Source organism: Peromyscus californicus, unplaced genomic scaffold (assembly GCF_007827085.1).
Source record: "Peromyscus californicus insignis strain IS unplaced genomic scaffold, ASM782708v3 Scaffold_5__1_contigs__length_169319896, whole genome shotgun sequence".
NCBI classification, from domain to species: domain Eukaryota; kingdom Metazoa; phylum Chordata; class Mammalia; order Rodentia; family Cricetidae; genus Peromyscus; species Peromyscus californicus.
The window spans coordinates 103,803,121-103,870,620 of NW_026294573.1; the positions used below are offsets into that span (position 1 = coordinate 103,803,121).

At 46.6% G+C, this 67,500-nt stretch overlaps 6 protein-coding genes and 1 pseudogene across 6 annotated transcripts; 6 read left to right on the forward strand and 1 right to left on the reverse strand.

Annotated features, from left to right (window-relative positions):
- Window positions 1-6,210: 6,210 nt before the first annotated feature.
- Window positions 6,211-7,170, reverse strand: LOC128097139 (olfactory receptor 13C7-like). Its single transcript, XM_052717401.1, has one exon. It carries the CDS (start codon window positions 7,168-7,170, stop codon window positions 6,211-6,213), a length of 960 nt encoding a protein of 319 aa, XP_052573361.1.
- Window positions 7,171-23,228: 16,058 nt separating this feature from the next.
- On the forward strand, window positions 23,229-24,185 carry LOC128097140 (olfactory receptor 13C7-like). Its single transcript, XM_052717402.1, has one exon. It carries the CDS (start codon window positions 23,229-23,231, stop codon window positions 24,183-24,185), a length of 957 nt encoding a protein of 318 aa, XP_052573362.1.
- Window positions 24,186-24,587: 402 nt separating this feature from the next.
- LOC128096026 (small vasohibin-binding protein-like) lies at window positions 24,588-24,788 on the forward strand. Its single transcript, XM_052715090.1, has one exon. It carries the CDS (start codon window positions 24,588-24,590, stop codon window positions 24,786-24,788), a length of 201 nt encoding a protein of 66 aa, XP_052571050.1.
- Window positions 24,789-32,012: 7,224 nt separating this feature from the next.
- Window positions 32,013-32,969, forward strand: LOC128097027 (olfactory receptor 13C7-like). Its single transcript, XM_052717224.1, has one exon. It carries the CDS (start codon window positions 32,013-32,015, stop codon window positions 32,967-32,969), a length of 957 nt encoding a protein of 318 aa, XP_052573184.1.
- Window positions 32,970-45,032: 12,063 nt separating this feature from the next.
- Window positions 45,033-46,895, forward strand: LOC128097028 (olfactory receptor 13C7). The gene is made up of 3 exons (XM_052717225.1): window positions 45,033-45,965; window positions 46,505-46,549; window positions 46,785-46,895. Exons 1-3 carry the CDS (start codon window positions 45,033-45,035, stop codon window positions 46,893-46,895), a joined length of 1,089 nt encoding a protein of 362 aa, XP_052573185.1.
- A 7,410-nt stretch (window positions 46,896-54,305) lies between these two features.
- On the forward strand, window positions 54,306-55,265 carry LOC128097114 (olfactory receptor 13C7-like). Its single transcript, XM_052717322.1, has one exon. It carries the CDS (start codon window positions 54,306-54,308, stop codon window positions 55,263-55,265), a length of 960 nt encoding a protein of 319 aa, XP_052573282.1.
- A 2,212-nt stretch (window positions 55,266-57,477) lies between these two features.
- Window positions 57,478-62,215, forward strand: LOC128097029 (olfactory receptor 13C7-like; annotated as a pseudogene).
- Window positions 62,216-67,500: the final 5,285 nt, after the last annotated feature.

The following is a 67,500-nucleotide window of genomic DNA, read 5'->3' on the forward strand; positions in this document are numbered from 1 at the left end:
AAACCAATGAGATGGGGATGTGCACAGAAAACCCTAATCAAAGAATGTCAGGTCACCCTCATCAACTCTCCCCGTGTGGAGAGTTTCCATATTTTCCCCCTGCATTGTGTAGTGCGAGGAATAGCCACACACCCTCCATTTTACACAGAAATTGAGGCCCCCAGACAGGAGACTCCGCTACGTGCTCAGAGTGGAAATACCGTTGGACAGACCTGGAGAGCGGGTGTCTGGCTGCAGGCCTGCACTGACAGTTCTTACAGGGGCAGGCAGTCTGCCTACCTCTCCCAGCTCCCAGTTACTCTTTGAACAGCTCTCTCGTTTCCTTGGCGGGCTGGAAGCAGTGACAGTCACTCAATTTGGACCACTAATGGGCAGCTCAGGACTCAGGGCCCTGGACTTAGCCTCTAAGGGAACCAAACATCAGACTTAATGGGGAGCACACAGGACCAGCTCTGGTTCCCAAGGAGTACTCCGGGCATCCTGATGGCCTCTGAGTCAACGTCTAGCCCCGGCTGAGGCTTCCTGACTGTTCAATAACTTCCCCCTCAACCTGTTTTGTTTTCCTCTTTTAACTCTAAAAACAGTCACTTGAATAAGAACAAGTTCTCTCTCTCTCTCTCTCTCTCTCTCTCTCTCTCTCTCTCTCTCTCTCTCTCTCCCCTCCCTCCCTCCCTCCCTCCCTCCCTCCCTCCCTCTATCTTCTTTCTTGATTTAGAGTACATTTGGATTGTATAGGTTTCGTTGGAGCTGAGGCTGTGGAATCTAAACAATATATGGTCAGACTATAAGAAACTAAAACTGCTTTGGGGAGGGGTGGTGGTTTGAAAGACAATGGCCTGAATAGGGAGTGGCACTATTAGGAGGTGTGGCCTTGTTGGAGGACGTGTGTCACTGTGTGGGTGGGCTTTGAGGTTTCCTATGCTCAAGCTACACCCAGTGACACAGTTCACTTTCTGTTGCTTGGGAAAGATGTAGGACTCTCAGCTCCTTCTCCAGAACCATGTCTCCCTGCATGCCACCATGTCCGGCCATGATAATGGATTAAACCTCTGGAACTGTAAGTCACCCCAGTTAAACGTTTTCCTTTGTAAGAGTTGCCGTGGTCGTGGTGTCTCTTCACAGCAATAGAAACCCTCACTAAGACAGAAGTGGAGCGGAACGTTACATTTCTCATTTCTATCCCCTTGTTAGCTGTTAGGAGGAATGCTAAATTAGAATTGTCATTGTGCAAAGCTGTGACAGTTCCCCAGATGAAGAAGAGAGCAGCGAAACATGCAGCGATGCTTCTCAGTGGGTCTCCAAGGAAACAAAGTCAGAACTTCCTCCTCACTGCAACTCTATTCACAATAGCCACGACGAACAGTTAAAGAAAAGGAGGAATATACACCCAGTGGAACACTACTCACACACGAAAAAGGAGGAAACCCTGCCATTTGGGACAATGTGGATGAACTTAAAGGGCAGGCGAGCTGTGCTGGAGAAGACAAACCTGTGGAAGTTAGCCATGTGCTCAGGTCGCCAGGGTAGAGAGGGGAGTCACCTAGCTGGTCCCTGAACACAACTTCTGTGAGCAAATCTCCAGATCTATGTCACAGACACCCGAAAGGGTATGTCTGTGCTGTCCAGCAGCCGCTTCCCAGGAGCCTTCTGTGCCCAAATCTAGATGGTAGCAGAAGTTCTGTTCATGTAGAATGTTGACAGTTCTTCGGATTAAAAAGAGAGCCACCATACAGCACAGCAATGTTTCTGAATAGATCTCCAAGGGAAACAAAAAGGAAGTAAGGACCCAAAGCATCAGAGGGTTTAGTGAAGCATATCAGAAGAAAAGAGAAGAGGAATACTCTTTCTTGAGTCAGGACTCAGAGCAGGCAGACTCAGCCAATGGTGTTCCTAGGGACTGCTCTAGGAGGCATGAATTTGGGAGAAGGAAAGTATAATATGGGGGGGGTGGGAATCTGCCTTCCTAGGACTCACTCCCTTAGCCCAGCTGGATTTACTAGGGAGGAGGCAAGGGTCTGTCTCTACCTAGAGGTGGATTCCATTCTTTTTTTTTTCTTCTTTTTTGGTTTTTTGAGACGGGGTTTCTCTGTGTAGTTTTGGTGCCTGTCCTGTAACTTGCTCTGTAGACCAGGCTGGCCTCGAACTCACAGAGATCTGCCTGGCTCTGCCTCCATAGTGCTGGAATTAAAGGCGTGTGCCACCACTGCCCTGCAGATTCCATTCTTTACTGTAACACATTTGACAGACAGTTTTTACTCGTCAATTAAGCTAGGAGAAAGGAGCTATTTTCAAGACTTTGCCTTAACACAGCAAATCAGTAGAAGCTGAGTCTGCAAAAACAGGTAAGAACGAGACAGAGCAAAGAACTTCAGATGTGCAAAGACACCAGCAAAGAGCCCAGGCCCTCCTACCTCCCTTAGCTCATCTTCTGAATTATGATCACTTTCCTCGTCTTTGGAGAGGCCCCGGCCCACCTCTCAGTGGTGAGGCAATTAGGACTATGCTGGTTCAACAAACTCGAAAAGCAAGGTCCTCATATTCAAGATTACCCTGTGCATGTTGGGCATGGTGGTACATGCCTTGGGAGGCAGAGGCAGATGGATCTCTGTGAGTTCAAGGCCAGCCTGATCTACATAGAGAGTTCCAAGACAGCTAGGGCTATGTAGGGAAACTCTGAGTCAAATAAGTAAACAAACAAACAAACAAACAAACAAACAAAAGTCTCCTCGAGCTTCAGTGGTGGTTCACTCCTGTAATCCTAGCACTCGGGAAACAGACAGGAGGATGGTGCCTGCTTGGACCACATAGTGAGGTCTGGCACAGGAAGGAAGCTCTGGTGGATCTCATGTTCAAAGACAGGTGACAATTTCAGTACAGCGTGCCTTTCTCCTTCCTGTCTCCCCCTGGAAAGTCCACATGGTGTCTTCATCTTCCACGGTTTAGCGTATTACAAGCCGCTCCACATGAGCAGATGCCCTGCTACCATCCGGTTGAGCACAGCACACTCCTGGGAAGCAACTGCTGGCATGCATTTCAGGTGCCCGTGACGTAGGTCCAGAGATTTGCTCACGGAAGTGTGCTCTCGGGAACCAGCAAGTGTGGGTAAAGGTGCTTGCCATGAAATCCTAAACCTGGAGACCTGAGTTGGACCCCCAGAACCCACATAAAGATGGAAGGAGAGAACCAATTTTTACAAAGAAGTCCTTTGACCTCCACAGATGTCATGGCATGTGTACACACAAACAAGAATAATAACAATAAATTGAAAAAAATAAAAAATAAGTTTGTACTTAAATATAATTGCTGTCTCTTGTATATGACATAGAGTACATGTGATAAATCTAGGGGATGAGGAATTGTGCAGGCAACTTAGGTCAGGAATGCTTTAGGGACTATTATACTGGAAGACTACTTTCACATGGACCCATTTCCCCAGCCCTGGACCCACACCAGGGGTCTCAGTCAATTTTCCATTGCTATAATGAAATACACAGTGCTGAGTGCTTTATAAAGGGGGTCACTGAGCTCATGAGTTGGGATCCCTTCTCTTCCCTTTTCCTTTCTTTCTTCTGTTTATTTTGGGAGATAGGCTCTCACACTGTAGCCCAGGATAGCCTATCACTGACTATAGAGACCAGGCTGGCCTCACATTTATGGTAACCGTCTAACATCAATCCTTTTGGTGCTTGGATTACAGACACAGGCCATCCTGTCGGCCTTCACTTGTCTCTTTGTGGGTTTTGTGCAGTTTGGTTTTTGTTTTTCTGAGACAAGATCTCTAACTTGCTGTGGAGCTGACAGTGACCTCATTTGTATTCCTGATCCTCCTGCCTCTACCCGCTGAGTACTGGGATTATAGGTGTGTGCCACCATACCCTACTTTTCAAGTTATTATTTTTTTTTAGGTTAGCTTGGGTTTCATCATGGTATCTTCTTCAATCCTGTATGCGCATCATTATACTTTGTCTCATTTGTCCCCTCCGACACTCCTCCCTCAGGCTCCTCCCTCAGGCTCCTCCCTTCTCCCTCTGGTTCCTTCTCCCCTCAGCTCCCTTCTTGCTTTCCTGTCCGGCATGCTCCTTTTCTTTCTCTCTACCCATCTGTTTCCTTGGCTCTTATTTGTGGCTCTGTTTGTTTATTTCAATTGATGCCACAATTCATCCAGCACAGGATTAAGATAACCCCCAAATACATTTGAGACCCCCAAAGTAAAGACAGATTGAGGAGGAAATGTGGGAAGGGGAAACAGAAAAGAAAGCATAACAATTACAGGACCAGGTGGGGTGGTGCACAACTTTGATTTCAGACTCAGAGGCAGGTAGATCTCTGTAGGTTCAAAGCAGCCTGGTCTATATAATGAGTTCCAGGACATCCAGTCTGCCTCAAGGAAAAAAAACCTCAATTGAATGAAAAGAATCCATTCATTTCTTTTCTTTAATGGAATACCTGTGAACAGGCTCTATCAGAGCAGGCTGGTGGGAATCTTCAATCTTGGTCAAGAACTATCTGTCTTCCCAGGGATTTCTATAGATCAGGAAGATTTACCCAGACCTTCCCAAACTTTATGTTGAATCCTCCACTGTCCTCTCAGAGTTCCGTGACCTCTTCACTGTGGTCCCCAACTCCAAGTTTCCCATTTAGGACAGTATCCAGAGGGCTCAGGTGACACTGGCCCCATCTTCAGCATCAGAGGCGAGCCCTGCCGGGGAGTCAGGCTTTCGTCTGCCACTACGTTTGGTTCGGGACTCAAATGAGTCCCACCAGATCAGTCCCTGAAACCCAGATATTTGTTCTCTGGCTGTGGGAACCAAAGGCTTTTATCTCATGAGTGAGTCTGGAAATGGTAACCCTACAGATGACAAGAGCCACAAGGAGCCAACCTGAGAAAGAGACTGATGTGAGAGAGTGTGAAATTACCTCAGAACTGAGGAGCTGCAGCTGCTGAGCAAGCCAGAGTCTGGCCTGGCTTTTGAATAAAGCTGCATTTTTTTTTAATGAGTTTGAGCAGAGTTCTCTCTTTTTCCTACCAAAGACCTCCTGGTTGTCATGGGATCCGATCTTTAACGTTGTTGAGGCTGCTGCTGACCATGCAAGTGTCCAAACCTGCAAACCATGACCCACCACACCTGTGCTGGACCCAGTGGGGAGAGTGCTAGACTGATCTGAGGATTATTACAGCCATTTGCTTTCTCTACTTTATAAGTATATGCTATATATAAGTATTCTATATATAATATATACATATCACACACACACACACACACATTATAAAAACATTCCTTATCACCTGGGCTGACCTGGGAGTTGCTGGGAGATGCTAAGGCCGTGTGTGTTGTGGGTTGTATGGGAAAGAACGCTAGCCCGAGATATGCAGACCTGTGCCACTGAGTGGCTGGAGCTGGGCCAGAGAGAGAGAGAGGACACACAGTTTGCCGTGTTCCCTCACAGGCAAGTCCCACCATTGAGGGGCAGCCTTCTTTTCCTGGTGCTGAGCCTCAAGAAGCATTTTGAGAATGGTGCCATGGGTCACTGTGGTGGCATGTGTGGTATTTTGCAAGCTTCTCTTTTATAAAATTATTTACTGTGTGTGTGTGTGTGTGTGTGTGTGTGTGTGTGTGTGTGTGTGTGTGCACAGGCACACACATGTCACAACATGCCTGAGGAGGTCAGAGAACAAATCGTAGGAGATGGTTTTCTGTTATCTGGTGGGGTCCAGGGCCCAAGCTCCTGTCATCAGGCTTACACGCAAGCCCCTCTACCCCCTGAGCCATCTCACTGGTCCCTTTCATGCCAAACATAAGCATGAAGAAAACCAAAGCACATGGGTAATACCCAGGCACGCGTCATAGTCAGCTGGACAGTAAGAACCGGGTTCTGCATCTGTCTGCGCATTGTGCATGTCAATGTCTTTACAGAGATGTGCAGCAGCTTCCGGTCTTAAAAGAGTTGTGCTATGATGACACTGAGATTTTGCACAAACCCACCAGCCAGCTAGCCAGCATCTCCAGAGATGCTTTCCTTCCAGCCTGTCAACAGAAGCTTCCACTGCTTACGGAACACTGACAGAAAAGTAGGTTCGTTTTAGTGTCGGTCCTGAGGTCATGACTAGATCTTGGGGAAGTCACGCCTCTTCAGTGTCTCACTCTTTCCCCATACACGCAGTGAGGGCTTTGGAAGTCCTGCATTATGGCAACCTGGATTCAGTGACAGTCACTCACTTATGTGTTTCTGACTCACCAGGTTCCTCACAGCAGCCCTCACATCCTTGTTCCTCAGGCTGTAGATGATGGGGTTCAGCATGGGGGTCACCACCCCATAGAAGAGGGAGATGAGCTTGTCTGCAAGGTCCTGCTTGTCTGCCCCCAGTGGGTCCTTGGACTTGGGCTTCCCGTACATGAAGAGGATGGTCCCATAGAAGACGATCACCACAGTGAGGTGGGCAGAGCAGGTGGAGAAGGCCTTCCTCCTCCCCTCAGCAGAGGGGATCCCCAGGATGGTCACGAGGATGAAGATGTAGGAGACAAAGATGAAGAGGACTGGGATTGCCAAGAAGATCATGTTGGCCACAACCATGCTGATGACATTGATGGAGATGTCAGCACAGGCCAGTTTCAGGACAGCCAGGATCTCACAGGTGAAGTGATTGATGACATTGTCCCCACAGAAGGGCAGCCGCATTGCCAAAGATGTCTGCACTATAGAGTTGGTGACACCACCTGCCCAGGAGCCGGCAGCCATGGGCACATAGGCAGCCTTGCTCATGACCACTGGGTACCTAAGGGGGTTGCAGATGGCCACATAACGATCAAACGCCATCATACTCAGGAGCACACACTCCGTGGCTCCCATGGCAAAGGAGAGAAACATCTGCACCGCACAGGCTGAGAAGGAGATAGTCTTCCTGGGGGTCAGGAAGCTGTCGAGAATGAGGGGGACCGAGGAGGTGGTATAGCAGATGTCCAGGAAGGAGAGGTTCCCCAGGAAGAAGTACATGGGTGTGTGCAGGTGGGCGTCAAGGATGGTCACCAGGATGAGGACCCCATTGCCCAGCAGGATCACTAGGTACATCAGCAGGATGAGCAGGAAGAAGGTTTTCTCCAGCTTTGGGTGGGCGGAGAGACCCAGGAGAATGAAGCCGGTCACAGGGGAGGTCTCATTGGATCTGTCCATGGTACATCTGTACTGAAACCTGCGGGAACTCAGAAATCAGCATCAACATCCTTTTACTCCAAAAGCTCCCGGGCAGCCAAGCAAAAGCCTTGTCCTGCCAAGCAGCAGGAGATGTCCTGACAGCCCTGTCATCTCCGTGGCCTTGTTCACTTCTAGGAAACAAAATGGGGATAGATATTTAACTTCCTAACTTAGTGACAAGTTAAGTTGGACTACCCTTTCTGCAGAGGACAATTCAGAAAACGACAAAATGTATTAAACATCTCTGTGAAGCATTGGAGAGAAAATAAGAGAAGTTACACGGGTAAGACTAGGGGGAGAATGAGGGTCCAAAGGAGTCAGCCCGGCTCTTGAGGCTTCTGCAGCCTCTGGAGGTCACCAAGAGGCCTTGGCACTCACTGGCAGCCTAGTGGAGAGGAAGAACAGGTTTTGAGGCTCAAGGGCCCGTGTGCAGGGCGCCGGTCCAAAGCAAACTCCCTCCCCTTTGTGACAGGATCCCAGGGCAGCACCACAGGACAAGGAAAATCAGGAGGGTGCAGGCATTTACGAGGGCTGGTTTTCACCTTCAGGTCCTCTAAGCCTCAGGACTGGACTGAGGAGGTCACAGGCTTTTAGTGTTCTCGAGTCCACAACAGGAGCAGATCCAGACTTCTCCGAAAGAAGGTAGCGTCACTCTGGTCTGATATCATTCCTGTGAATAGCTGCCATGCATTTAAAAAGAAAAAAAAGCTGTGGGTTGGGGGATGGTCCTGTGGGTGAGGTTATTGCTGAGCAACCATGAGTATCAGAGTTCAGGTCCCCAGAACCTTAATAGAAAACCAGATCATCACACTGGCCCGCATGAAACCCCAGTGCTCAGGAGGCAGAGACCAGGGATCCCCATGGTAACCTGACTAGATAGGCTAGCCAAATCGGCATGCCGCAGGTTCATCGGGAGAACCTGCCTCAGTCAATGAGTGAGGAAGACATCTGATGTCAACCTCTGGCCTCCACACACACGTACACATGCACACATGTGCCCCCCCACACGTGTGGACCCATGTTTAACACAGCACATGAAAGAGAGACATGTACACAAGTGCATTTCCACATACATGAACACACATGCATAACACACACCACAAGAGAGGGAGAGAAGTCTATAAGTAGACAACACAAATGAAAGCCAGCAGAAACCCATCACGGGGCAGTGCCAGTCAAGAAGACAGCCCTATGACACTGACACCATTTTGAGGGTCAGCCCTGACCACAGTGACACCACAGTGCCAAGGTTCAGCAGCCTGTTGACACTTCAGGACTGTGAGGGCTGTGAGGGCTGTGAGGGCTGTGAGGGAGGGCTGTGAGGACTGTGAGGGCGGTGAGTGCAGCCCTTGGCCCAAGAGCTCTGACCAAATTCCCTCTCATCATCTGTGTCACTTTGCTCACACCAGTGTCTCTGCTTCCCTCCTGACAATCCGCTGAGCCCCGGCCTGTGCTGGTCATTCTAGAGACACTTGATGGGCACCTCGGAATTTTAAGTTCCTCTCAACACTGGGATTTGTTCTGAGACAGCAGAGAAAACCAAACCAAACCAAAAGAACCCTTGAAACAATAATAAAAACTTTTTTTGCAACTTTGAGCATCTCATTACCGTTGTCTCTAAAACGATCACGAACTTCCCAAGCGGGCATCCCTCCAAGGGCAGAGAGCGAGCGACTCGGTCCCTTCTCGGTCCTTACTGTGAAGCCGAGTCACTGCTCTGTAGTTAGACTTAATGACCGTCCCCACGGTAGGGCCACCGTGACTCAGTCTGGGTTAACTTACTGGACACCTCCTCTGGGCTACTAGGTTTGAGGGACATCGCAGTAAAAAAGGCACAGTCCTTGACCCTAAGGGAAGATTCTAGTAGGGAGATAGCTGTGAAATTAAATAATTACATTGGCCTCCATAACATTGTTATCAACATCAGACTTATTACCCCGGTGATCACAACAGGTCTTAGATGTACTTAGCAACCTGCTCCCCCGCTGGCAGTGATTTTTTCCTCCCTACATTCCTGATAACCCTGGAGCCCTGGCTTGACTGTCAGGGTGACAGCGCTTCTCATTTCCTCCATCCAGCCCTGTCATCTGGAACCTCATCCCCAAGGCAGTTAATCCCTCTCTACACATCCATGAATATCCATGAATCCAAATATCCATGAATGGTTGGGTGTCAGCTTGAAGATAAGCAAGAATATACCTTTTCTCCTAGGGCTTTAGAAATACAAAATACCTTTTAGAGGCAATAAAACACCCAGGAATCAACTACGAAGCTGATAGTGAGAATAGTCTCTAAGCCTGAAGACAGCCCAGGAGCACGGAGCATGCTGTCTGTGTAGCATGTGGGCTGGGCAGGGCAGTGCCCAGCTGGTTTTCCTCTCTCCTTTGGCCAGCCCTCATGTCTCCCCCAGGAATCCAGGTTTTGTAAAGGAGACATTTCCTTTAATGTCACCCACACCAAGTTGAGAAATCCAGCTCGTTGGTACTATCAGACTATGGACTCTACAAAATGAGAAAATGCCCAATGGTTGTAGGTGAGGGAGGGAGGATGGCTTGTGGAGAAGGGGATGGCTGGCCAGCCCTTTCCTCGGTTCTGATCTTAGGGACTCCCGCAGCTTCCTTCATGGGTCTTTGTGATTCTGTGAGAACAGCAGCACACCGCCTCAGGCCCCTCTGTTGTGGACAAGCTGATCTGAAATGTTGTTCTGCTAATGAACGTTTGGTGTGGCTTTGATCAAAGCTTTGCACTTACCTTTCTTGGGAACATGTTGACCAAGAATAGCTGCTTTCTCAGAGTGGAAAAGAACTAGGGTGAGAGCTCAGAATGTGTGACACCCAAGGGGTCAGGCTGGACCTCTCCCCTCTACCGACCTCTTGTGCTCAGGGCACAACCTCCAAAGGTTGGGACTTTACCCTTAGAAGTCAATTTAAGTTCCAGTTAGTTCTCTGGGACCGTTTTAGTCCCCAAAGTCATTTAAAGCTCAGAAAAGTATGTTGTCCTCAGCTTAGAAACTTCCTATCCTTCTGGGATATCATCCCTAAGATCCAATTATACGGAAGAACTAGAAGTTTTCTGACTGCTTCTTTTCATGCTTTCCTTCCCTCTCTTGTCTCTCTCTGAACAACATAATTGGACCAATGGTGTCCGTAGCTGTTTAGTGATTACTGGATTCTTCAAGACCCTCCCCGCAGCTAGTCTTCAGGGCTGTGGCCAAGTCCCATTAGTCCTACCTAGTCTGTGCTTGTGCAGTGGTCTGGGGGAGATGTCTGAGTGAAAAACTTATATTCTTTATATTTTTATCCTCTTGAGTCAAGCACTGAAACAAACAGCTATAATCTCCCTCAGTCCTCACTGGGCATCTAATAAAATGATTGTCCATCTGGCTCATATCCCTTAACCTTATAGGAGCCACTGACTGAGTGTGACCCAGGACAGGGTCTAGAGAATGGGCTCATTGCTGTGGAGTAATATTTGTACTCTGTAAATGTGTGTTCCTTTCATTGGTTAATAAAGAGCTGGCTGGTTGTCTCAACAAAAAACTCTGCCTACATATGGCACTGACATCCACATAAAACCTGAGAAAGCTTTAAAAAAATTTCTAAGCACACAAAAGTGAGCCAAACACAGCTTCCTAGTCTTGTGTCTCTCATGCTGGCCGTGGTACAGAGACACATCTCCCAGTCGCTGCTTGCAGGTGTGAGCTGCCAGTGCGAGCCCTGCCAGCATGGCATGAACTAAGCCACCTGGCAGGTTCCCACAGTATCTCATGTGGGCCTTGGTACAGAGAGGCATCTCCTAGCCGCTGCCTGTGGGATGGAGCCAGCCACCAACTGCCATGTGCTAGCACCATGCGCTAGCACCATGCACTAAGCTGAGCAGTGCTGGCAACTCACATAACAATTTAAGATTCATCTCATCAAAAAACAATACAGATGCTCAGGAAAGACAGATCCAGATGGAAAAAAAACCTCTAAACAGGTTGCAGTGCGTTTAAAAATATACATAGGTGGACTGGAGAGATAGCTCAGCGGTTAAGAGCACTGACTGCTCTTCCAGAGGTCCTGAGTTCAATTTCCAGCAACCACATGGTGGCTCACAGCCATCTGTAATGAGATCTGGTGCCATATTCTGGCCTGCAGGGACACATGCAGGCAGAACACTGTATACATAATAAATAAATAAATCTTTTTAAAAATATACATAGGCTTGGGAGAGAAAAGAGAAAGGATATATAATCATAGATTAAAATATAGTTTAAAAGTAATAGCAAGGTCCTTAAAAAAGGAGTAAAGGAAAATTAAAACAGAAGCCACATAAAGATGGGAAATACAACAGAGAGTCTGGGTCCTGTGTGTTATTGTGTTGTTTTTAATTTTTTGACTGCTGATGAATGAGCGATAGCTGCTAAGAGACACTGGATTATGATAACTGCTAGATTAAACCAACCTATATATTTTTAAAATATCTTGACTTCAAAATGGAAGTCAAAAGGTGTGTTGCTTTGGGGAAGAGGTTATGCTTTTATTTCCACAGGAAATGAGAGGCTATGGATTCATTCCAGGTTGATATGAATCAGATTTGATCAGGGAAGATTCCCTTAAAATCCTGGATACAGACACAAAGAAATAAACCTAGAAAAATTACAAAACATGTAATATATATTTTACATGCTCAAACATAAAACAAAAATCATCTTTGGCTGACTTGTGTACATCACACTGTCTATACTTGTATTAATACAGATATGTATGTTACCTTTAAAGGTTTATGCATTTTCAGAGCATGGGAACCAGGCACCAATAGATGACCCAGGTGATCTAGCATCTCATAATGCCTCTGTGGCAGTTTCCTCAGAGTTCTGCATCCAGAACAGCTTCAAGGCTGCTGGCTGAGATGGTCCAGCCTCACAAACTACTCCAGTCAAGACTTAACCATTATCCTAAATTTTCTCAGGGTCCCCCAAAGATGCCAGTGCCCCCAAACAACAGAAAGAAGTCTAGAGAGAACAACACCCACATTCCCAAAAGATTAGTTATGGATGTTTGTCATCATTTAAATGAGATTGGTTACAAATTATTATTATTGGTCATAGTCAGGAAAAAAGTTAAACAAAGGAGTTAAATTTGAAGATCTCTTTCTAAAGGAAAAAAAGGGGATATGATATAGAAATGATGAAATAAAAGAATAGATTATTGAATCTACTTTAATAAAAAAAACTATTAATCCTGAAATATTTTACATTGGTATGGAATTTGGTTTATTGATACAAATTTAAAGTTACTTTTACTATACTAAATCTGTATTTTTATTCTTGCTTGTGGTATTATGCTTATACCACTCATTTAAAAATGTAATATATAGTTAAGAAATACAGGTTAGTAGCTAGTCATCTATAATAATCAAACTTGTAATCATATTAGGTATGTCTTCAAGGTTAAACAAATATATTTAGATAGACAGATAGTCTTCAAACACTTCAAAGACTTAGAGAACATGGCATTTAAAATGTTTTAATAACATAAGGATTTTCTTGACAATGAGACACGTCTGCTCCTGGCAGCACCAATTTACTTCAGAGAAGATGGTGGACATGGAAGAAACTCCTTATGGAATTTGCTTTCTTTGTGGCAAAAGCTAGCCACTGAGCAAAGAAACTGCCCTTGCCTCAGTTGCTGACAGTTTACCGTCCAAAATGGACTAGCAGGATTAAAAAAAAAAAAGTGACTTCCAAACTTTGCCCAGACAAGGTAGGACAGTCCTTCAAAATTCCTGTTTTTTTTCAGAAAAGTCTGTCAGATATACTAGACCTATAGGCCAAAGTTGGATGCCCCAATGTTACAGAAGAACTTTGGGTGACTGTCCAGGTAGCCAGATGTCCCTGTCATTAGATAATATTACACCCTTCTGGGGTCTTTGATGCAGTTAAAGACTAATAATTAGACTTAAAGTTTTTCTTAGTTTTGATAAAAGGTAAATTAGGTATAAAACTTTAGACTCACAGAGATAAGATAGATAATAATATTTTCTAATTTTGCCAAATACAAATGTATCAGATGTTGTAACTGTAATTCTTACTTGATAACTGTTTTTGTTGTATATAATTTTACTATATTATAGTTAAAATCTTCCTTTTTTTTTTTTGGTTTTTTGAGGCAGGGTTTCTCTGTGTAGCTTTGTGCCCTTCCTGGATCTCGCTCTGTAGACCAGGCTGGCCTCGAACTCACAAAGATCTGGCTGCCTCTGTCTCCCGAGTGCTGAGATTAAAAGCATGTGCCACCACTGCCCGGCTAAAACCTTCCTTTTTAATTAGACAAAAGGGGGAAATGCTGTGAAACAATCTTTGTACATTGTAAATATGTATTACTCTCATTACTCAATAAAGAGCTGGCCAGCAATCCTGATGAAAAACTCTGCCTATAGCTCATTCCTTTACTCTGCAAGCTTTTTATTTATTTATTTATTTATCCATCAGTTAATTAAGTTTTGAGACAAAGTCTCATGTAGCTCAGGCTCCTGGCTGGCTTTAAATTCCTGATCTTCCTGCCTCCACCTCACAAGTGCGGGGGATTCTAGGCCTGGGTTACTGTACCCAGCTTCAGCAAATTTATGAGGCTGTACTCCAATGAAATGGAAACCTGTACTGGAAAGCAGGGTTTGGCCTACCCGGAGTGCGCCCTCTAGTGGCACGGAGGCAGGACTACAGGGTGGTTCCCGGATAGGGCGGTTGCCTCGCTTGGAATCAATCAGTCCTCAGCGTTGGGCAGGAGAAAGGAGGGCCACATCTCCCACCTCTAGTCCCTGCTGGAGGGAAACCCTGCAGCCAGGGCAGCCAGGAGGCACTTGGGTTTCCATTTGTCAAGACCAAGTTTTAAAGTGTTAGACATCTCATTCCACATGCAGGCTTGTGTGTGTGTAAATGTGATTTGCCGAGGATAAGTGGTCTGAGCCCCAGGTCCTAACGCTTCCAGGCTTGATAGTTGCATTTGTTTGTTTTCCTGATGACAAACGTGGACATGATACCCCCTTGGAGGTCACGTACCTTCCCAATTTCCTGGAAATGTTTCAGTGCAGTTCGAAGGCTTTAGAGATCTGCCAGGACTCACGAGAAGCGGGACACCTCACAGAAATGGAAGAGGCTAGCAAGGACTGGAACCAGGGCTGTAAGGTCAGGGCACTAGAACTCTGAAGAGGAAGGCTGCCGCAGGAGGAGGTGAGGGGCCAAAGCTCCACCCCCTGGTGGCGGGGAGACCACGCATGCGGGCCATGCTGAGAGGAGGAAAGAGGATCCCAGGTGAGTCTGGATGTCTGAAGGCTTGGCTGTCAAACCGTCCTTGCCCGCTCACAGGTCCGTCCTAGGTAGCTTAGCTTACCTGATCTTCCGCATCGGCTTCCGAGAAGCAACTCATTTTGTTTCCATGTTGTGCGCCAGGAAGAACTTCAGCCCCCGGGAACCCCACGCCCACCCCGACCCAGGGGCAGCAAGCCCACAAACTGTCCAGTGGCAAAGAACCCCTGCATCTGTCTCTCGGGGATCCTGAGTGGCAAACACGTTGGTATAAGGAAGGGAAGAGAGAGAAAAGCAGAATAACGCAGAAGGCAGAGGCAGGAAGCCCGCCCCAGTTATGCCAACTGAGACGGACATAAGGAGGGGAGCAGAGTGTAACGAGTCCAAGTCAGAAGCTGAGTAGCCAGGCATGGGGGTGGCAGGTGGGGAAGGTCTGTAAGAGAGCAAGCTCCTAGAACCTCAAGGCATAATGCTCTGCTGTGGAGGGGCCAACAGATCCTGACAAACACGGCAGTCTACCTGTGAGGCCCCACTGTGCTTTTACTCCTCCGTGAACCCCATAATTTTCTCCCAATCCTTCATGAAAGTAAGTATGATGAAGTGGAGGCCGCGGGCATCCAGAGGGCAGAGGACAAAGATGCTAGATATTACAAAGGCTGCGTGCAGGAGAGTCCCTCCCTGCTCACAATCCCGCTTCCCATCCACTACTATTCCAGTTTGCTCCCGGTACTCCTGACAGCGTGTGTGCGTGCGTGCGTGCGTGCGTGCGTGCGTGCGTGCGTGCGTGCGTGCGTGCGTGCGTGCGTGTGTGTGTGTGTCTGTGTGTCTGTGTGTCTGTCTGTGCTTGCTTGCTTGCGTCCTCAACAAGTAGCTCTCTAACCTTCCAAACATCAAATGGGGATATTGCAATTGTTAGCTGGATCTCCCCACTCTCACATGCTAGTCAAAAGTCTGGTCCCCCAGCTTCTGATTAGCCTGCTGTGAAGGTATAGTGTTCCCACACCCCCATCATGGCCTCAATAGTATACTAGAGTGGCTCACAAAATGCAAGGAAGATTTATATTTATGAGTTTAAATATTATCTATCTATCTATCATCTATCTATCTATCTATCTATCTATCTATCTATCTATCTATCTATCTATCTATCTATCTATTTATGTGTGCTTACCATGTCACCATAAGCCCCAAGCCCACTTCGTAGGCTTGTTGGGAACAACAGATACCTCAAGATTCGGAGAACCATTATAATGGTCCCTCTCACTGACACCAATGTTTCACTAATATCACAAGCATCACAAATCCAATTATGTAAACTCCTCAAACACAGAACTATTTATTAGTCGTTTATTTATTCACAGATACCATTGTGACTGGGTACAACAAAAGTACAGAAATCATGTACTAAAGAGTCAGAATCAACTGTGTAGCTGCCGCAGCCCTGCTGGTCCAGACAGATGCTCCTCCTCACCCGCTCTGAGGCTATCTTTTAAGACAGGGTCTGGTTTGTGGAGGACAGAAGACAGCCTCTTCTATTCACCAGCTAGAGCTACTAGAGCATAAGGCAGATTGATGAAAGAAAAGCACACTAATTTATAAATATAACTTCCCAACACACAAGCTTTTTTTTTTTAAGCCTTTATGGACTGGAGAAATGGTTCAGTGGTTTAAGAGCACTGGAACCCTCTTCTGGGCTCCATGGGTACCAGGCTTGCATGCCATGCAGACATAGATGTAGGCAAAATACCCATGCACATGAAAGAAATAAATTTTAAACAGCTTTTATTCTTATTTTTAATTACATGTCTCATGCATGTGAGTTCAGGTGCCCGCAGAGGCCGGAGAAGGGTGTCCAATCCCCTGGAGCTGGACTTAGAGGCGGCTGTGAACCACCTGACGTAGATGATGGGAACTGAACTTGAGTCCTCTGGAAGAGCAGCATGTGCTCTTAACCACTGAGCCACCTCACCTCTCCAGCCCTCCTGGAGTTTCTGTTGGTGTTGTTGTTTGTTTGCTTGCTTTTTTTTTTGAGATAGGGTTTCTCTGTGTAGCCTTGGCTGTCCTGGCTGTCCTGGAACTCACTCTGTAGACCAGGCTAGCCTTGAACTCACAAAGATCCACCTGGCTCTGCCTCCCAAGTGCTGGGACTAAAGGCGTGTGCCACCCCTGCCCTGCTTCCCTTAGGAGCTTTTTCTAAGAGGAAGAAAGACTTAATCTGAATGTTCATTTTAGTGAGTTTGATAGAAAATGGGAAGTAGTTGCGAGTTACCCTGGGGTAGAAAGAGTAACTAATATAGTAATTAGGAAAACAACCAGATCTGTTTATTTAGATTCCTCTTGGCAACCTGTGCTGACTGGTCTCATGTCAACTTGACACACAAATTAGAATTATTTGAAAGGAGGGAACCTCAATTGAGAAAATGCCTCCGTAAGACCTGGCTGTAAGGCATTTTCTTAATTAGCAATTAATCAGGGAGGGCTTAGCCATTCTGGGTGTGTCCATCCCTGTGGTCCTGGGTTCTATAAGAAAGCAGGCTGAGCAAGCCAGTAAGCAACACTCCTCCATGGCCTTTGCATCAGCTCCTGCCTCCAGGTTCCTGTCCTGTGTGAATTCCTGTCCTGACTTCCTTTGATGATGAACAGTGATGCAGAAGTGTAAGCCAAAGAAACTCTTTCCTCTTCAGTTTGTTTAATGGTCATGGCATTTTGTCTAAGCAATAGAAACCCTAACTAAGACACACCCCTCTGGCTTTAGAAGCATTTATTAAATTTGTTTATTTATTTATTTGTGTGTGTGTGTGTGTGTGTGTGTGTGTGTGTGTGTGTGTGTGTGTGTGCATGTGCCCACTTGCACACACAGGGCTCACATAAAAGTACGAGGACAATTTGTTGAAGAAGGGTCTCTCCTACCATGGAGGTCCCTGGTATTGAACTCAGGTCGCCTTTACTCACTGAGCCATGTTTTTGGTCTCCACCCCTATCTTTTTAACTTTTTTCTTTCTGAGACAAGGTCTTGTGATATAGCCCACACTAGCCTTGAAATGTGATCCTCCTGTCTCATCTTCTGGAGTTCAGGGATCAAAGGCCTGTGCCTCAACAAGAGGAAGAGTAAGGGAAGGTGAAAGACGCCTTCCTGCGCATTCTTGTTGATCAGCTTTTATTAACTGACCAACATGCCCGAGAAGATTCACTTATAAAGAGAAAACTGCCTAGAGACGGAGTCTCATGTAGCCAGTTCTGATCTTGAACTTGCTATGTGGCCAAGCATGACTTTGAACTTCTGATCCTCCTGCCTCCAGCTTCTGAGTGCTGAGATTGCAGACACGAGCCGTCAGGACCCTTTAGGTGATGCTGGAGAATGAAGCCAGGGATTCCTGCATGTTAGGCACGCCCCGATCTGAGCCACATCCCTGGCCCCTGAGAAAACATTGATGTTAGCTCACAGGTTTCAGTCCATGGCTATTTGGCTTCTGGGCCTGTGGTAAGCCAGCATGCCATGGTGGGGAGGATGTGGTGGAGGACAGCCATTCACCCCATGGTCAGGATGCAGGGTCTCCTCCAGGCACACGCCTGTGACCAGCACACCTCCCACTTGGCTCTGCCTCCACAGGTTTCTACCATCTCAATAGCACCAAGCTGAGACAAAGCTAACAGCAATGTCTTCTGGGGGACATTTCAGATCCAAACTGTAAGTGCCATCCCCAGTTTAAAATACTCAGTCAGTCAAGAGGCCGTATTTGGGAAACATGTCCTAAACCTAGCAGGTGTTTTAGCCTTCACTGGCTCAAATCTCCCCTGTACCTGCTTCCAAGATGGCTCTCTAAATCTCACCTTTTCTCACTTCTAAGTGTTTCCCGAGGCTACTATGGCTTCCCTGCCTATCAGTTTTCATCCTGGACCAGGTCTACACACCCTGCAGTGTCCTGCCTCCTGCGCAGCTTTATGGCCTGCTCAGTCATATCTGGTCTACCCATAGTTCCACTCTGCTGGTCCTTCTCTGAAGACAGTGACCCACTTCCGGTCACTGTGTCTCCCATCCACCCTGATGTGTTTGTAGCATAGAGATGGTCTGTGGTGATGGGAAGGTTGGTGGGAACGTGGGAAGTTGTTGATGGTGGAGACAGTCAATGGGTCAGTGGATGGAGTGAGGCAATGTCTGGGTGCCTGAGAAATCTGGATTAAGATCCCTGAGGCTCAGTTTTCCTTACATGTAGTTTCTCTGAGGTGACAGAGCCACCTTGAATCAATCCTTGGGATAAATCCCAGGAGAATTCTGGGAACCCAGCCCCAGAGAACTTTTTGAGCTAAACTTTGTGTTGAGAGGAAGCTCTGGGTAGGTTTCCGCTTGTTTAATTGGGCCTATAGGGTGGAGTCTGAACTTGGAGCCTCTCACTAAACTTTAAATTGCTTCTGGGATGGGACCTAGCCCCACAGCAACCCCATTCTAAGCTCCTCGGAGAATCTGGAGCCCTGGAGAGCAGGATGGAGCGCAGAGGAGAGCCGCTGGGTGTGGTGGCTCTGGGTGGCTTACCGGCTGGCCCAGGCACAGCCGCTTCTGGGCTGGGGATCCCAGGGAGCCTCAGGCTTGACAATCAGTCCCCCTCTCCCTGTTGCTGAGCCCTAAGCTCGGGCATGAGCTCCTAAGGCTAAGATTGCATCTTGGAGTCCCTGACCTTCAGAGTCGTGTAGAGAATCAGGAGGGGAGACAGTAGTTAAGCAGTGTACGCCGTGATAAAACCACACAGCTAGCTGTTGCTGGGACACCTCTGAGAAATGTGCCTTGCCTGGCCTGCTGGGTTATGACTAGACAGCTCCCAGAGGGGCAGGTGACCCAGAGTTAGTCACTTGTGCTCACCTTGGTACAGTGGCCACATTGCCATTCCACTAGTCTGCTCCTGGAAGCAATGGACACAGCGTGGATTGGACCCCACCCTGGGTAAGTTCTAGGTTACCTCGACGTCCACTTTCTTCTAGCTGAAGGGAGGACGTGAGCAAAGGTGTATGGAGTGGGTTGGGATGGGATTAGGTGGAGAAGGCAGCGGTTTGCTGAGCTCTGAAGGCTCCACAGAGGGAACAGGTAGGTAGCTTGTAAGAGCCCGGGAAGCTGACTTAGGGCCAGTGAAAGGAAGAAGTTAGAGCAGGGCGTAGTTCGTGTCCCCAAAGAACTCTGACTACCTGACCACATGGCTGCAACCCACCCCTCAGACATTTGAGCAAGATTGCAAAACCACTCAGCAAGGAGAAGGCCCCTCTGAAGGAGGCTTCAGTGCTGAGGTTGATACAGTCTCAGGAAATTTTACTTTCTGATACTAAAGGGAATTCTTCTTTGGATACCGTCCCTTGTCCCCAAACCGCCGATATTCTGAGATTCTGAACACTATCATGACCAACTAGGAAAAAAACCACCATCCTCAGGACCACATGCTAACCTCAAACCTCTCCTGACCTCTGAACTGAGAGGAGCTGAAACAGATTGGAGACATTCTTAGGGCTGGTATCTGTCAGTGTGTGGGGTTGTTTGTTTGTTTGTGTTAGACAAGATGTCTCTGTGTAGCCCTGTCTGTCCTGGAACTCGCTCTGTGGACCAGGCTGGTCTCAAACTCAGAGATCTTCCTAACTCTGCCTCCCAAGTGCTAGGACTAAAGGTGCACACCACGCATGCCCGGCTGTGTATGCTTTTTTTTAGACACGTTCTCACCATGTATGTAGCCCAGGCTGTCTTCAAACTTGTGACCCAGCCTTGGCCTCCTGAATGGTGAGATTACAGGTATGTACCACCATGCTTAGCTAGGAACTTTTATTTAAAAAAACAAAACAAGCAAACAAAATAGAAACAGACTGCCATAGATGACCTGTAATGGAAGTACAGAAACTAACAGCTTAGATACAAGATTGTAAAACATCGTAGCGAACTTCTGCCCTCCAGGGTTCTCCCATTGTGCTGTAAGCCTGTATTTAGAACCTCCTCCCTCCTTCAATAAATGGCATTCGGCATTAAAAAAAAAATAGCTGAGGAGCCCCCATGGAACTGGACCAGGCCCTCTGGATAAGCGAGACAGTTGATTAGCTTGAACTGTTTAGGAGGACCCCCAAGCAGTGAGACCAGGACCTGTCCTTGGTGTATGAGCTGGCTTTTTGGAACCTAGGGCCTATGCTGAGACACTTTGCTCAGCCTTGGTGTAGGGAGGAGGGGACTGGACCTGCCTCAGGTGAATCTACCAGGCTGGGCTGACTCCCCAGGGGAGACCTTGCCTTGGAGAAAGTGGGAATGGGGGGCAGATTGGGGTGGAAGACTGGGGGGTGGGAGGAGGAAGGACAGGGGAATCTGTGGATGATATGTAAAATTAATTATAAAATAAAAACATTTTTAAAAAGAGTTTTGTTGTTTTTATTGGGTGAGCTTGCCTGCTTTGTTTTCTCTTGTGTTTTTTGTTTGTTTGTTTGTTTTGTTTTTCTTTTTTAATTGGTGGTGGTGGTTTTTTCGAAACAGGGTCTCTCTACATAGCCCTGGCTCTTTTGGAACTCACTATGTAGACTAGGCTGGCCTCAAACTAACAGAAATCCCAAGTGTGGGGATGACAAGCATATGCCACCAAGCTGAGCTGGTTTTGGTTTGTTGAGAGCAGGCCTCATTCTGCAACCTGGCCTGGCCTTGAACTCATGATCCTTCTGCCTGCTCGATCCCCTAGAATTATAGACTTGTGCCACCACACCCTCCTGCAAACATGTGGGTTTTTTCTGTTTTGTTTTTAAGTTTTTCAGTTTTATTCTAATTTCTTGTTTTTTAAATTAGCAATAAAGTAATAGATTTCCATGTGGATCTTTGAATACACATCCCATTTTGGTTGCCCCCCCCCCCCCCCCCCCCGCCATTTCCCACTCATCTCCCTGCCTCCTTTCCCACGCTGTACCCTTACACTCTCCCCACTTCCACTTTGTTCTATCATTATCCCCAGGCCTCTTCCCTTAAAGCACCCTCCCCCAAGTTGCAGGGGCCCCTTTCTGGCTCCCTGGCCCTTCCCCTTGCTTGCTCTCAGCTGGACATGAATATTTAACAATCAGAGGCCTGTATTCAAATATGAGAGGGAACTTATGGCATTTACCTCTAAGCCTAGGCTACCATGCTTAAAATAATGTACGTCCACTAATCAATTTTCCTGAAAATTTCATTTTCCTTTATGACTGAATGAAATTCTACTGTCTGTATGTACCACATTAACATCAGTTTTTAGAAATGTATTTATTTATTTAGTTAGTTGGTTAGCCTTTTTGAGACAGGGTCTTACTAGCCTTGCCCCTGGAACCCTCTGTGTAGAGCAGGCTGGCTTTGAACTTGTAGCTGTCTTCTCGCCTCCATCTCTCAAGTGCCGTTTACAGGCATGTACCATGCTTGAAATCAGTGTGTATAACCAGTACCAGGCAGCCCGAGGCAGCCAGCTTACAGGTCCCTTTGTCTATCCTGTGCAGGGTCTTATGACATTTGGTGCTCCGAACCTCTTTGGAAGCAGGGTTGTGACAGTCTGTGGCCCAGGCGCTGGCCCCCAGAGGCAGAACAGCTTTGCACACGGATGTGCCTGCAAACCTCCAAATGCTCTGGGAAGGCCTGCCAGAGCTTTTTCTCCCCAGTTTTGATGTGAGTGTGACTCAAGGCCCCACCTTTCTAAAGCCGGAAATGTGAATTTTGAGAAGGCCCCAACCATCAGGTAAGATTCTTTATCTCCAGCCACATTTCAGAGCAGACAAGGTTCAGGTAGGCATGGTCATGGGGGACACACGAGACTCCTTCTCTCCAGACTGCATTTCTGGAGACGAGGGTGGGGACTCTGTGTTGGAAGTTTCAGAAAGTCACAAATGCAGAACAGATAATCGTGGTCAGATAAAGTGACTAAATTTACAAGAGAATGAAGTAGAAGCCAAACCCTGACTAAGAGGTTAATGAGCTGGAGAGCAGACTGGATGGTTAGGAGCGCATATTGCTTTCCCGGGAACCTGGGTTTGGTTCCCAGCACCCATATCAGGAAGCTCCCAACTGCCTGTAACTCCAGTTCCAACAGAGCCAATGCTCTCTTCTGGCCTCTGTGGCACGTGGTATATGTACACGGGCAACCACATGCACACACACACACACACACACACACACACACACACACACACCAAGAAATAAAACCATTAAGGTAGGAAACTTTATGTTCTTAAACAAGTACATTCTCAATGTAGGAATTAAAATTACATAAGTGGGTGATAAAGACCCAGGCTCAGAAGACTAGTCGATAAGCTGTGTAATGGCCAGGGTCGCTGAGCTGTGATAGTCCAAGGCTACACCAAGACCTCCAACTATGTGGCACATAGAATTACTCACAGGGTCCTGCTTTCCTATAAAGTGCCGGAAACACTGTACATCAACATATGACACTACTTTAGCTTGTAGTGAAATTTGTCATTTACATCATTAAATTGAATTCTTTTTTTCAGGTCTGCCACACAGATTGGCTTTTAGATAACGTGGTTTTACAGTTGAATCTCAGAGGGTAAGTTTTTGTTTTGGTTTGGGACGAGCCCTGACTCTGTTGTCCGGGCTGGCTTCAAACTTGCCGTCCTACCTCAGCCTCCTGAGTGCTGGGATTAAAGGTCTACACCACCATACCTACTTCAGAGGCTAGTCTCTGGACGCTATTAAAAGCATTGTGTATTAAATCCAGCAAGTCAAATCATTAGCCTTCAGTATTCCTCAGGATGAAAGAGAGAGTTTGAAATGGAAGTATCCAACCAGTCTACTGTGACAGAATTTGTCCTGCTGGGCCTCTCCGCCCATCCCAAACTGGAGAAGACATTCTTTGTGCTTATCCTGTCCATGTATCTGGTGATACTGCTGGGCAACGGGGTCCTCATCCTAGTGACCATCCTTGACTCCCACCTGCACACACCCATGTACTTCTTCCTGGGGAACCTCTCCTTCCTGGACATCTGCTACACCACCTCCTCAGTCCCCCTGGTCCTGGATGGTTTCCTCACTCCCAGAAAAACAATCTCTTTCTCAGGCTGTGCAGTGCAGATGTTTCTCTCCTTTGCCATGGGAGCCACGGAGTGTGTGCTCCTGGGCATGATGGCATTTGATCGTTATGTGGCCATCTGCAACCCCCTTAGGTACCCAGTGGTCATGAGCAAGGCTGCCTATGTGCCCATGGCCATCAGCTCCTGGGTGGCTGGTGGTGCCAACTCCTTGGTGCAGATATCCTTGGCAGTACAGTTGCCTTTCTGTGGGGACAATGTCATTAATCACTTCATCTGTGAGATCCTGGCTGTCCTGAAACTGGCCTGTGCTGACATCTCTATCAATGTGATTAGCATGGGTGTGGCCAATGTGATCTTCCTGGGGGTCCCAGTTCTGTTCATCTTTGTCTCCTATATCTTCATACTCACCACTATCCTGAGGATCCCCTCTGCTGAGGGGAGGAGGAAGGCCTTCTCCACCTGCTCTGCCCACCTCACTGTGGTGATCATTTTCTATGGGACCATCCTCTTCATGTATGGGAAGCCCAAGTCCAAGGACCCACTGGGGGCAGACAAGCAGGACCTTGCAGACAAGCTCATCTCCCTCTTCTATGGACTTCTGACCCCCATGCTGAACCCCATCATCTACAGCCTGAGGAACAAGGATGTTAAGACTGCTGTAAGGGATCTGGCAAGTCACAGATGCCTCACCCAGTGAAGGAGGGACATAGTCTATGACCCACATGTTCCGATGGCTCTCACTTGAGGGACAAGTTGACTTAGAGCCAATCAGAGTGTGGTCCACAGACTGACATCCCCAGGGAGCTTATTGGCATACAGAGTGCCTGGGTCCACAGCAGGTTCACTGACTGTTCGGAACCCTCATTTTAACAAGACTCTCCTGGGGACTTATATGCCTGCTAAACCTGGAGACGCATTTTTTAAGTGTGTGGAATGGGGCGCGGCCTGCCCAGTTCAAAGGCAGCGGGGCTGGGTGCTCTGGTCCTGAGGAAGGGGAAGGCGAGGGTGAACCCCTCGTGGGGGCTGGTCTGTGACTTGACAGAGGCCAGGAGCCAGAGGCCGGGTCAGAGCCAACCAAGAAGCATTCAGAATCCAAGTCATGGATCCACCTGACCGGAAAGAAAAATCCAAAGTTAAAGAACCTGTCTTCAGAGTGGAGAAGGCTAAGCAGAAATCTGCCCAGCAGGAGCTGAAGCAAAGACGAAGAGCAGAGATCTATGCTCTCAGCAGAGTCCTGCTGGAGCTGGAGCAGCCGCAGTTTGATGAGTTCTGTAAGCAAATGCAGCCACCTGGGGAGTGAGCCAGCCTGCATCCTAGTCAGAGGACCTGGAGCCTCACAGAACTGAGCTAGACTTGTGCCGACCTCTGCACTGAACTTCCTGTAGGTAACTTCCACCACACTGGTTCCTCCTCTCAGAACTGGCCCAGTGCTCGCTGGGTAGACTTTTCATCTGGGACAGCAGATTTTTTTAAAGGCCTTTTTTCTACTATGTGAGAAAAATCATTGTTTCTGGTAAAACTGTGTGTCTTCCTAAAAATAATAAAATATAAAATATTTAAAAAAAAAAAAAAAGAGTGTTGTCTGGATCCCTACTCCTGCCCAGAGATGAATTGCTCATCACCTCAGCCACCGGGCCTGTCGGTGGCTGACGACATCGGTGGGTTTCTCTGCAGCACTGCCCCTCACTAAGGAGAGCTACCACAGCCAATGGCACAGGCTCTTCTCAGGTCAGCCCATCAGTGGTGATATAAAGCCTTAGCCCTCCTGGTTATCTCTAAAAGCCATGCCACAAGCACTTCTCTGTGGCAGATTCATGTTCTCCCTCTGCGCAGGTCCTCAGCCGCCTTCTACAGCTCCCACAGAAAACATCCTGCATGAAAATCTCTCCATCACAATCAGCCCCAGGGGAAGCCAGCCTTTGACACGAACAACCATGTCGGCACAGGTTTGTGAATAGTGTGCGTGTCACCTGTGTGTGCCCTCTGCAGCCATTGCCTCTGCTGGCTCCTAGAGAGAAAAACACACGACTTCCTTTTGCTTAAAGGAAAACTTCACCCCCTAAAAAGCATTTACTGCATTAAATCCTTTCAATATTTTTTAAAGACAGTCTTGTGATACAGCCCTGGCTGGCCCATCATACACAGAGGTCCACTTGCCTCTGCTCCCTCAGTTCTGAGTTGAAAAGTGTGCCCACCTAGGCACTCTTAGGACAGACACCCAGATGCCTTTGCCCAACGCTGCCTTTTAACTTTCTTGTGTTCCCCTTGCTTGAAGACATGTGTTGCGTGTGGGGACATCCTTACTATATTGGACTTAAGTGAGGGCTCAGATGGGTGAAAGATTTGCCTCCAAGAAAGTAAAGCTGTCTCTGCCTTGAGCCTGCGTGGTCTGTGGGCTGAGGGTCCCCAGTTACAGGGCTTCAGAGCTTCATCTCCTCAGCCTTTAGAGAAATGGTCAAGCCCTAGTCAAGCTGAATCCACACAGTGTTGTGAGAGCTCTGCGCACCTCTCCTGTGGCATCATGGGCAATGGTGCATATGTTCTCAAGGTGACAAAGATGCTTGAAAAACTCTGATGCCAGCTTCCTTCCTCCTCCTCACCGAGGATTCCTGTAAGCAGGTACCTTTACCCACTGAGCCATCGTGCCAGTCCCTATTCGTTATTTTATTTTGTGTTATTTTCTTTGATTAGAGACAGAGTCTTGTTATATAGCCCAGACTGTCCTGACCTCTCCATCTTCCTGCCTCTACATCCTGGGTGCTAGGCTAATGGGCATGCATCGTGACGCCCAACTATAATTGTAATCTCGTTAATTTGTGTGACAAACAGTGGGAAGTTAGAGATGCTGGCCTACAATAGACAGGGCCATAAAATGAGAGCTGCACAGGGATCCTCTGCCGCCGCCGCCGCCTCCTCATTATAGGAGAAATGATTTATCTAAATTCTCTACAAGAGACCTAACAAGGAGTAATCCTATTTAAAATTTAATTGACAAATTCCTGTATACTCATGTTGCTCAACATGATATCTCTCTGCATTGCAGAATGGCTACATTGAACTGTTTAAGCACCTTTCAGGTATATGATACATTGTCATTAACTGTGGTCACCGTAATGTGCTGTAGAGAAACAAACGCATTTGTCTCATCGAGTGGAAAGCTTGTATCTTTTGATCAACACTTCCTCCTTTCTCGGCCACCTCCGGTCATTATACTACTCTGTTGGGGTTTGAATGTATGTGTCCCACAGGCCCGTGTGTCTGAACAGTTGCATTCTGGGAGATTGTGGAGTCTTTGGGACTGTCACCTAGCTATCAAGAGTGGGTCCTGGGAATGGGGCTTGAGGTGATTGCTGCTTCTGGCTCTGGTCTAAATTCTGCTTCCTGGTCTGCTAAGATGTGAGAACTGCCTCAGGCTCTGCTGCCACCTAGCTGCTCTAAACCTTTGTCTCCTGCCACGATGGACCCAGTGAACTGTGAACCAAAGCACAATTCTCCTCCCTTGGGATGCTTCTGTCAGGTGTTTGCTATAGCAACAAGAGAAGGAACGGATGTGCTGTTCCTATGGACTTGAGGTCTATACACATGGAAGAGCAGTGTTTGCCTTTCCTACCTGGTTATTTTACTTCATGGCATCCAGGTTCATCCTTGCTGCAAATCTAATACTTCATTTTAGGCTTTCTATCCCAATTCCTTATTTCAAATTGTCTTCTTCTATAAGGCTGGCAAAAGGGACTGAATATTACTTCAGCCTTATTTATAACTATAACTCATAGATAGAGGGTTCCAAATTAGCAAATCCCAGAGGAGGTGTGTGATTGGCTCCCCACCCCACCCCAGTATGGTTTCCCATTCATCACAAATGAAGCCCAGATGGGGACTTTGAAGCAATGGTACCCATTTAGGAAGGTTTTGCCCCTTTGTACCACATAGTTAAAGGGGAAGTAGGCTTTGCTAAAAGTAGTACTTATTTCAAAATGCTCACATGTCCTAGAGAGAAAACATGCCTTTATTCTACACATATGTGTGGTCGCTTGTAGCAATGGTTCAAATCTCTCCTCTGCACACAGTTCTCTAGTGTAACTCCGCATCGCCCTCACATTTGACATGGGCTCAGTTGAGAGAGTTGGTTCAGTCCAGTGGGATCTCAGTGAATGTGACAAAATCAGAATGCAAATCAATAGTTCTCAGGGACCAGGGATGAGGAGGAAGGAGAACTGATTGGGGATGTGACATTTGTTTGGGGCAGATGAAAATGTCTCGAGCTGGACACAGGTGGGATTTGCGCCACATTGTGAATGTGCTGTATGTCCCCAAACTGTCCACTTTTACATAGTTTTGTGTAATTCGAATATAAATATTTCAATATTTCAATAAAAACTAACTCAATGTTTTTATGGATCTGATGGTGGTTTATGCAGTACTCACGTCTGGTTAAAGTTCAGAGAGTAAAGAACTATGGAGAACTTGCCTTGAGCTGTCCGTGGTACCACAACAAAGCCCTCCCCCACCCACCAGCAACATCAAGGCTCAGAGAACATCAGGGAAGAGTGGGGTGGAAAGGTTGTAAGAGCCAGAGGTCTGGAAAGATTGATACAAATCGTGTATTCTGGACATGACAGAGCTGTTGAGCTCTCCAGCTCACAGCACCAAAAACAAATCAGTCTATATTCTGGCATGAGGACCTAATGGCTGTCGGTGACCGCTGAAGTGAGAATCATTTCCTTCAGGCATGTGGCTCGTGGTGCGTTTCCTAAGGTCCCTCCACCCACGGCATATACACAGCACTAATTAGATTCCGGTGGTTATAGAAGAAGAATAAGAAGGAAGAGGAGGAGGAGGAGGTTAAATTGGGAAGATATGTGGTACAGGGAATCCCGGAGCAACTGATCTGGGGAGCCCAAGGCTTAGATATCATTTTAATACATTGTGTTCATGTATAAAATTATGAACAGATAAAAATCTTAAAGAATAAAAAAAGAAATTCAGTCTTAGGGTCTCTAAGGTTCCATTAAAAATGAACAAATGATTTGATTGAATATTTCTCCAAAAAAGGTGTACCAGTAACCTGGGGCATGGTGGTGCACACCTGTGAGGCCAGCCCTGAGGAGGTGGGGGCATGGTGGTTCACACCTGTGAGGCCAGCCCTGAGGAGGTGGGCATGGTGGTGCACACCTGTGAGGCCAGCCCTGAGGAGGTGGTCATGGTGGTTCACACCTGTGAGCCTAGCCCTGAGGAGGCAGGGGCATGGTGGTGCACACCTCTGCAGGCCTTGTTGCTTGCAAGACAAGAACATCATAGACTAAACCATCTCCCCAGCTCCAGTGTGCATAGTTTAAGTTCAATTGAGATAACGTCAGGATGGTCCTTTGGCTTGAGGAGGCCTCTTTGTGCTGCTCGAAGCTCGGAGGGACATATACACCGCCCAGCCAGCAACCTGACGTGGATGCTGAGCCCCCATGTGGTGGAGGAGATGGGTAAAGTTAGCTAAATGGGGGGCTAGTAAAACACTTCCACAGTTCTCCAGAGAAGACACCAACTGCTGATGGGAGTGTCCATCAGTGAATTCAAGCCCTTCCTGTGCCCTTACTTACATATTCCTTGACTGTGGGAAGGGCTTCTTTTCTACCCCCAAATCCTTGGTAGCTACCCCAGGGCCTGCCCCAAGCAGGAGGCTAGGTGGGGACACTGGGACAAAACAACCCTCAGTTTCTAATGCTACTATAAACAGCTGCTTGGGAGCGTTGGATGACCAGGGAGCCTGTCTCAGCTATGGGGACCATCATCCTCTTGTGGCCAAAGCACAGCTGGGCCTTTGTTATTCCCCATTCCCAGGATGGCCAGCAAGCACCGGGCACAGGGCAGGGTCTTCCTTATCTAAGGAACATTCCTTTACAGTGAGGGTTCCGATTCACACAGGCCTGTCTGCTGCTGTCTAATTGGATTTGTGGAACACAGGCCTGAAACTCCTGGGAACCCTCCCAGCAAACTTTAAATTGCCTCTGGGATTAGGACTGGCTCCCAAACAATGAGGACTCTAAAGTTTCCCAGGATCCTTGATAAGCCCTCTAGAGAGCCAGGTGAAGGGCAGAGGGCAGAAAGCACACAACACACAGGCCGGGCACAACTCCAGTGGCAGCCGGCAAGTGGCATCTCCAGGTGTCTCTTGTCTTATGTTTTCCCTGGGAATGGGGAAGGGCAGCTAGAGTAGTGAGCAGTAGGAGCCGCCCCAGCTACAGCCAACCTTGTCTTTCCTCCCTTCTGCTGTGTGTCCCAGGCCGACAGACCAGGCTGGGGCAGGCGAGCACAATATAGGTAGCTGAGACCATCCTTTTCCTAGCCCAGACAGCTCCAGCCTCGCCCTCACCGGGAGACCTTCGCTGGGGGAGCTCCCCTCCCCAGCATGGACGTGTCTGCCCGGTGGACACAGGCAGGGTTCTCTCTGTGGCCAGACCTTCTTCAGGTAGGTGAGAGGAGGGGCCAAGTGGGCACTCCAAGGACAGATGGCATCCAAGGTCAGACTTGGTCCTGGCTTCCACACCTCTCGGGTTCTTTATAGAGGAAAGGAGGCAGGGAGTTCAGGGAGTCCTGGCTGGTGCAGGGATAGGGCGGAATGGGGGCGCATATGTGGAGAAGGGAGTGTCTGCCTAATGTAAGGCAAATTTCTAATCATCAAGGCTGCCTGACGGAAGGGTGAGAGACGTGAGCTACATATCAGGTGTCAGAACAACTGGGAAATGGTTTTAGTTCTGGTTTTTTTTTTTCCTGGAAGACTCGCACAGTTGAGGAAGAGAAGTTACTTCACAGCATCCCGGCCAAGGCTCCATCTCCTTTGCATAGAGCTGTCCCTGACACGGCTCCCGTCTCCTTCGCACAGGTTCAACATCTCTAAAACCAGATCTCTTTTGCTTCGATTACTCCCCGTGCCTACAGCTCAGCTTCTCTGATAATTGCAGGAGGATAGCTTCAGCCCGGGTTTGGTTTCTCTCACCCAGTTCCCTAGCAACAGGGTGACAGTCAAGACACAGTGGGTGCAGCCAGGGCCCCACTCATCCCGCTCAAGCCCGGCTACAGGGCAGATTTCTTAGAGCGGTGGTTCTCGACCTTCCTGGTCCTGCAACCCTTTAATACAGTTCCTCATGTTGTAGTGACCATAAAACTATTTTTGTTGCTACTTCATAACTGTAATCTTGCTACTGTTAAGAATTGTGCCGGGCGGTGGTGGCGCACGCCTTTAATCCCAGCACTCGGGAGGCAGAGGCAGGCGGATCTCTGTGAGTTCGAGGCCAGCCTGGTCTCCAAAGCGAGTTCCAGGAAAGGCGCAAAGCTACACAGAGAAACCTTGTCTCGAAAAACCAAAAAAACAAAAAAAGAATTGTAATGTAAATATTTGATATGAAGGATATCTGATATGCGACCCCTGTGAGACAGTCGTTAAACCCCCCAAAGGGGTCTCGACCCACAGGTTGAGAACCTCTATCTTAGAGGACGAATGTCCTAGGGAGGGTGAGAATGACCAAAACTTCGTAACTGGGCCCTTTTGTCCTCAGTAGACACGTTCAATACAAATGGTAGGTGAGAACATATATGATGAGATGGAGTCTAGGGGAGACTGGAGAAGCGCCTGGCTCTGTCCCAGTCTTGTGGTTCTCAGAGCGTCAGTTTCCTCATTGTTTTAAAACATTTATTTATTTGTATGTGACATGCACACACATATGTCACAGTGCTCATGTAGAGGTCAGAGACCAACTTGAAGGAGTTAATTCTCCCTTTCCATCTTCTGGGTCCTAAGAACGAACTGAGGTTATAACAAGAAATCCACAGAGTCTGTTTAATGGGTAAAGGAATTTATTGGGGAAAAACTCACTGTACATAACAGAATAGTCACAGGTTCTGGAATGTTGTTCCAGCTGCCTGACCCAGTCGGGTCTCCAAAAACCACGAGCAAGAAAAGAGAGGTGCCTGCGAGAATCTCAGGTCTGCCTGGCCCCCACCCACCACATTGTGTCTCTGTGGAGCTAAATTATTATCATAACATTATCCTAAGGGTACAGAATTAAGCTAGAGGAGAGAGATGATGCCATTAGTTAACGTTACCAAGAGTGACAGCAGACTAGGAGAGTGGAGGAAGGGTTCTGGGACCAAGCCAGAGAAGTCCATGTTCCTCCCCTCTTCTGGAACCCTGTAGCATTCTAAAGGTTCCTCTTTGTGGTTTTCATGTAGCCCTGCACGCAGAAAGAGACGCATCCCCTCCTTCAGGCATGCCGGCTCCGCTGGCCTGGCTATATCATGATTTTCCATGTATCATGCTTGGTTTAGCTTCTATCAGAGGCTTTTTCCTGCTTGAACCAATGCATCCTGACCTCTAGGGCAACCTGATAGTGAATTCTATCCCTTCAGCGCTGATTTTACAAACTGGCATCTAAAAGGTAAATCTAATTATACACTCTAGAAGCGTGCCCCTATACTGGTCCCCATAAGTGTTTGTTGTCTTCTGTTTTCACGACAGGGAAAGAGAGCATGAGAAATGGAAGTGGCCAACCAGTCCCTGGTAGCTGAATTTGTCTTGCTGGGCTTGTCAGATCACCCAACGCTGGAGAAAACCTTCTTCCTGCTCATCCTGCTGATGTACCTGGTGATCCTGCTGGGCAACGGGGTCCTCATCCTGGTGACCATCCTTGACTCCCACCTGCACACACCCATGTACTTCTTCCTGGGGAACCTCTCCTTCCTGGACATCTGCTACACCACCTCCTCAATTCCCCTGGTCCTGGATGGTTTCCTCACTCCCAGAAAAACAATCTCTTTCTCAGGTTGTGTGGTGCAGATGTTTCTTTCCTTTGCCATGGGAGCCACGGAGTGTGTGCTCCTGGGCATGATGGCATTTGATCGTTATGTGGCCATCTGCAACCCCCTTAGGTACCCAGTGGTCATGAGCAAGGCTGCCTATGTGCCCATGGCCATCAGCTCCTGGGTGGCTGGTGGTGTCAACTCCTTGGTGCAGATCTCCCTGGCAGTACAGTTACCTTTCTGTGGGGACAATGTCATTAATCACTTCACCTGTGAGATCCTGGCTGTCCTGAAACTGGCCTGTGCTGACATCTCCATCAATGTGATTAGCATGGGGGTGGCCAATGTGATCTTCCTGGGGGTTCCAGTTCTGTTCATCTTTGTCTCTTATACCTTTATACTCACCACTATCCTGAGGATCCCCTCTGCTGAGGGGAGGAGGAAGGCCTTCTCCACCTGCTCTGCCCACCTCACTGTGGTGATCGTCTTCTATGGGACCATCCTCTTCATGTACGGGAAGCCTAAGTCCAAGGACCCACTGGGGGCAGACAAGCAGGATGTTTCAGACAAACTCATGTCCTTATTTTATGGAGTGTTGACCCCCATGCTGAACCCCATCATCTACAGCCTCAGAAACAAGGATGTGAAGGTTGCTGTAAGGAACCTGGTGGGTTGGAAATGCCTCATTCATTGATATGAGGGAAATGGGTTATTTCCTGGTTCTGTGCACAGCAGGGCTCTGCTGGGAATGACCACTTATTAAGCTTAGACTTGCTCACTGGTCCTACAGATCAGTTTGGACTGAGTTCTTCTTGAGTGGCTGAGGCTGGACCATCAACTCTTTAGACTAAAGACAGTGGTTGTACTAAATGACCTAGAAACAAGAAAAAGTTTGTGAAAATCAAACATTCTTTGTATGCCAAAAAAAAGCAATAAAAACTTGGTGAAAATATGTTTCTTCATCAGTGAAAAATAGTTGGGATGTGTGCATCAGTTTGGTCTTTTTTATTCTCTGTACAACTGGGGACACACTGTGAGAAAAACTCACTTCTTATTTTATTTTGATGTAGACAGAGTCTTACAGTGTGGCCCAAGGTGGTCTGGAACGCACAATCCCCCTCCACGTTTAGAACATTTATATCACTTCCAAAAGTTCCCTCACATCCTCTTGCAATCAGTCCACACTCCAACCCCAGGGAACTCCTAAGTAATTTCTAGAAAGTTTTGTTCTCTCTAGAAATTTCAGACAAATAGAATGTGTATTTCTTTATGTCTGTGTTTTTTTTTCTTTTCCTCTTTCATGTTCTAGATATTTAGCCAGTAGTAACATATATCAAGAAGAGGGGGTCATGAATTCCAGAGGGGAGCCCAGAAGGCATTGGAGGGTGACGAGGGAGGAGTTGATCCGATGCAAGTGCAGTGTCTTCATGTGTGAAATTCTCAAAAAGTTAACAAGTGCATGATATATCTAAAGCCGAGTTCCAATGAAATGTCAACGTCTTAAATATATGCTAGAATTTATAACTTAACAAGCTAGGAAAAGAATAGAGTAAACTTAATGTGGGTACAAAGGAAATTATAGTACAAACTATAAACAAACACAATGAAATGGAAAAGAGACGATAGAAAACATTAACAAATCCGATAGTCATTATAAAAGAGAACAAAGTTGATAAATCCTCAGCATGCCTCGGGCAGCAATAGAAAGAGGGTAGACAGATAACCAGATGACTGACAGAGAGCACATGAACTATCAAGAGTTAAAAAGAGTTGCTACTGACTTACAGATATCAAGACGATAATAATAATAAAAGGATTATGAATTACTTTAGGGACTAGAACTTAGATAATTTAAGTGATATACATAAGTCCTCTGAAAAAATACAGTTTACAAAAACCACTACAAGAGGAAACGGAACATTTGAACAACTCTATACCTGTTAAACTAGCTGAATTTATTATTAGAACAAAGCCACAAAGAAAGCTACAGGCCTAGATGGCTTTTTCTAGTGCATTATTGCCACAATTGTCATTATTAGCAGGCTCCTCCTCTGTAGTCCAGGCTGGCCCTGGCTGTCACCCTCTTCTTTAGCCTTCTAAGAGCTGTGATTACAGCAATGTGCCACCATGCCCAGACGTGGTCAATTATATCAATCACTTAAGGGAGAAAGAACCCAAATTCCAGACAGAAGGTAGAGTTAAGAGTAGAAGAGGTGGAACCAGACCTGAACTGCCACAAAAACCTTAAAATAACTATATCGAATTCGGTAAGACTTCAAAAAGATCTATGTATTCATATCTGTGTAATTTTTATAGATAATACATCAAGTTGGGTTTATCTTGATAAAGCAAATTATTTTATTAAAAATGTAATTGTAATAAAAATCTACTGTAAAAGCAAACTATTGTATTTGTAGATGCCCACTGAGGGATAAAAATATTAAAATTACCACGAGTTGACTACTGCAAAGGCAGAGCAACCATCAGTTATTGTAGAAGGAAGGAGTTGGGGTTAGCATGGGACACAGGGGCTCCTGGGTGGTATAATTCTCCTTCTGTTTCTTGATCAAGCCATGTTTGTCTTCCCAATAATAAGTCATTACTCCATTTGTTTGATTTGTAGGTGTGAATGTTCAGTTTTAACGGTTAGCTTGACACAGCCTCAGGTGACTTGGGAAGAGTCTCAATGAGAGACTGTCTAGACCAGATTGCCCTGTGGCAGGCGGGTCTGTAAAGGACTGTCTTGATTGACAGGAGAAGATCCAGTCTGAAAGTGGGCAGCGCCCTTCCCTGGTTCAGGGCTCTGGACGGTCTGAGAATAGAGAGAGCTGACACGCACTGTGTGCTTGTGCGTTCATTTCTCTCTCTGACTGTGGATGTGATGTTACTAGTTGCTTCAAATTCCTGCCACCTCGATTTCCCTGAAATAAAGGACTGTAACCAGAATTGTGAGCTAAAACAGACTCTTTGTCCCGTCGGGTTCTTGTTGTCTGGGTGTTTTAACACAGCACCATAATGATGCTGGAACAGCAGGGGTTTATTTTCTGTTATTTCTTTGGGGGGGGCATAGGTGCAGTTCCCACTATCACGTATTGTGCAGTTGAGTCCCGATTTTCACAGGTCAGCACACCCAGAGTACACTAGACGAGCCTCAACCTGGACAAACACGGTTGAAATCGTGGCAGCTCCCCTGCAGATAAGAATTATTTCATTTTGTTGTTATATTATTGATATGTGTGTGTCACGTGTGCACATGCTCACCTGCATACCCCATGATTGCAGGTGCCTTAAGAAGCCAGAAGAAGGTACTAGATGCCTTGGAGCTGGAGTCACAGGAGGTTGCCAGCCACCTAATGTGGGTGCTGGGAACTGAACTTTGGTCTTCTGGAAGAGCAGGAAGCTCTATTCACCAAGGAGCCGTTTTTTAGAATCTAAAAAAAGAATTACGGCGATTCAAGACAGATGAAAATCAGGTGCGGGTGGCCAGAGTCTCAAGAGAATAATTTGGAAAAGCTGAAAAACAACTCTCCTGAAAGCAGCAGACACTCCAAGCCGCTGGGGAAAGGCCACACCTAGAGCAGGGAAGGGGTAGAGGTGGGGCAGGCCGGGGAGGCTGGGGAAACTCTTCCCTTGGCCAGGGTGCTTGGAACTGACTGACAGAACAGAAGCAAGACGCCATTCCAAAAGACTTCCAGGCAGGTGAAGCGGCTCTGTGGGCGAGGGCACTTGCCAGCAAGCCTGACAACCTGGATTTGATCCCTGGATCCCACGGTGGACAAAGAGAATGGCCTCCTGCAGGCTGCCCTCTGATCTCCGCACATAAGAGTGCACATACGCTTCAAGTTAAAAAATAACAAACAAACATAAAAACAAACAACAAAACAGTCTGCTGCTTTGCTGGCTTAGCCGCCCAAGGCTCTCTCGGCACCACACTGTCGGGCTCAGACAAAGCGGCCAGAATGGTAGGCTCTCGTCTGATAAACAGAACACTGAGAGACCAAGGAAAAGAAACTTTGGGCAGATCGATCTGCATAGCATCCAGCAAGCTGAAAAACTTGGCGGGAACCAAAGTACACCCGGGGAACTTTCACAGCAACTCCAAGTGGTGCCCAGGACACTGGCAAGGTAAGCACAGGAGGAGAGCAGGCATTCAGAACAGAGCCCCAGAGGAAGTGAGAGATGTGACCAGATCTCAGACTCCACCGGTGGAACACTCCCAACGGCACAGCATGAGTAACCCTATCATCTCAGAGTCCTCCCAGCGCGCTCCTCTCCGTCTCCTCTACCCATCTTTGTTTAATGCTCAATGTCATTGAGCAGGACAGCTCAGCGGCCTCCTCTTTCCGTTCCTCTCTCAAAGGACCTAGTCTGGGCTGCTTTTCAGGGTCTGTGCCTCAGCTCCTGAGAAGGGGCTGGTCTACGTTATCTGTTCACTGACCTTCACCTGTCTCCAGTCTGCCTTTAGCCCAAATTCCCTCACCCCCACAATTCCCTCACCCCCACAATTCCCTCACCCCCATATTCTTTCACCCCAACCGGTTTCTGCTTCTATTTATATCTCCCTAGTTTTCTCTCTGTCTTCCCGACATTAGCCATGTCTTACTGTGGCTTTCTTCTTTTTCTTGTTCACACAGTACTATCGATGTGCTAACAATTTTACTCCCCCAAATCCTTTGCACTTAAGGATGATGTTGTATAGTTGACTACTGCATTATGTTCATGGCGAGTCTGCCCCTAGATAGTGACTGATGCTGCAGACAGTGTTATCCTCTGAGGGAAGGACTCATAGAGCTGGGGGTCTTAAACCACAACCTTACAGAGGAAAATGACACTTGAACTTCACGACAACCTAGTTTCTCCCAAACATTGAAACTCTTCAAGCTGAAAGAAGAAACATGACCTAACTTCTGAAATAAATTTCAAACAGTGATTTAACTCCTGATGCACAAGTCCCAGCATGAAAACACAAGCAACATAAAAAGCAGAGACACGCCTCCTCCAAAATCTACCAACTGAGTAACGACCCCAAGGAGAGTAACTCAGAAGAAACCCCAGACAAAGAATTCAAAAGAATAATGATAAATATTTTCAAAACAGTGAGAGAGAACTGAGTAAATGTTGGATTAGTTCATTAATGAAATAAGAAAATCCCTACATGATACAATAATAGAATTAATTAAACAGCTAGTGTAGATGAATTGCTAAATGGTCCTATTAAATAAAAAACCCAGAGCCAGATATTGGGTTCTGAAAGATCAGAGAAGCAAGCAGGGCAGTGGTGGCTCACACCTTTAATCCCAGCACTCGGGAGGCAGAGCCAGGTGGATCTCTGTGAGTTTGAGGCCAGCCTGGACTACAGAGTGAGATCCAGGACAGGCACCAAAACTACACGGAGAAACCCTGTCTCAAAAAACAAACAAACAAAATCAGAGAAGCAGAACAAGCCACAGCTAACCTCACCTCGTCAACTTCTCAGCTTCCAAAGATAGCTACTTCCTGTATACCCACACCTATATGCCTTTCTGTTCTGCTCCCTTATTTGCTACATCACTTCCTCTTCCTGCCCAGCTCTGTCTGTCTTCCTGTCACTTCCTGTCTGTCTGTACAGACCTCCAGACTACTATGGTTAGTGCTGGGATTAGAGACGTGTGTCACCACAGTTGGCTCTGTTCCCAGTGTGGCCTTGAACTCATAGAGATCCAGACAGATCCCTGCCTCCCAAGTGATAGGATTAAAGGCATGTGCTACCATTGCCTGACTTCTATGTTTACTATAGTGTCTGGTTTTTTCCTCTGATCCTCAGGTAAATTTTATTGGGGGACACAGTATATTGGGGGACACAAAAAAACAAACAAAATATTCAAAAAGTCAGTTTTTTTTTCTTTTTTGGTTTTTCGAGACAGGGTTTCTCCATGTAGCTTTGCGCCTTTCCTGGAACTCACTTGGTAGCCCAGGCTGGCCTCGAACTCACAGAGATCCGCCTGGCTCTGCCTCCCGAGTGCTGGAATTAAAGGCGTGCGCCACCACCGCCCGGCTCAAAAAGTCAGTTTTAAAGCCCTCTGGAAAGCGTCACCAGTTTAGTTGATCATGAAGAAAATAAAATATCAGGGCTTGAAGATAAGGTAGAGGGATTAGTAAATTCAGTCAAGGACATTGATAAAATTTTAAATTATACAGGCAAGATCTTTGAGACACCATGGAAAAACCAGCCTATGAAATATTGGCATAGATGAAGAAGAATTCTATGCCCAAAGCCCAGAAAATATTCTCAATACAATCATAGTATGAAATGTCCCAAACCTAAGGGGAGAGGCTCATCAATGCACAAGTGGCACAGAGGACAGCAATTAGACGTGCCAGACAAGAACCCCGCCCCACAGTAGAATAATTAAAACACTAACTACAATCAACAAAAAAGTGCAATGAATTCTACAAAACAGAAGCACAAAGTCACATAAAAAGGCAAGTCCAGCAGAATAACAGCGGATCTCTCAACAGAAACATTAAAATCCATAAAGGTATGGAAAGATGTTGTTCAAGTTCTGGAAGACCACAGCTGACAGCCTAGATGACTGCCCTCAGCAAAATTGTCATCACTGATGGAGAAAGAAAAATATTCTGTGATAAAAGCAGGCTCACAGAATTTATGACCACTAAGCCAGCGCTGTAGAGGCTACTGGAAGGAATTCTTTGGAGTAAAGAGAAGAATAAACTCCTCTAAGAGGCTATGGAGAGGGTGTGCTACAACAATGGTTAAGCAAATGAGGATTAGGAAAAGGCCAACTGCTACAAAATCAACAAAATGACAGGAGTTAATACAAACCTTTAAGTAATAACTTTGAATATGAATACTCTCAATTATCCAACCAAAAGATACTGGCTAGCAGACTAAGTTAAAAAACAAAACAAACAGGAATCCAGCTAGTTAATGCCTCTAAGAAACACATCTCACCATCAAAGACAGACACTGCTTCAGGGTGAGAGGATGGGCAAAGGTGTTTCAAGCAAATGGACCTAGGAAACAAGCAGGTGTCACTGTTCTAATATTTGACAAAACAGATTTCCTACCAAAACTAGTCAGAAAAGATAAAGAAGGCCATTTTATACTAATGAAGTGGACAGTCAGTCAAGACAACACTATAATTCTGAATGTATATGTACTCAGATGCACCCAATTTCATCAACGAATGTTGCTGGATATAAAGCCACAGATGAACCCCAATGCAGTAATAGTGGATGAGTCCAATACCCCGATTTCACCAGTTGACAAGTCATATGAACAAAAAAGAAACAGAGGGACATCAGGAGTTAAATGACATCACAGGTCAAATGGACTTAACAGACATCTATAGAAGATTCCATCAAAACACTTCAGAGTACACATTCTTCCCAGAAGCCCATTTTCTCTAAAATAGAGCATAGAGAAGGTCACAAATGAAGTCTCAACCAATACAGGAAAGCTGAATTTCTTATATTCTATCTGACTATTATGGAGCAAAGCTAGAAATCAACAGAAAGAAAATCCAAAGCTCATGGACATTAAACAACACACTACTGTGTAAGGACTGGATTACTGAAGAAACCAAGAAGGAAAAAATTTAGGAGTCTCTATTACAGCAACAAAATAAGAGACAGAAGCTAAAGTGATACAAACAGAAAAGGCAGGATCAAAACATCTTTATTTGCAGATGATATAATTATATACACAAGAGACCCTATTGTGTGGGTCATCAAGAAGGCTCAATGAATAAAGCCACCTGCTGCCAAGCTTGATGACCTGAGTTCAATTCCTGGGGCCCACATGATGGAAGGTGAGAAGTAACTCTTGCAAGTTATCCTCTGACCTCCACATGCCTGTGGTGGCACGTGGGTGCCCATATATGTACAGCCAGAATAAACAAATGTAATAAAAAATAAGTAAATAAGACCCCAACTCTCCACTAGAAAATCCTTAGAGCTGATAAACACGTTCAGCAAAGTGGCAGGATACAAAATTAACACACAAAACCAGTAGCTGCCCTTCATGCCCATGAAAAACAGACTGAGAAGGAAATCAGGGAAACAATTCTGTTTCCAATGACCTAAAAAAAATACCATAGAAGAAACCTAATCAAGGAAGCAAAAAACCTTAACAGCGAAAACTGTAAAACATTGAAAGAAGGAAACGCTTAGAAAGGGGACACTATAAGATGCAAAGATTGCCATGTTCATAGACTGGAAGTCTCAACATTGCTAACATGACTATATTAGCAAAAGCAATCTACAGATCCAATGCAATCCCCATCAAAATTCCCAAGAAAAGTGTGAAATCCAATGTTAACTTCACAGCTTCAGAATGGCTCTTTTAACTGTTTAGAAGTTCATTGTGATATATATTGGGTCTGATGGATTTGGTGCATGATTTTATTTTATTTGCATGTTTTTAAAAGATTTAAAAAAGTAACATTTTTTAGAAATAGAAAAATCTTTCTTAAAACTGTCTTAGTGAGGGTTACTATTGCTGTAATGAAACACCATGACCAAGGCAGAGGCCATGGAGGAATGCTGTTGACTTACTTGCTCTACATGGCTTGCTCAGACTGTCTTCTTATAGAACCCAGGACCACCAGTGCAGGGGTAGTCCCTCCTATAATGGGCTGGGCCCTCCCACATAAATCACTAATTAAGAATGTGCCCTATAGGCTTGCCTACAGCCTGAACTCATGGAGGCATTTTCTCATTTAAGGCTCCCTCCTCTCAGACAACTCTGGCTTGTGTCAAGTTGACATAGAAGTAGCCAGTACAAACTCATATGAAAGGACAAAAGGATCCTGCCACCCTGCCCATAGCCAAAGCAATCCTGAGCAAAGAGAATATTCTGGAGGTATCACCAAACCTGATACTACAGATACGTAAAAATGAAAACGACAGAGTACTGGCACAAAACAGACATCCAGATCAATGGACTAGAATAAAAAAATCTATAATAAGCGCATACAGCCACAGCCATGGCCACCTAATTTTTTACAAAGGTGCCAAAAACACACATGGGAAAAAAAGACAGCATCTTCAACAAGTGGTGATAAGAAACCTGGATCTCTTCAGGTTGAAGACCCAAGCTAGATCCTTATCCCTCACCCTGCGCAAAATCAGCACCAGTCAGAGCGAAGACTGTAACAAAAGACTTGAAACTCTAAACTGCTGGAGAAAAAAGTAAAAATAGGTGGCGAGGAAGGACGAAGGTTGAGCAGAAGGACACACGGGACATGAAAGCGGACTAGAGACTAGGAGAGGTTACCGGTGGGACGGAGGTAGCAGAGGGTCGAAGGAGATGGGGAGGAATCCACCACAGTGCATGGTTTTTGGTTTTGTTTTGGAAGCACCATAACCATATGTGGATTTTTTTTTCCTTTTTTGTACTCAGGGTCGCACTATGTAGCCTTGGCTGGCCTGGAACTCGCTGTGTAGATCAGGCTGGCTTTGAACTCACAGAGATCCTTCTGCCTCTACCTTCTGAGTGCTGGGATTAAGGATGTGAGCCACCATACCTGACTTGTACACTAATTTAAAAAAATTAAAAATTGCTAAGAAAAACAATAAACAAATGTTGCTGAGATGCCTAGATATCCATTTGGGGAAATGATCTTCACTGCCTAACTCACACCATACACAGACGTTAATTCACGGGGATCACAGATCTAAACCAAAGCTAAAACTATGGAGTTCTTTTAAAACATAGAAAAATATCTTTAGGACTAGGAGTCGCAACTTTTTCTTAGAAAAGATATGAAAAGTAATAACTAAAAAAAATCGATAGGGTTGATCAAAATACAAGACATCTGTTCAGCAGAAGACACATTAAGAAAATGAGTGCACACCAGGCATGGCGTGACGGAGGCAGGAGAGTCAAGGGCTCCAGACCAACCCGGATAACACAGCAAGACCCCAACTCACAAGGAACATAAGCTACAACCCGGGAGGACATGTGCAACTCACATATCTAAAGAAGGTCAGGGTGCAAAATGTGGAAGGAACAAAACGTGGTTTTTCAAGGAACAGAATGAGAACAATGGACATAAAAGGTCTGAGTGGATAATGCCCAAAGGAAGATACATGAGTGACCAGTTACCAAATAAAAAAATGTGTTCAATGTCCCGTGGCCCAGAAATGAGTCTTTCCTGCCTTCTGGCCTCTATGAACCACATGCAGACAGTCTGGTTCACCTCTTCATTCACACCTTGTATGGACTGTGTAGACACGGCACAGTGACCACCTCTTGGTCTCTAAAGTAACTCCATAGAACATGCCCCCTGCTAGGTCTAGACCCACCCATTAGAACATCTCATAGGCCACTTGCTTGGAAATGACTTAGACTTCCTTCAGTGATGGCTTTAGCCCATGGGCCCCTTTTCTCTCTGTCTCTTGCTCTCTGCCCATTTGTGGCACACGGAGGTCGCCAGCTGGTTCCTCTCTTGCTGTTGGCCTTGTGAGGTTCATTGAGGTCCAGCTCTGACGACGGCACACAGCTTCTGTCACGGGCCTGGTGTGCTGTCTCTCCTCAGTCACACCTAACCATGACACTGAAACCTAACTCCTTTCCAGGCCAGGGCTGCCCTGGAGATTGTCTTCCCAGGTTCTTCTCAAATGCATTTAGCCAAACAGAAGTTTGTAGAAATTCAAGCAAGGAATGGACATGTCTACCTTGAGGTCCCTCAGCAAGTGTGGGCGTTTCCAGCAGGAAAAGAGGAAGGAGACGGCTCCTGGAGTGCTTCGGTGTAATTGGATCTCGGGGACATTGTCCCAAAGGGCTAAGAAGTTTCCCAACTGTGCCATTTCATTTCTGAACTTTTAATCACTCTAGGGAGTGCAGGAGTCCCATGTATGGCGTTGGTTTCAAATCAACCCCCCTGTGTAGAGATGCTCATCAGATGCCGCCTGAATAGAGCATCAGATAGATGCAGAGACCAAGTGGGAAAGACAAACTTTGAGTTTTCTCTTCAGATCAGAAGTGGCATCTCAGCCTGGGCCCCTTAAACCACTGCTACCTTTTCTGGCCTGGATACCCTTCCTTAGCCGCAGGCACTCCCTTCCCGACAGGTGTCTAATTAAGGTAAGTAAGGATTCCTGTAAAAGCCAACCTCGACCTTTCATTAAGCTTATCGGCGTTCCTAGTGTCTGACTTGACTTTCTACAGTGACTGAGTTTGAATAAATTAAGCAGTTCAGTGGCATCACCAAGACTGGGGACCAGACTGTACCCCTTCCTGAGTCTGAAAACTTGGAATGTCAAGAGACAAGTTCTGCCAATTTGAGCTCATGGGTTCACCTGACTTGGGAGACTGACCCATAACCAAGGTGGCCCCATCTCACAATGACCTTCCACAGACTCGGGCAGTTTAAGGAGGAGATGGTCACCATCATATGAGCGAGAGAAGCCCAGAAGGGTGCTGGCTCCTTCCACATGGAGAATCTCCTGTTGTTCTAGAGATCCGCAAACACAGAGCAGGCTGTTTGGGAACGTAGTGAGCTCCTCCACGCCAGGAGATCAAGCTGGGACTGAAAGGCAGGGCACCAGTGCTGTTCCAGGAGGAACAAGAATGGGAGAGGAGGCTGAACTGGATTGCTGAGGGGCATAGGCAGTGTTGGAGCAGAGGTCTGGGTGACATGCTGAGTCATAAGTCTCGAGGACTGTTATGTCCACTGATGCCTGTGTGGATGCCCACCCAGAATGAAGGAAACCTAGCAGAATTATGGCCACCCCTCAGTTTATCTTTAAGAAACATCAGATGCAAACTGTTAGGGACATATCAGGATGTCCAGAGTATAAAGTCACCTAGGAAATACTCACCCTTTGTTATATCTCTCTAGATACCACCTTTCCTTTTCCTTAAAGACTCAAGAGAATTCTGTATCTCCAAGAGAGCTTCTATGAGCCCTGTTCCCATTAAAGCCCTCTGCTGAATCCCCGAATGTGGCTGGATATTCAGACACACTGGATAGATTGACGGAGAATGGATGAAAAGTGAATCAATAGGCGGAAGGCCGTGGGCCTGGCGATACGAGAGATCTGGAGAGTAACTGAGTGTGATTTCTCTGAGAAGGCTGTGGACCAAAGCAATGGTTTTGGCAGGTGTGGTGGCTCACACATGTAATTCCAGCACTCAGGAAGCTGAGGCAGGAGGATGGCCATGAGTTTGAGGCCAGCCCAGGTTAGCCTCAGTGAGAGTGAAACCTACCAAACAAAGACAAATAGACAAACAAAAAACCACAAAGACAGAGAGAAAAGAAGAAGGGAGGAAAGGGAGGGAGGGAGGGAAGGAGGGAGGGAGGGAGGGAGAGAGAGAGAGAGAGAGAGAGAGAGAGAGAGAGAGAGAGAGAGAGAGAGAGAAGTTTTAAGGCAAGGATTCACAACTACGTCTCTAACATCTGGCATCAAGCAGGGGGAACATGAAACACACTTAGTCTCTTCTCTGAGTATTATTTCTGGTGAATTACCATACAGGATACAACATGAATAAAATGAGTGTTTTGTGTGTCATTTTATTGATCAAATGCATTTAATTATCAGATTTGTGACTTTGTTGTCTTTAAGCCCCAATTTTTGATATTGATTGTGTTGCTTTTTTTTTTCTTGTAAAGAAAAAAAGCTTCTGTGAGCTTTCAGAACTGTCTCTAATCACTCCACCAAACTGGGGCTGCAGACCTGATGTCCTGGCCCTATGCAAAGAATGTTGGCCTTGGACCTAAGTATTTGCTTCAGTTGACAGAGAACACGCAGAATGGAAAGTAACAACCAGACCTCCCCTGTGACCGGCTTCATTCTCCTGGGTCTCTCCGCCCACCCAACGCTGGAGAAAACCTTCTTCCTGCTCATCCTGCTGATGTACCTGGTGATCCTGCTGGGCAACGGGGTCCTCATCCTGGTGACCATCCTCGACGCCCACCTGCACACACCCATGTACTTCTTCCTGGGGAACCTCTCCTTCCTGGACATCTGCTACACCACCTCCTCGGTCCCCCTCATTCTCGACAGCTTCCTGACCCCCAGGAAGACCATCTCCTTCTCAGCCTGTGCAGTGCAGATGTTTCTCTCCTTTGCCATGGGAGCCACCGAGTGTGTGCTCCTGAGTATGATGGCGTTTGATCGTTATGTGGCCATCTGCAACCCCCTTAGGTACCCAGTGGTCATGAGCAAGGCTGCCTATGTGCCCATGGCCGCCGGCTCCTGGGCAGGTGGAATTGTTGCCTCCATGGTTCAAACATCCCTTGCAATGCGGCTGCCCTTCTGTGGGGACAATGTCATCAATCACTTCACCTGTGAGATCCTGGCTGTCCTGAAACTGGCCTGTGCTGACATCTCCATCAATGTTATCAGCATGGGGGTGACAAATATAATCTTTCTGGGGGTCCCGGTTCTCTTTATTTCTTTCTCCTACATCTTCATCCTCGTCACCATCCTGAGGATCCCCTCTGCTGAGGGGAGGAGGAAGGCCTTCTCCACCTGCTCTGCCCACCTCACTGTGGTGATCGTCTTCTATGGGACCATCCTCTTCATGTACGGGAAGCCCAAGTCCAAGGACCCACTGGGGGCAGACAAGCAGGACCTTGCAGACAAGCTCATCTCCCTCTTCTATGGGGTGGTGACCCCCATGCTGAACCCCATCATCTACAGCCTGAGGAACAAGGATGTGAGGGCTGCTGTGAGGAATCTGGTGGTACTTAAGAAGAGCTCCACCTAGTGATGTTTGGAGGACAGAAATGCCCATAGTTCTGTGCTCCTTAGCTGTGCTTCTCCGTGAATCTCTGAAACATGTTCTCCAAAGGAAGTGTATGTAAAAAGTGATTATCTGAAAATGGTATTTCCCGTATATTGGAGAGCTGGACACAATTAAAATGATGAAACCTAAGACCTGCTGGGCAAGTGCCTTAAAGATGAAAATGGTATGCTGCCAGAAAAGGGGGGCAATGGGGGGTTATCTCATTCTCTACCCTACAAATCTGAATTCACCTTTCTAAGCAGATTGCTACTCTGTGTGGGGACAAGAAACATGTATCTTGTGAAATCATCCATGGCTTTTGGATCCCAGGGGTATACTCCCATTAAGTGGGGCCCAGCCAGTGCTTATAAATTGCTGGTGGAAGACAGGTTTCAGAAACAATGCAGAAGAGATGTCAACGTCCTGACGTTATAAATCAGGGAGCTGGGAACTAACCAGGGTGTGTCCGGAAGTTCCTGGTGCTAACTCGGCAGGTGGGAAGAGAGACAACAACATTAGAAAACCACCGTGGTGTGAGTGTGAGATGTCCCCCACAGGCTCCTGTGTTGGAGCACTCAGTCCCCAGGTGGTGGCACTCTCTGGGGAGGGTGTGGGAACTTCAGGAGGAAGGGTCTGTCAGGCAGGAGGAAGGAAGTCACTGGGGGTGGGATTGAAGGGTTATAACTTGGCCCTGAGCTCCACCAGAGCAGTCTCTGCTTCCTGACTGCTGACATGATGTAACCATCTCCCTCACACTCCTGTTGCCCCAGCCAGGGGCTGCCTCTGCCCCCTGCCTTCCCAGCCACGGTGAACTGCACCCTCTCAAACCATAGCCAAAACGAAGCCTTCTTCCATGCTGGAAATTCCAGCTATTTGGGAGACTGAGGCAAGAAGATTGCAAGTTCAAGCCTAGTGCTACTTAGAGAGAGACCTCAGCTCAAAGTAAGAAAGTTCAAACTGACAGTGATGATGTAGGGCACTGGGGAGGCAGCTCCGCATCGATCACTTGCCTGGCTAGCCCGGTGAGGCTCTGGGTTCCGTCCCCAGTTCAATCCCCGGGGTTGGAAAAATAGCAGCAACAGCAACAATGCTCTCTCTTCCTGACCTTGTTTCCGACCGGTACCTTGTCACAGGACAAGTAAGCAAGCATAGAGGCAGACCGGTATGGAAACAGCTAAGTTTTAGGTGAGTCTTCTCCTTTCCCGCCTTTGACGGTAAGATTTAAAGCCATAGAAAAGCTGGGGAACAAATCCAGACACTCATCTCCGGGGCCTGACAATGATCTGTCACAGCCATTCTGTTCATCCCCAAGGAGTGCTTCTCTGGCTTTTTTTTCTTTTTCAGTGTGAGGAAAGTGTGGAGAAATCAAACCCAGGACTTTGCACAAGCTGGCCGTCATTCTACTACTGAGCTACATCCCTGCCTTCCCTGTCCCTTTCCTGGCTTATTTTGATGCAAAGCCCAGATGGTCACATGGTCTATATTTATATCTTTTGGTATATGTCTCTAAAATCACTGGTGCCATGCTGTGCTGGCTAGGTTTATGTCAGCTTGACCCAAACTATAGTCATCTGAAAGGAGGGAACCTCAACTGAGAAAATGCCTCCATAAGATCGGCCTGTGGGCATTTTTTTAATCAATGATTCATGGGGAGGACCCAGCCCATTGTGGGTGGTGCCACTCCTGAGCTGGTGGTCCTGGGTTCTATGAGAAAGCAGGCTGAGCAAGTCAGGAGGAACAAGCCAGTAAGCAGCACCCTCCACGGCCTCAGCTCCTGCCTAGGTTCCTGCCCTGTTTGAGTTCCTGTCCTGACTTCCTTTGACGATGAACAATGATGTGGAAGTGTAAGCCAAAGAAACCCTTGCCTCCCCAACTTGCTTTTTGGTCATCATGTTTCATTGTAGCAACTTAGTTAGAAACACTAACTAAGACACATGGTAAAGTAACATATATACATATATACAATATTGTAAATAGACGACTGACACATCGAAAGCCCAGCAATGATTCTTCTGTAACCCATTATCCAGGGTTCATATCTCTAAAAATGTCCCACTTGCTCCATGTTTTGTGAGTCTCATGTAGCCCAGGCTGGCCTCAAACTCACTATGGAGCAGAGGAGGACTTTGGACTCCTGATCCTCCTGCCTCAGCCTCCAAAGTGCTAGAATCATAGTTATGTATCATCACACTCTATTCCAAAACTGTTATAGATGTTTTGTTTCAATCTGTTCAATTGAACTAGGAGCAGAATAAACTATATGTATATATATATATATATATATATATATATATATATATATGTATATATATATTTTTTTTCTAGACAGGGTTTCTCTGTGTAGCTTTGGCGCCTTTCCTGGATCTCACTCTGTAGCCCAGGCTGGTCTCGAACTCACAGAGACCCGCCTGGCTCTGCCTCCCGAGTGCTGGGATTAAAGGCATGAGCCACCACTGCCCTGCTAGCATCTTAATCTATACTTCTCTGTTCCTTTTTTCTCTTTCCCCACTCCCTCCCTTTTTCTCATTCCCTCCCCTCGGGTCTCACGACCTCTCTCTCTCTCCTCCTCCTCCTGTCCCTATTAATTGCTTGAAGAGACAGTTGCCCACTAAAGGACACTAAAGTTTCTCATGTCTGCACTTCGTTGGTGACAGCTCTGTGTTGTCTGTGTCTTCATTTTCCATGAATTGATGACTAGATCTAGAAGTGAAGGGTTTCACTTAAGTGTGGTCACAGGTACAAGGCTCCAGGAACTACGCAGGACTGCGGTAGCTTCTGTGATGACTTTCCTGCTTCCAGGTCTGTCCAGGTGTCCCTGGTTCAACAGTCACCCTTCCTCAGCAAACCTGGAAACAACCATTTTCTCTAAGAATCCCTTGTTTCCTTTAGTGAGGGATGGTAATTTAGAAATCACTGTCTGCACGCTAGGGATGCTATGTAGGTTGTCAAAGTTCGTCATGGTGGGAAGAGCTGGGGAAAGAATTACATAATTATAACATGTAGGGTGCTGCATGCGTTGCCGCCGCCCCTTAAGAGGGTAACAGGGCTGAAGACCCCCTGTTGTGACGTCATTCTGCGGTGGGTTATTATTTCCGTGGCTGTGGTGTTGCCACTTCAGAGAAGCTAACCACACACAGTCTTGTAGACGTGTAGCATGAACACGAGGATTTCCGATCTGCGAACCCTCGGGGATGCTCCGAGGGCAAACAGCTGCCCAGGCTTTGATTGTCAAGTGAAGGGCTAATGGCTGACACTAGACCAGCCTCATTGCCTAGTCTAGCAAGGAGCTGTGTCATAGACTGACACTGGATGTCAGCTACTGCCTGGTTCAGGACTTTGTATATCTTTTATCCTTTTCTCCAAGCGTGAGAAATACTATAGATTTCAAAAGCAAAAATGTTGGCCTACAGTGGCACTGAGGAAGGTGTTTCCACCAGTAAAGAAACTTCCCGCTCAGCCACTTAGCTCTAAAATCCAGAAAAGACAGTGTCGTGCCCTCTGCCCACCAGATGGTGCGGCCCATAGTTAAGACCGGTCCTCCCACCTCAGTTCACCACATCCAATTCTCACAAGTGTACCCAGAGCTTTGTCTCCTAGGGGGTTTGGGATCCTATCAGATGGTAGTCAGTATCAGCCGCTACAATCATATTTATAAAGCCCTAATGCCCTGAGTCAAGGACCAGACCCAGGACTCTCAGCAGTGTGATGAACCTACCCCTGTGCAACTGATATTCTAGCAAGAAGGAATATGTAACAAATAATACGAAAATTAGTAAGAAAATAATATACAGCGTTAGAAATTTCATGTAATCAGGACAGAAGCATCTAAATTTTCTCCCTCTTAAACCCATGAAAGTTTTCCTTCCTCCCACCCTCCATCCCTCTGTTTTCCCTCCCTTCCTACCTCCCTCTCTCCCTCCCTCCATCCCTTCCTTCCCTCCCTCCTTCCCTCCCCAGTAAAACCCATGAGGCTAAGGAGAAGTCAAATGTCAACAGTGATGCTATGTGGAAAGTGGATGGACAGTGTTAACCGCCCTCGATCTGACAGAGCCAAATCCCCAGGCAGAACCTGGAATGCTGAGCAATAATGAGGCTGATGAGGCAGAGGATTTTCTGCACCAAGTACCCTTATCCCTGAGGCAAAGATGGTACTGTTAAAATAAGGAAGACTAGGTCTCAAATGTATGAGAGATTGTGCCCCTCCATGACACTAAGCATCCACCCCAACAAAAAGTTTGTTCTATAAGAAGGAAAACCAGGACTCTGGGCTGAAGGGCAGCAGGCAAAAATGAGAACATGGGAACCTTGTGCTTCCAAAGGGTAAAACCAACAGCCACACCCACAGACTGAGAGTCAGAATGACCTCTCACTATGGCAGATGTGCCTTCTGATTCAGAAGAGAGATGTTCTCTAGAAAGTTCCCAGAAGCCCATCTCTCATTGAAATGTGACTGAAGGAGCGTAGGTGCTGGACTATTTGGTCAAACATTATTCTGGATTTATCTGTGAGGTGTTTCTGATGAAATTAACCACATCTGAGCAGGTAAACTGAGTAAAGCAGGTTGCCCTCCATAATTGGTGTGGGCATCATCCAATCGGACGGAGGTCACAACAGAAGAGAAAGGAGGGACATGAGGGCCGCCTCCTCAGAGTTGAGGCATGAGCTTTGTGAACGGCAGCAAAGGCTGTTCTTGGGTCTCCAGCCTGTTCCATAGCACCAGGAGGGGCTTGTCAGCCTTCACAATCACATGACCACCTGAACTGGTTCCCTACTTCACACACACACACACACACACACACACACACACACACACACACACACACGTGGGGTTTGTTTTTGTTTTTGGAGAACCCTGACTAATACACACACAGCAAAATATTAGTCATTTATGAAGACTGAATAAAATATGCTCAGACATATAAGGTCTTCAATATTCTCAATATTCTTCAATTTTCTCAAGAAGCTATTGAAGAACATGTTCCACCAAAAAGAAAGAATAAAACCATAATTGGAAAAAAACAGTTAAAAGATAGGAGTCTAATCTATGACATAGTGTAAGGAGTTCACAGGATTCTGAAAACAGCTAACTGTCCTCCACACAGAGAAGGCAGACCAGCCTGGGGACACCAGAGACAGGTCTGTGTGGGGCCTTCTTCTACAGAGCTCTGCTGTCTGGGGCCAATGACTAGAAGATGCTGCAGACAGCCTGACCCACAGTTTTCTTGTGCTGGTCTTATCTTAACCATGCACTGAGTCTCTTCCCCTCTCTCTGCCTTCCTAGTGGGCTAGCTGAGGGTGCTCACTCAACACCACACCATGCTCTGCTCTCCTCTGTCTCTAGAAGTGGGGGCGGCGGGTGGGTTAAGGAAAGAAAGCTGAGAGAAGCAGAAACGTGAAATGATCCATTCCTCTACTGCTGCTCTTCCATGACAGATGTCTGGTCCCTGGTCACGCTCAGCCTTGCCTGACTTGCACAGAAAGGTCTATTGAAACCCTGAATTCAGGTTTTCAGATGCGTTTCCCTCCCACGGTAGCAGACCTTCCCTTTCCTTAGCAAGCTGGGTTTGCAATTATTACTTCATTTTTCAATGAAACAGTTCATTTACACTAATGTTTTTGTAGGTGATAGAGCCATGAAAGAAATCAAGAATGGATTATTAATCTTCCTTGGCTGCATAACAAACTACACAGAGTTAACAGTTTAAAACACCCCTCAACTATTGTCTATAAATGAGGTGTCTGGATGAGAGTGGTTGGGAGCTTAAAAAAAAAAATCCTCTCCCAAGCTCATCCAGACTGTTGGCGGAATTCAGGTTCTCTAGCTGGCAGTCTGGAATTCAGGTTCTCTAGTTGGCAGTCTGGAATTCAGGTTCTCTTGTTGGTAGTCTGTGACCCCATTTGCTTTGCTGACTCTTCCAAGGGGACATTCTCAGATCCTTGTGGCAGCCCTGTGGCATGTAGAATCCTTTCCACTCAGTAAATATGATTTCTCACCTGATGGGACCAGACTCAACTGGACAAACTTAAAGTCAACTACCATGGGACTTTAGTCGCACTGAAAAAGGTCCTTCACGACAATACCTGGGTGCTGCTGGCTCACCGGAGGGTGCATGGGAGTCTGCCTAGAGAAGTCAGTAGTCATCAAATAAAGAGAAGGAAATCTATTTCAGGAGGGAAATGAGGCATTGCCATAGTCCTGGAGGGAGGAGACAGGACAAGATGGAGGGCCTATAATGTACTGGAAAGTTCTAGTTCTCACCCTGAGTAAGGCATGCATGATGTGAATTTTATTTTTCTCTTAAAGAGTATACATTTTTTTATTCTTCTTAAATTTTAATTGCACTTATTTATGTAGTGTGTGTGTATGTGCAAGTGTCTACCCCTGTACATGTGCACCACATACCGAGTCAGAGGGTAACTTGCAGGTGTCAGTTCTCTTCTTCCATAATGTGGGTCCTGGGGATCAAATACAGGTCATCAGGTTTGGCAGGCTTGATAGCAAATGTTCAGATTTATTTACAGCCCCTCTCATGCCCTTTAAGGCCTGGGCTGTGGCAGGAGCTTGCCTTGTGAATGGGTCCAGCTAAGAAGGAAACTTTGAGAACTTTTTGTATAGTTCTGAGCTCTTGAATTTGCAAACAGCCAAGGATCCCAAGCCACAAGGATTTTCCCTTTGCAATGTGTGGGTCCCACATTCTCCCCAGATTATTATAGTATGCACTGAGAGTTCTCACGAGTTAGACGCTTATTCCAACAGGGCCAGGATGACCCTTCTCCAGCGCTTCCCAACAACCCAAGTAGGGGAAAAGTATTTCTGCAGAGATTTCAGACTAATTGGATCACAGGGACATAGTCCCAGGTGTAGGGAAAGTTTCTGAACTTTGTCACTTTAGTTTTGTAACTTCAAATCACATCGGGGACTAGCATAATCCCGACAGCAGAGTGCAGTTTAAATGGCTTTGCCTAGGTCTCCAAAGGCCCTTTGTGGATTGATCCAAACAGAGAACGTAACAAGAAAACAAAACATGACCTGAGATACTCACTCCTTTGGCTGGTGCTTCCAGCCAGGTCGGCTGTTTCTGACTGCTGGGCTATTTCTAGCTCTCAAATAAAGTGATTTTATCAGCATATTTATCAAGAAGGTAAGCTAGCACTGTGTGTGTGTGTGTGTGTGTGTGTGTGTGTGTGTGTGTGTGTGTGTACCCCAGGCCCATAGGCAAGCACTCTACCACTGAGTTAGCTCCCTAGACCTGAAGAAACACTTTTTTAAATTACATCTGTGTGTGTGTGTGTGTGTGTGTGTGTGTGTGTGTGTGTGTGTGTGTACGCTCACATGCATGCTCACACTGAGGCATGCTCACAGAGGTCCGAGGATGACTTGCAGGAGTTGGTTCTTTCCTGGTATCGTGTAGACCCTGGGGGTCAAACCGGGTTGTCAGACTTGGAAGCAAGTGTCGACCTGTTGAGCTGAGAACACTTTTAAAAAGTAAAGAAACTCTTGTGAGCCGGTGACATTCCGGGCTTCCTACCTGCTGTGAGGAGGCATGGGGAAATCTGAAGGTGCGAGAAAAGGGCGCATCAGTGATGTAAGGAAAGATCAAAACAGAAATTCATGAGATCAAATCGTCCTTGTATGGAATGCCTCAATAGCAGTGAGGTCCAAAAAATGAGCATCTCCACAGAGGAGGGGAGCCTTAGCCATTCCCACGCCCCGACCAGTGCCAGTGGGTGTCAATGCCAGTTCTTTAATCAACGTTCCAGAAGATTTCCGCTTATGCGAGCATATATGAATGAATGAGTGACTGGCTCAGGATCATGTATATCAGGAAAGTGAAGGAAAGAGGAAGAAGGCAGCCTTCAGGAGCGCTCACACAGGGGAATGGCCGGGAGTTGAGACAAACACTATTAAGGGTTTCAGCCAGACCTAGGCTCCACGGGTGAAATTTTTCAAGTAAAATATAGTATTTCTTGACAAAGCTGAGAAAAATAAGTTGTTTACAAATGGTCCAACTTCAACTAAATGTTATGATACCTGTTTTAAATGTGATTAGCAAAATTAAATTTACCCAAATGACATTTCAAACTTCTCTTCGAGTGGCCAGATACCACCAAGCCGGTGCTGTTCAGGTTTCCTGCATCGGACTCAGAACAGCATGGATGACCACTTCTCACAGATCATCAGAGCTCTGAGCCAACTGCTCAACAAGGAGCTCTTTCTCACAGGTTCCCTTGGCATTACAGGCACCCAAGAATCCTGAAGGTGACCTTCTGAGTTCCTGCGACATAGGAGGAAACATGGAGAGATCCAATAAGACCTCCCCTGTGACCGGCTTCATTCTCCTGGGTCTCTCCGCCCACCCAACGCTGGAGAAAACCTTCTTCCTGCTCATCCTGCTGATGTACCTAGTGATCCTGCTGGGCAACGGGGTCCTCATCCTGGTGACCATCCTCGACGCCCACCTGCACACGCCCATGTACTTCTTCCTGGGGAACCTCTCCTTCCTGGACATCTGCTACACCACCTCCTCGGTCCCCCTTGTTCTTGACAGCTTCCTGACCCCCAGGAAGACCATCTCCTTCTCAGCCTGTGCGGTGCAGATGTTCCTCTCCTTTGCCATGGGAGCCACGGAGTGTGTGCTCCTGAGTATGATGGCGTTTGATCGTTATGTGGCCATCTGCAACCCCCTTAGGTACCCAGTGGTCATGAGCAAGGCTGCCTATGTGCCCATGGCTGCTGGCTCCTGGGTGGCTGGAGGCATCACAGGCACAGTGCAGACATCTTTGGCAATGCGGCTGCCCTTCTGTGGGGACAATGTCATCAATCACTTCACCTGTGAGATCCTGGCTGTCCTGAAACTGGCCTGTGCTGACATCTCCATCAATGTGATTAGCATGGGAGTGGCCAATGTGATCTTCCTGGGGGTCCCAGTTCTGTTCATCTTTGTCTCTTATACCTTTATACTCACCACTATCCTGAGGATCCCCTCTGCTGAGGGGAGGAAGAAGGCCTTCTCCACCTGCTCTGCCCACCTCACTGTGGTGATCGTCTTCTATGGGACCATCCTCTTCATGTACGGGAAGCCTAAGTCCAAGGACCCACTGGGGGCAGACAAGCAGGACCTTGCAGACAAGCTCATCTCTCTCTTCTATGGGGTGGTGACCCCCATGCTGAACCCCATCATCTACAGCCTGAGGAACAAGGATGTGAGGGCTGCTGTGAGGAGCCTGCTGAGTCAGAAACACTTCAAGCAGTGATGGTGAAGGTCGCAATGGTTCTTGTATAATCCTTCATCAAGAACTATACAATAAATCCCAATCCACAGAAGGGCGCTGTATGAACAGGAAGATATTAATGGCAATTCTCCCACCTCATTCTAGGAGCAGTTCCCCCAATGTGCATAGCCATTCCATTGAACACTCTGGGTATCACACATTGTTTTAAAGATTTTTAAACATTATCAATGTGTGTGTGTGTGTGTGTGTGTGTGTGTGTGTGTGTGTGTGTGTGTGAGTTTATGTGCACCACATGCATGAAGGAATCCACAGAGGCCAGAAGAGAGTGTCAGATTCTCCCCTGCCACTGGACCTGGAGTTACAAGTGGCCATGACTACCATGTGGGTGCTGGGAACTGAAGTAGATCCTGTGCAAGAACAGTAAGTGCTCTTAACCACTGAGCTGTCCCCCCCAGCCCACATTTCATAGATGCTAGCAATACAGAGGCTAAGAAAAATGACCATTCATCCAGCAAGAGGCTCTAACTCAGGTTTCCCGATTCCACTCCTCAGCTTCTCTGCAAATACTGACAATAGTTGATGAGTCCCCGCTCTCCTCCCTGCCTTCCTTCCTCTCTCCCTCCCTCCCTCCCTCCTTCCTTTCTTTGGGAGGACAGAATCTCACTATGAAGCTGAGGCTGGCCTCAAACTCAGGATCTTCCTGCCTCCGCCTGTGTCTTTACATTTACATTAAGTTGTACTTTGATATACCATGTAGCACAGTACCTGGTAATAGCTGTCCTTTTCCTTGTCTATCCACAATAATACAAATAAACGTCTTCTGAATTGTTCTCTTCCTGTGTGCTCAGACGTACTCTCTTGTCCTACATCACGATCCTTGCCTGAAGTCATTTGTTCCCTCAATATAAACAGCAGAATGAGGACGTTTTGACAAAACTGATGCCAGGTTAACATAAACTCCTGTTTTTTTCTTTTCTCTTTTGGAGGTTTTACTCATTCCTAGTTTTGTCCCTGGATAGCAGTGAACATCCCTTATGAGTCACTAAAATAATATAATGTAATTGTATTACTATGTATAATAATTATAATAATATAATAACTGAGATAATCGGAGTGTTGACATCAATCCAAAGGAGAAGGACAAAACTAACAATCAAATAAGTGGTCTTCAGAAAAAGAAGGAGAGAGGGTAATGCACACACACATACACACAGAGACACACATGCACACATGCACACACACATGCATACACGAGAGAGAGAGAGAGAGAGAGAGAGAGAGAGAGAGAGAGAGAACTCGAGGGCTTTGTCGTTTTCATTGTCAGTGACGTTTTCGTGGAATTAAGACGCTGTGACTTGAGTATCTATGGCGGGAGTGAAGGGGGTGGGTGTGAGGCACACACCTGCAATCCCAGCACTCAGGAGGCAGATACAGAAGGAACACCCAAGCTTGAAAGGCAAGGCCAGCCTGGGCTACATAGCAAGACCTTGTTAACAGCAACAACATAACAAAAAAGTCCACCAGACTGTATGAATGGACACTATGAGTGTTTTGCCGGGAATAAAGAGACATTATTTTTACCAAATGAAAATCTATAATATTCAATAGAAAAGTAGAGAGGACAACACAAAGATAAATTCTTGTTTTGAAACAATGTGTTCTTTTTATTACCTCTTCCCGAGGGGCACATGTGTGCCATGGCATGTGTGTGGAGGCCAGAGGACAACTCGAGGAAACCGATTCTCTCCTTCTACAATGTGGGTTCCCAGGATCAAACTCAAGTCATCAAGCTTGGTGGCAAGCCCTTAACCAGCTGAGCCATCTTGCCAGCCCAAAACAAATTCTCTAATTATAAATCAACTCAAATTGTTTGTTTAGACTTCAGAGGGAAAAAAGACAGGAGGCCCAGAAGAGACCAGGGTCCAGATTCCATGACCCATCTGCCACAGAATTTAGAACTGAGCGTAAGAACTGTCCTGGAGGCAGACTGGTGGAAGACAAATGCTCCTGAAAAGGAAAAGCAGACTGGGGGTGTTCAGCTCTCTGGTGGGGTGCTTGCTCAGCATGGTGCTTAGTATGTAGTTCAGGCTGGCCTTGATCCTCCGCCCTGTCACAGCTTCCCAAGTGCCGGGTTACAGGTGTGAACTCATGCCCCTTTTCTTTACTCATTTGAACAACCCACTGAGTTTAGAGTTGCTAAGATGTTCACGGATGTGGGGCTGTTTCTTGGGTCATGGCTAACTTACAAGTAGCTGCATCCCTGAAGAAAAATGACTCCCCATCCCCATCAGCCATGAACTGCCCAAAGCTCCTCGGCTGGGCGTGGGGTCACATGCGGCCCTCCCCATCTAATGTACGACGTTTTGAAAGTGAGGGACTTGAATGAAGGAAATCGTCCTTGACACAAGTGGAAGCATCAGGGCAGTGACAGGCAGCTTGCTTGGTAACAAAAGCCCCAGATGTTCTGGGCATCTGCTCTGTCCGTCATATTGCAGTCCACCTCATGACACAGATCCAGGAAATAAAACAAAGGGGAAAATACTGAAAAGGGCCAACAATATGGCTCATCAGGTAAAGGCCCTTGCCACCAAGCCTGACAACATGAGTTCAATTCCCAGGACCCTCACTGTGGAAGGAAGTAGTCTTCTCTCCTCTACAGGCATGCCATGGCACATGTGCACCAATACTCCCCCTATAAATAAATAGACAAATAAATAATAAATAAATGTAATTTAAAAAAAAATCTAATACTGAGAAAAAAGAAAAGAACAAAGCTATCCACAGGTGATACGTTGTCTCTCTGAAAAGAATTAAATCCACGTACTCTGCTGTGATGCCCGTGAACCACAATGACCAGCACGGCGTGATGACGCTGACAGTGCATTCGTGGCGCACACCTTAGCCGTATCCGGCAGCTCTCTAATTGCACTTCAGATCTGCTCATCAAGAGGGACATCATGCCGAGTACTGGCAACGCAGACAACTGCCCAGGGCGAGTGAAGTCGTGGACCTCGGAGGAGAACCTACAACCGCCGCTTTCCTAACCCTGCCTCATCCCTAACTACATCTGAACATTTGTCCTTACACCACAGGTAAGTGTAGACCTTGCCCCTCATCAAGGAAAGTTGTGGGGTTTTTTTTGTTTTTGTTTTTTGTTTTGTTTTGTTTTGTAACAGATGAAGATCATTACAGAAAACCACACCTGATCAAAATGTAGTGGCAGGGCTGTAGAGGTGGCTCTGAGGTTAAGAGTACTTGCTATTCTTGCAGAGGAACTGGGTTTGATTCCCAGCACCTACATGGTGGCCCACAACCATCTGTAACTCCAGTTCCAACAGATCCAATGTCCCCTTCTGACCTCCATGGGCACCAGACATGGACATGGCACAAAAACATACGCGCAGACAAAACACTCATACACATAAAATAAATAAATCAAAATTGCAGAGTTGTGGTATGCAGTCCCATTTTATACATCTACGACACAGCTCCTGTACCAAAGGCTCAGGGATCACCGTGAAAGAGAAGCTAGAAGGATTATAAGAGCTGGGGGAACTGGGGGTTTGCTGTGAGAGTGTGTCTCAGAGAAATGTCAGAAGCTACACCCGTGAAATCTCACCATAGGTCTACCTAAGCATGACCTGGAGAAGGACATCACCAACAGGAACGCTAATACGGGAGGCCGACAGCTCACAAGGCCTCAGTCCCACCCAAAGAACCACAGACAACTAAGGGATGCTGGAAGAAAGAAAAATAGTCTTCCTCAGGGAAGATCATACCGACTGTTGATCCAATACGAAAGGGTCAGCCCTGAAAACATATTTACAAGTAATGTTACACAGACTGAGCAGGTTGGATTCATGTATTGAGGAATATATAAGTGTACACACATGTGTAACAACATTTAAAGGAAAAAGGCCGTGAACTTGAAAGAGAGCAAAGGAGGGGTCCACGGGAAGGTTTGAAGGAAGGAAAGGGAAGGGGGAAATGATATTATAATCTCAAAGAAAACAAAAAATCTAAACAATAAAAATTAAATTTATTGCAAAATTACTAGAAATACAAAGTACAGTGATGTGACTGTGTGTCACTCTGGCAGTCACGAAAGTCCTAAATCATCCAGGGAAATGCATCAGGAAATAGGTGAGACCTGTATGAGGTGCTATATTCATAGTGATCACATATGGAAAGGAGAAGTGAGAAAAAGGTAGCTTCATGATGGAGAGAGAGAGAGAGAGAGAGAGAGAGAGAGAGAGAGAGAGAGAGAGCACCTGAGAAGGCCAGAGGCATCAGATCCCCACCACCACTCAAGGCGGGTGCTGGGAGCTGAACTTGGAGCCTCTGCAGCAGCAGCAAGCTCTTAACTGCTAAGCCATCCCTTCACCTCAACAGCCCTCCTTAGACTTAAGCTGTCAGCTGGACTTATGTCTTTGTGCACGCGGAGCTCCTCCTGCTTGGAGCCCAAGTATAAAGACTCCTGAGCATGCTAGCTCTAACGACTGGGTCTACGTGGGGATTTTTCCTCTCTGAAAAGTCAAAAAGATCCCCAGTTAAGTGAAAGCTGTACATTTGCATTAGCAAGAAGCCCTTCGTGGCGTTACCAGCCGTTACTCTCAAGGCTGTGAAAAGCCCTCCTTCAGCACAGGTTAGTGTGGCCGAGTTGAAGTCCTGCCTCTGTCACCAGCTTGTGGGGAAGACTCAAAGAGGCCACTTCCCTGCCCCAGGTTCCAGCCGCTTTGGTGGACACAGAGAGCCCAGCAATGTCAGAGAAAACCACTCCAGCCGCTGGTGCATGGAGACTGTCACCCAGAGCAAGCCCAAAGTGCCCCTTGTCCCTCCCCATCAACCTATACCTCCCCCTCCATGCACTCCCAGTCCCAGCCTTTTCTGAGACAAAATCTCACTATATTGTCACGCCGACTTCCGGCTCACTATGTAACACCATCTGCCCTTGAACTCACAGCAATCCTCCTGCTTCCACCCCACCAGGATTGAGATTATAGGTTTGTGACACCATGCCCGGTTTCAAAAGTACAACCCAGGCTGGCCTCAGATTTATGATCCTCCTGCTCGTCCTCTTCAGCGACTTGCCTTACCAGTCTGCACCACTGTGACAGGGCGCTTCTCTCATCTGAAGGCCAGGAACAGTCCACTCACTTCTCATCACCCCTCACACATGTACTTCCTGTTATACGCAGGGACTCGACCACACTTGGGCTATGTAGGTCTCTGCCCAAGGAAGCTTAGTGTGCAGTTGGTGCTTTGCAGATGGCTGCCGAGGACAATTTCAACAGCCATACCATATTGCCTGCCTGAGTTAAGTTTCTGTTGTCCAGAATTGAGCCACTAACCAGAAACTTTTGACATGCCTGGACAAGTCCTGAGTTATTAGAAAATAACTTAACATTTCCTTATCTTTCTGCTACAGTGACCATTAGTAACAATGTTTTGTGGTTGGGTTGCTTGATTGGGTTGCTTGGCAACTCAACAGTCCCCTGATCTTTTCCCAAAGAAAGTTTCCTGGTCTGCTTACTATAAAACCCACCTGAGAAAAATAAAATTTTACAGCTTGATCAGAATACTGTCTTGCTGTCAATTCTTTGTGTCTCTTGTCCCATCATTCGCCATTCCCCCTTCTAGGGTCTCTGCTGAAGATCCCGCTGGCTGCTGGCCGGGACAGATGGCAAAGAGAGTGTCATCCCATGACTGCTGTGAGGACCTTCATATTTAAGAAATATTTCACCCAGTGATGGTAGCAAGGTCCCCTGTGATTGCAGCAAGGTCCCCTGTGATTGCCACCCACAGAAAGAAAGGATAGCATCAGGGGCCACTCAAAAAGCCAATAATCCCTTCTCTTTGATGGATTGGGTTGCCTGGAGTTCTCTGGCTGCCAGAGCTGGAGAAAACATTCTCTCTTGTGTCCAGCCTGCTGAGTTACATGGTTGTCTGGGTGACAGAGACCTCATTTTGGTGACCATCCTCAACTCTAACCTAAACATGCCTATGTAGTTCTTAGCGGGAACCTCTTCTTCAGAGACATCTGTAGCTAAAGAGTTTTCTCTCCGGGGCCCACCAAGCCCCAGCAGTCCGACAGCCCACTTATAAAATAAACACACAGACACTTATATTATTTAAACTGTTTGGCCTAATGGCTCAGGCTTCTTGTTAACTGTTCTTACATCTTAAATTAACCCATTTCTATAAATCTATACCTTGCCAGCATCTTCACATGCTGCTTGTCATGGCGGCGGCTGGCAGTGTTTCTCTGCCTCAGCCTTCCACTTCACAGAATTCTCCTCTCTCTTTGTCCCGCCTATACTCCCTCCTGCCTGGCTACTGGCCAATCAGTGTTTTATTTATTAACCAATCAGAGCAACATTTGACATACAGAACATCCCACAGCAGACATCTGCTACATGAGCCCCCCAGTCTCACTGGTCACAGGCAGCTTCCTGACCCCCAGAGAAGGCATCTTTCTGGGCTTGACTTGTGCAGGTGGCCTTTCTCTGGATGTGACAGGAACAGTGTGCTCCTAAGCGTCGTGGTGTTTGATTACTACCTGGCTGTCCACTGACCTGAGGTCAGGAGCAAAGCTGCTGAGGTACTCAAGTCTCCTGGATCCTGGTGGCACTGCTCTGTCACCAACCACTTCACACAAGATCCCGGCTGGCCTGAAACTGGCCTGTGCTGACATCTCCATCAATGTCATCAGCATGGGGGTGGCCAATGTGATCTTCCTGGGGGTCCCAGTTCTGTTCACCTTTGTCTCCTACATCTTCATCCTCGTGACCATCCTGAGGATCCCCTCTGCTGAGGGGAGGAGGAAGGCCTTCTCCACCTGCTCTGCCCACCTCACTGTGGTGATCGTCTTCTATGGGACCATCCTCTTCATGTATGGGAAGCCCAAGTCCAAGGACCCACTGGGGGCAGAAAAGCTCATCTCTTTCTTCTGTGGAGTTCTGACCCCATGACTGCTGTGAGGACCTTCATATTTAGGAAATATTTCTCTCAGTGATGGTAGCAAGGGAAGTGAGACAGGCTCACACAGCCACAGGACCACCCCTACTCTCGCCAGGCATGAGAAGAATAAAGAGGAAACAGAAATGCCCACTAGACTTTCACCTACCAGGTTTTGTTCTCCTGAAGGGCTAAGAAGACACAAAGGGAAGTTCCCCACCTAGAGGGCGTTTGGAGACAATCTAACTGAAAACTGATAGCATTTTAACACAGCAGAACTGAGCTATTCTTTCACCATGCATGGCAGATTATGAAACATGGCTCATAAATTAAGTTTAAGCCAAGTGTGGTGGTGCACACCTGTAATCCCTGTACTCTGGACGCTGAGGCAGGAGGATTGCAACCTGGAGCCAGCCTGGGCTTACAGTGGGACTCTATCTTAAAAGAACAAGAGGCTGGGGAGTCTGCTCAGTGGGGAAAACATCTACCATGCAAGCATGAAGATTGGAATCTGGATCCTGCCAGGACCCACGTGAGTACCAGGTGGCTGTGGTGGTCTAGGACACAGAGGCTCCCTGGAACAAGCTGGCTAGCCAGACTAGTCAAAGTAGTGTGCTCTGGGTTCAAGAGAGAGAACCTGCCTCAAGAGTTCTCTCTTGCAATTAAGGAAGATGCCTAATGTCAACTTCTGGACTCCACATGCACACACATACACATGCATGCACACACATATATATACATATACACATACATGCACACACATATGTATACACATGCATGTACACCACACACACAAGCAAAAAACATAGAAAGGGAATACAGAATTTGGATTTGACATTGTCTGTATTTCAATAAATATATATGTTCTGGAAAAAAAAGTCAGGAAGAGGAAGAGGACAGAGAAGGACAGAAGAAAAGGAAGGAGTGTAGGTAGAGTTTTCCTGCCTGGCCCACAGTCAGAGCAAATCTCTCTCACCTGCCAGTCCCACAGCCACTCAGACCCGACCAAGTAAACACAGAGACTTGTATTGGTTTCAAACTGTATGGCCATGGCAGGCTTCTTGCTAACTGTTCTTTCAGCTTAAATTAATCCATTTTTATAAATCTATACCTTGCCACGTGGCTCGTGGCTTACCGGCATCTTCACATGCTGTTTCTCATCGTGGCGGCTGGCAGTGTCTCTCTCACTCAGCCTTCCACTTCCCAGCTTTATTCTCCTCCTTGTCCCGCCTATACTTCCTGCCTAGCCAATGGCCAATCAGTGTTTTAATTATTGACTAATCAGCAACACATTTGACATACAGAACATCCCACAGCACTTCCCCCCTTTTTTTTAAAAAAAAAAGGAAGGTTTTAACCTTAACAAAGTAAAATTACATATAATTTGGGAATTTGGGCGTAGCTTCTCTTACTACTTCCTGCTGGAGGGGGGCACTGTATCTTATGGGGATACAAAGAAAATTTTAGGATTATGGAATAGTCCATGAGGCTGTATCGTCTGAGCCAGTTGCCTTGAAACCATTCTGGATGTTGGATCATCTGGGCCATGGTGTCATCGGAGACCTTTCAGGGGGTCTTGGCTGGTCAAATCTGATGAATCTTAATCTGGAACAAATCCATAGCCTTTGGCTTTCTGTGGGAACAAAAGCAGAGTCTCCTTTCCAAAGTAACATATCCTTATATCCAAATTTTGAATTCAAGGTACCTTTAAAATATACATTTTGGCATAACTCAACAGCTTTTACAATCAAATATTTTTCTGCAGTTAAAAGTCCCAAAGACAACACAATGCAGATTCTCTGTGTAATATCCATTTTTACGTGGCTTATTTTTTATACTACCTTTACTGTCTCTTTAAAGACTTTATTTTTTAAAACTATGTATTTATTTCTATAACTCTATATATCATCTTTTTTGTCTCTTTCAAGCCTACGTATATTTTACACACATTGTAAACTATTACATCTGAATCTGTCTTATTGTGAATCTATTGCCTTAAACTGCAGCAGCTGTGACTGCTGGCTCCTCCCACCTCAGCTTCCCAACATGGCTACGTTTACCACCAGCTCTGGGAGCTATCGTGGGTCTATGCTTTTATCCAAGCAGCGTGTAGTCCAGAAACCTCCCCTTTTGCTCTGCACCAGCAAAGGCTAAATCCACCATGCAGCTCAAAGTGCCACTTGCAAAGGCCTCATTCCCGCCATAGGCAGGTCGAGCACGCACGCTAGGAACCCACCAGTAGCTCAAACCAGCAGCTGCCGCTCATTTGAGAGAGACAATTAGGAACTGTTTTTAGCTCCGTTTTAGAATCTTTTCTCAGGTTTTTAGGTGGAAACTCTTGCCACCACGTTGGACGCCATTTGTAGGTAGAGTTTTCCTGCCTGGCCCACAGTCAGAGCAAATCTCTCTCACCTGCCAGTCCCACAGCCACTCAGACCCGACCAAGTAAACACAGAGACTTGTATTGGTTTCAAACTGTATGGCCATGGCAGGCTTCTTGCTAACTGTTCTTTCAGCTTAAATTAATCCATTTTTATAAATCTATACCTTGCCACGTGGCTCGTGGCTTACCGGCATCTTCACATGCTGTTTCTCATCGTGGCGGCTGGCAGTGTCTCTCTCACTCAGCCTTCCACTTCCCAGCTTTATTCTCCTCCTTGTCCCGCCTATACTTCCTGCCTAGCCAATGGCCAATCAGTGTTTTAATTATTGACTAATCAGCAACACATTTGACATACAGAACATCCCACAGCAAAGGAGGGAGTGGTGGGAGGAGGGAGGGGTAAGTCGGTAGTGACTGAGCATATTTGAGTGACAGTTCCCTGGGTTTGTTACCAGAAATTCCCAACACCCTTTGATAGGAGCCCACTGTGAAGGTCCAAGAAGGTAAAAGCCATGGCAGCCCCTGAGCATCCATGGTTCAGCAGAACAGACACTGGAATGGGACTTCTCACGGGTGACCATGAGCAGATAGCTTGATCCCTCTTGGCTCGTTTCTCCACATCTAACGTGTCTTAGTCATTGCTCTATTGTGTGATGAAACACCACAGCCAAGGCAACGTATAAAAGAAAGCATTTAATTGGAGGCTTGCTTACAGCTTCAGAGGGTGAGTCCATGACTGTCATGGCAGGAAGCATGGAGCTGGAGCAGCAGCTGAGAGCTTACATCTGATCCACAGGCAGCAGGGAGAGAGAGAGACAGAGAGATACAGAGAGAGAGAGAGACAGGGCCTACTGTAGGCTTTTTGAAATCTCAGATCTTACTGACACACCTCCTCCAACAAGAACACACCTCCTAATCCTTCCCAAACAGTTCCACTAATCGGGGATCAAGCATTCGAACAGATGAGCCTATGAAGGCCATTCTCATTCAAACCGCCACTGAGCACCTCATTTTATAAAGATCAGATTCCGTAAACAAGTGCTTTGTAGACAGTGAGGACAACCGAACAGAGGGTGTTATTAATGATGCTGCTGTGACGCCGCTTGTTGCCCTGTGGTATACAAAATGGAGTGAGACTAGTTCCTGCCAATAATAGTAGCCACAGGATGGATAAGAGGTTCTGAGACGCTGATGATGAGGGACATAGCGGTTTTATGGGAAGTTATATTTAATTCTGAGAGTATCAGAAGACACAGAAAAGAAAATTGAGAAAGCAAATTCATTTTTGAGAGTATATCTTAAACTTTTATTAAAATTATATGTAAGTCTTTTTAAATGCATTAACAATGAATTGCCTACAATTAAGGATATGTACACACACACACACACACACACACACACACACTTTAGAGACAGGTCTTATTGTAGCCCAGGCTAGTTATGGATGACCTCAAACTCCTGATCTTCCTTCTACCATCTCCAGAGCGCTAGGATATGGGCATGTGACACCTAGGATGCTCATTTTTTTTTTCTTTTCTTTATTTTGTTTTCTTAAGACAGGGTCTTACTATGTAGCCTGGCTGTCCTGAAATGTAGACCAGGCAAGCCTTGAATTCACAGAGATTCACCTGCCTCTGCCTCCCAAGAACTAGACTTGGTGTGAACTTCTGTGCCTGGTCTAGGATGCATGTTTTTGAAACAGACTTTCACTTTCTTTTTTTTTTTTTTTTTTTTTTTTTTTTTTTTTTTTTTGGTTTTTCGAGACAGGGTTTCTCTGTGTAGCTTTGCGCCTTTCCTGGAACTCACTTGGTAGTCCAGGCTGGCCTCGAACTCACAGAGATCCGCCTGGCTCTGCCTCCCGAGTGCTGGGATTAAAGGCGTGCGCCACCACCGCCCGGCTGACTTTCACTTTCTTAACATGAGTTTATGAAGCGCTGGGTTGTAGCAGAGCCAGCTGAAACCGTTGCCACTGCAGATGCACAAGTGTGACATCTAGTGGCCATTCAAGCCAAATTCAGGCATTCACAGGGCCCTGGAGGGAAATTTAGCAGAGGTTCCTCTAAGTGGCACATAGAACTCTGCTCACCCAGCATCTCTCCACACCTCCCAAGAGGGGCAACTCAGCGTTTCCAAATTATCGCTGTTTCATTCGTGGCTCCACCAATCTTCCTGGAGCTGTCACGTGCGTTCTTCAGCAGCTGCTTCCTTCCTGTTCTCGCGCAGACACCTGGTCCCTTCCCTTCTGTGAGGTGGCTGTTCTCCTGATAGCAAGTCTCTCCCCTAACAGCTGTAACAGCCCCCCACCTCCACCTGCGCTAAAATCACCCAGTATCTGTCTAATGCCGAACAAACAGGACATGCCAAAAACCCAACAAATACCTCAGCTCTAGCTCAGTGGTTTTGTTTGTTTTGTGGCTGTTGTTTCCTAGAAGCCGGTCCCCAGAGTGCTGTTTAATGGAAAACTCCAAATCTAAAGTTTCTCTACTTTGGTTGAACCATGGAGTGCAGGACTGGAGACACAATGCAGTGTATGTGTGTGTGCGTGTGTGTGTGTGTGTGTGCGTGCGTGTGTGTGTTGGGGGGTCTGCTGAGCTGACCATTCATAGTCACCCCTAGGGTCCCTGTTTCGCTACTAGCCTCTAGTTAGGCACAAGTCACCACTGCAAAGGAAAAATCAGAAATCTTGTAAGAATAGCTCTACTCACACTCAAGGAAAAAAAAAACCCAGTTAGCCAATTAAGAGAGGAATGACCTTTAAAAAAAAGAAAGAAAGAAAAGAAAAAAAAATCACATTAACTGAAAAGACGTTGACAAAGTTTCAGAGTTACCACCTTAAGATATTTCAATTTCAGATGGTTTCACAGATTAATGTCACTGGGAGGAAAAAAGCATTCAGGGAACAAAAAGCTTTAGTAT

Coding starts and splice junctions, on each gene's coding strand:
- LOC128097114 (XM_052717322.1), top strand. CDS start 54,306: ATGGAGAGATCCAATAAGACCTCCCCTGTGACCGGCTTCATTCTCCTG.
- LOC128097139 (XM_052717401.1), bottom strand. CDS start 7,170: ATGGACAGATCCAATGAGACCTCCCCTGTGACCGGCTTCATTCTCCTG.
- LOC128097140 (XM_052717402.1), top strand. CDS start 23,229: ATGGAAGTATCCAACCAGTCTACTGTGACAGAATTTGTCCTGCTGGGC.
- LOC128096026 (XM_052715090.1), top strand. CDS start 24,588: ATGGATCCACCTGACCGGAAAGAAAAATCCAAAGTTAAAGAACCTGTC.
- LOC128097028 (XM_052717225.1), top strand. CDS start 45,033: ATGGAAAGTAACAACCAGACCTCCCCTGTGACCGGCTTCATTCTCCTG. Junction 45,966..46,504: donor GGGCTGCTGTGAGGAATCTG/GTGGTACTTAAG, acceptor CTAACTCGGCAG/GTGGGAAGAGAGACAACAAC. Junction 46,550..46,784: donor AAAACCACCGTGGTGTGAGT/GTGAGATGTCCC, acceptor TGCCCCAGCCAG/GGGCTGCCTCTGCCCCCTGC.
- LOC128097027 (XM_052717224.1), top strand. CDS start 32,013: ATGGAAGTGGCCAACCAGTCCCTGGTAGCTGAATTTGTCTTGCTGGGC.